The sequence below is a fragment of the Phyllobates terribilis genome, unplaced genomic scaffold (assembly GCF_046119375.1).
Source record: "Phyllobates terribilis strain yellow unplaced genomic scaffold, ASM4611937v1 Scaffold_1__5_contigs__length_1240528914, whole genome shotgun sequence".
NCBI lineage: Eukaryota > Metazoa > Chordata > Amphibia > Anura > Dendrobatidae > Phyllobates > Phyllobates terribilis.
Genome location: NW_027362761.1, coordinates 962352753 through 962424841, shown reverse-complemented (window position 1 = coordinate 962424841; position 72089 = coordinate 962352753).

Below are 72089 nucleotides of genomic sequence, written 5' to 3'. Positions count from 1 at the left end.
AAAATAAAAAAATAAACCTATACTTACCCTCTGATGGCCCGGCGTGTGTTGCTGCGCTCCTTCCTGGCTGCCAGCTGATCGCGGGACACTGCACTGAAAGACCTGCCGTCACATGACTGTGACGTCACCGCAGGTCCTTCAGTCCTGCCCGCAAGCACAGGGAAGGAGACCAGGGGCCGTCGGAAGGTGAATATAATCTTTGTTTTTTATTTTATTCTTGTTTTTACAGTTTCTATGGTACCTGGGTGTGGAGGAGAGTCTTCTCTTCTCCACACTCGGGTACCATCCGCACATTAGAACGCGCCAATTATGCAAGTACAGATGCAGTCTTGCGGAATTGGCGCGTTCTAATGTAAGTCAATGGCGGCGAAAACGCAGCGCTTCCGCAAAATAATTGGTAGTGCTGCGTTTTTTTCCGCAATGATAATCCGCAGCAGAAATTACCGCAGCATGTGCACAGCACATGACGATTATCATTGGGGAACATTGCTGCCATTCTACCATGCGTTTTTAATGCGTTTCCGCAGCAGCAAAAACGCTGCGGAAACGCATTAAAAACGCATCGTGGGCACACAGCCTACCTGCAGGGATCAAAAAAAACATTTATTATAAATGTGATTAACTGATTGTAAGGGTTGCACACGTCAAGATGTAGCATTGCGATCCCAGGCACTAGTGAATCGGATTTGTGTGTGTGTGTGTGTGTTATGGTTTGACTCTGGTATCCATCTCTAAGGTCACATACTGTATGATAATTTAGCCCCTGGTTTATGCAGTACAAGGAAGCTCTTAGTCCACTTTGTTAACATAGAACATTCTTTACTGTTAGAACTGGAATAACATATATACAGTAGGTAGCAGGTACAGGGTTTGGTTTTCACTTTATCTTCTGTTTTACACAGACTTATCAGTTGCAAGTGATGGCATGAAGTTTGCAAAGTATTTGTCAATTACACAGCATAAATAACTCGAACTCTTTATCTCCATGTAGCATTCCTTCTTGTCTAGCTTTAGCCCACATCTGCAGTAGTACCCTTGCCCTAACCTGGCAAGTTCAGTATTTCTGCACTATAACTCCCAGGTTTAGCTTACAAGTTGCCTTTTCAGCCCCACTCCTTACTAGCTTCCTTGGGCCCCACAATCAATAGCTTTATTTCTTCCTTCATGCCGTACTCACTACAGCTGGCTTCATATTGTCAGACTCACTTCTTAGTGCCAAAGATCTTCTAGCTCTGTATGGGCTTCAATGCAACTTCTTCTACAATACAGTTACTTTCAGGGCTTCCTACCCCATCAATCTTCCTATTCCACACTCACCCTAGAAATGTGTCTCATGTTCTTGCTCTCTCAGAGCTACTTATGAACTGCTGACTCACTGTAGCCAGGAAGTAAAGGCCCCGTCACACTTAGCGACGCTGCAACGATCCCGACAACGATACGACCTGTCAGGGATCGTTGCTGCGTCGCTATGTGGTCGCTGGTGAGCTGTCAAACAGGCAGGCTCACCAACGATCAGGGGAGCTGCGACATCGTGGAAAGAATCTTTCCACGATGTCCTGCTCCTGGTTACGAGCCTGCTGAAGCAGGAGCAGGCTGGTAACTATGTTAAACATCGGGTTACTAGGGGCACACGCGCACCTAGTAACCCGTTGTTTATCATGGTTACCACTCTGCTACAGTGAGCGGGAGGTTACCGCTCACTTTAGCAGGCTCGTAACCATGATAAACAACGGGTTACTAGGTGCGTGTGTGCCCCTAGTAACCCGATGTTTATCATGGTTACCAGCCTGATCGCTGCTCCCGCTGGTCACACACAGCGATGTGTGCTGACCAGCGGGAGAGCAATGACCAAATATGGTCCAGGACACTTTGCAGCGATCAGCGACCTCACAGCAGGGGCATGATCGCTGCAAAGTGTCACAGATAGCGACATCGCTGGTGAGGTCGCTGTTGCGTCACCAAAACCGTGACACAGCAGCGATCTCGCTAGTGATCTCACTATGTGAGACGGGGGCTTAAGTGTCTCCTTACTCCCAAATACTCCTCCCATCTGCAGGGCTGGTGTTAACCCTTTTGTGCCCTGAATCAACTCTGTTACTCTCACTTTCTAAACACAAGCGGATAAAGTGGCATTAATACACATTAAACAATTGCATGAAACATCACCTATAGAAAATGGAGCAATATATCACATTACAGTCATCATACTATCTTCAGGGGGTGTTTCTTCTTCTGCCAAACTCTTACATGATCGCAGCATCAAGTCTCCAAATGACCTGAAGTAAAGTTAAATAAAGTTAATAAAGTTTAGTAAAAATAAAACCCTCTTTTCATTAAAACTATTTTATTGTTTTAAAATAGCCGACAATTAAAAAATACATATACTATAAGTAACTAACACAGTTGTAATTGGTAGAGAGGAGCTAATCTACTGAAATTTGAATTCATCAGTTTTGCTCAAATTCGGCCAAGAAATTTGATCCTGGTAACTCAATGTAAATTGAATTGCTAGTAAAAGAGATTTATTTTGCTCAAGGTTTCTCCAGTCCACTGAGCATAATAAACAGAGGTGATGAAAAAATAAAAAAACACTATACTCAACTGTTTTGATGCCACAGCTTTGCCTCGTACTCCACTAGCTCGCTCCCTTGGGCTCTGGTATACTCTTTCATTTTTAGCTCATTGGCACCTCTGGCATGGATTAGCCCTCAAGTGATGTCATAACATTGGTGACTATGCTCACCAGATATCATAACTAGGCATCACGCAAGATCATGACATTGTTTGAATCCCAATCAGAACTGGAGGAACTAAAGAGTAAATAGAAAAATGAAGACTCAAGCTAGAAGAAGGGAATGAGCTAGAGGTGGACAGGGCAATGAGCTCCATTGCCAAGACAACTAAACATCCCTTAAAGGAATTAAGCAATTTTGATTGATTTGAGCAAATTGAAATGCAAAAAAATGGTATTGGCTGAAACCAAATGTTTATGACTTTCTACATGAATTTGATTTACCTTAAATCAATTTGCTTACCTCTAGTTTCTGACAATAGAATAATTAAATTATATGACATCAATATACTCCCAAAATGCAAAATTCATCTCAGAAAAACTGTCCCCCATACAGCTTTGTCGGCAAAGAAAGAAATAAAGTTACATCTCTTGAAATACTGGAGCACAAAAAATGATTTTCTTTTCATAAAAAAATGGTTTTATTATGCTTATCCAAAAGACATGCCATAATTAGTTGTAAGTTAGATACAGAAATAAAAATCACTGTACACTTCCAAAGAGGGAGCAATAATAGTTTATTTGACTCATAAAAGGTGGATAAAATTGCTTTAATACTTATTTTAATATTGGTTTTGTATCAAGTAAATGTGATGTTTTCACAACAATAAACTCAGCATATTTGTTGGATTGAAATGTATTCAATCCAACAAATAAAGTAAAGTCTAGCCCAGAAATACATAATGTAAAAACAAGCTAAAATGTTCTTAAAGGGAATAATTAGCTGAGATGTGCTGGTGTGGTAATATATTTTGTTGTTTGTAAACCGCTTGCACTATAGCCATTATCAAAGCATAGTTTGAGAGCAAAATTACATAAAACATTTAGAAAATTATTTAACAGTGATTGTTGCAAGCTGGGTATGAATTATATCCTTGTGATTGTAATTTAAAAATGTTTGTGACAACTCCAGTAAGTAAAAAAAAATGGGTTATTGGCAAGGGAATATTTAATGTTTTCAGATACATATGTTCATAAACTCTAAAAAGTTACACTTCAGTCTAGGTCAATACCATATTTTTCAGGCTAAAATTTGCTACACGACAATTAACTGTAGATATAATATATAATATTTTTAGACAACAGTTTTCAGATGTCCTTACACCGAACACCACCCCTCCACTTATAATCAACTTTTACATTTAACATTTATTTAAACCAATTCATAATTTAAGATAGGTCTTATAGTGCTGTAATAAAGCTCATCATTTTACTTTTCTTTTGGTTGCCTGTTAGCTCTTTTGCTGAATGACTTTCTGACAAATTTTTAAAAAGGCTCAAGAAGTGCCCTACAGGCAATATATGCATTATATTGTTCTTTTTCAACCACAATCAAGATTTTATTTTTTTAATTTGAGCAAATCTCATTAGCCAATCCAAAATGAAGAACAAGCCCTTGATTTCTTCTAGAAAGAAACTAATTCTGCCACTATATGGAACACTTACTGGAGGATGAGACATCGGCAATATTTTGACACCCAGGGTGCACAGACACCTGTCCCATCTGCTTTGGTCTCCAACGTAGCCTAGGTTTCCTCCAATCAGAACATAAATGCCTCTTCACATAGCTCAGACCAGGTTTGATCTGCTGATTGGTCCACAAAGATATTCATTCAGAAATGTACAAATAATCAAAAGTCGTTGCCAAAAGTTTTGACACTGACAAAAATTTGGGTTTTCACAAAATTTGCTGCTTCAGTGTTTTTAGCTCTTTTAGTCAGTTGTTTCTATGGTTACTGATGTACAGTTATAGGTCTTTCATTAGCTTTTAAACTTTTATTGCCAAATACAGTTATATGAAAAAGTTTGGGCACCCCTATTAATCTTAAGCTTAATGTTTTATAAAAATTGGTGTTTTTGCAACAGCTATTTCAGTTTGATATATGTAATAACTGTTGGACACAGTAATGTTTCTGCCTTGAAATGAGGTTTATTGTACTAACAGAAAATGTGCAATCTGCATTCAAACAAAATTTGACAGGTGCATAAGTATGGGTACCCTTATCATTTTCTTGTTTTAAATACTCCTACCTACTTTTTACTGACTTACTAAAGCACTTTTTTTTGCTTTTGTATCCTCATTGAGCTTTGAACTTCATAGCCAGGTGTATGCAATCATGAGAAAAGCTACTTAAAGTGGCCACTTGCAAGTTGTTCTCCTGTTTGAATCTCCTCTGAAGATTGGCATCATGGGCTCCTCAAAACAACTGTCAAATGATCTGAAAACAAAGATTATTCAACATAGTTGTTCAGGGGAAGGATACAAAAAGCTGTCTCAGAGATTTAACCTGTCAGTTTCCACTGTGAGGAACATAGTAAGGAAATGGAAGAACACAGGGACAGTTATTGATAAGGCCAGAAGTGGCAGGCCAAGAAAAACATCAGAAAGGCAGAGAAGAAGAATGGTGAGATCAGTCAAGGACAATCCTCAGACCACCTCCAGAGAGCTGCAGCATCAACTTGCTGCAGATGGTGTCACTGTGCATCGGTCAACTATACAATGCACTTTGCACAAGGAGAAGCTGTATGGGAGAGTGATGCGAAAGAAGCCGTTTCTGCAAGCACGCCACAAACAGAGTCGGCTGAGGTATGCAAAAGCACATTTGGAGAAGCCAATTTCTTTTTGGAAGAAGGTCCTGTGGACTGATGAAACCAAGATTGAGTTGTTTGGTCATACAAAAAGGCGTTATGCATGGCGGCAAAAAAACACAGCATTCCAAGAAAAACACTTGCTACCCACAGTAAAATTTGGTGGAGGTTCCATCATGCTTTGGGGCTGTGTGGCCAATGCCGGCACCGGGAATCTTGTTAAAGTTGAGGGACGCATGGAGTACACTCAGTATCAGCAGATTCTTGACAATAATGTTCAAGAATCAGTGACAAAGTTGAAGTTACGCAGGGGATGGATCTTTCAGCAAGACAATGATCCAAAACACCGCTCCAAATCTACTCAGGCATTCATGCAGAGGAACAATTACAATGTTCTGGAATGGCCATCCCAGTCCCCAGACCTGAATATCATTGAACATCTGTGGGATCATTTGAAGAGGGCTGTCCATGCTCGGCGACCATCAAACTTAACTGAACTGGAATTGTTTTGTAAAGAGGAATGGTCAAAAATACCTTCATCCAGGATCCAGGAACTCATTAAAAGCTACAGGAAGCGACTAGAGGCTGTTATTTTTGCAAAAGGAGGATCTACTAAATATTAATGTCACTTTTCTGGTGAGGTGCCCATACTTATGCACCTGTCAAATTTTGTTTGAATGCAGATTGCACATTTTCTGTTAGTACAATAAACCTCATTTCAAGGCAGAAACATTACTGTGTCCAACAGTTATTACATATATCAAACTGAAATAGCTGTTGCAAAAACACCAATTTTTATAAAACATTAAGCTTAAGATTAATAGGGGTGCCCAAACTTTTTCATATAACTGTAAATATATTTCAAGACTTCTGCAATTCACCCTGGCTTACTGGATATCAGATTCTGGGCTAAATCATGAATAATAATAATGGAAACCATCATTGACTTATCACTGGTTGGGGTATATCACATTCAGTCAGGATTTGGCCCAGAAGCTAATATCCAACATGCCATGGGTTATTTCAGAAGTCTTGAAAAATAAGAGTCAACATTGTAAATATTGAGTTGTTGCATAATTCTTTGTCAATTAAAGATTAAAAATGTGCATAGTTGTAGTTCAGTGACCATAGAAACATCTGACAAAAAATCTAAAAATACTCAAGCAGAAAATTTTGTGAAATGCAAAATTTATGTCAGTCTCAAAACTTTTGGCTTTGACTATAGGAATCCTTTGGCACCAGAAAAGTTCCCTGAGGTGGAAGGAATGCTGCAACCTGTCCTTCCATCACTTAGAACACTTCTGGTATTGGTGGAAAACTCCATCAAACTCTGACACATGTATTGACCTTTACCTCATACAGTTTGTTTCCCACTTTTAGATAACATGAATATCATGGTTTTTTTTTTTGTTTTTTTTTAAAGGCCATAGAGGAAAAATAATGCTTTTTATTAGTATGAATACATTAAGTTATTGTAAAAGGTAGTGCTGGTGGTCCTTGCCATTCTCTAAGCAAAGACAGATTTTTTAGATTGGTCTTTGTTCTTAGTTCTTATTTATATGGTATATAGGATCATTTCAGTCATTCCAGTAAAGCAGTTTTGCTCAATATATAGTGATGATCGAGCACTAAAATGCTTGAATACTCGGTATTTGAATCGAGCAGGTTGGATTCTTGGACGGGCTCAATTCGAGTAACGAGAATAATGGAAGTCAAAAGGGAAACTCAAGCATTTTCCCGGAAGACTCTACCTACAGGGCTGGGGGTGCAGGAAAATCGCTGAAATGGATGGAAACAGTGCTCAAATGGAATGTTAATAGCATGGGGAAGACGCCTGGATGCATCTCTGACTCCAAGGTTACTGCTGGAAACAATGTTGTTGAGTATTACATAACTTGTACGGACTGTCAATAAAACAAAAACCAAGATATTTCTTACAGGAAGAAATGAAAAAATGTTAGAAAACATTATTTTCTGTATACTGTAATTACTTGTATATTTGGCAAAATTAAAAAGAGAAAAAAAAGCGCCTTTTCCACTCCTTAATAGTCGGGTCATCTCTCACCGTATTTCGCCATCGCCTATTACTACAGTAGATAACATAGTAGAGGGGGAAATAAAATTACACCGACTGGTAGTCACTGGTAAATGTAATTTTAACATTTTACTACCTTATCTGGGCATGTGGTGTGTGACATGGTCAGGCATATCCTATTTAATTTATGAAGGAGGGACTCCTTGACTCTGAAACTCACAAAGCCTATGCGGACAATGCAAGAACTGGCAAAAATTAGAAGGAAGAGAGACTCTGATACACCCTGTATTAGACATAAAGGAGACCTCATACACATTCTGATAAAGTTGTTAGGTAGTGGGACTCCTAAATTCATGAAGCCTATGCACTAAGTGCAAGGGCTGCCAAAAATTAAAAGGCGGGACAGCAATTCACCCTGGAAGACACACAATTTTGAATGCGTGACGCATGATGACCCTCTAAAAATATGGAGCGAGTGCTGCATGATGACTCTCTAAAAATTTGGAGTGAGTGATGCACAATTACCCTCTAAAAATTTTGCATGAGGGCCGCCTCATGACCCTACATTTGAATTGGTTTTATCTTCCGCTGCTGTCATCCGGTTGGATTGAGAAGTCTGGGTCAATCCAGACCTTGTTCGTTTTGAGTGTGGGCCATATGATAACCCAATAAAGATTTAGTTTGATGCCCACCTGATTACCCTTCATTTGAATTAGCTTTATCTTCTGCTGCTGTCATCCGGTGGGATTGAGAAGTCTGGGCCAACCCAGAGTGAGTGACACATAATGACCCTCTAAAAATTTGGAAAGAGTGACACATGATGACCCTCTAAACAATTGGAGAGAGTGATGCACAATTACCCTCTAAAAATTTTGCGTGAGGGTTTCATGATGACCCTATAAATTTTTTGAGTGAGGGCCGCCTGATCACCCTATAAAGGTATAAAGATTTTGAGTGAGGGCTACATGCAGACCCTATAAAGATTTTGAGTGAGGGCCGCCTGATGACCCTAGAAAGATTTTGAGTGACAGCTGCCTGAACTAGGGATGAGCGAATTTGTTCGAAATCCGGACTTACAACTTCAATTCGACACGAATATGGCATATTCGTATTCGTGATCGGAAATGCGAGCAAAATTTCTTAAATTCGGGAAAAATCGGCAACATTAGGCGAATAAATGCAGGAACGTGATTGTGGGGCAACTACAGCGTTTTGAACAGTTTGGCTAGCATAGTGCATGTGTATGATGAACGGGGGGACATGGTAGATGAGTGGGGGGGGCTGGTGAAAGCTCAGAACAGGTCAGATCAGCGATGCACTTGTAATTTTTTTTTCTTCCGGTAGGCGGTAACTTTAAGTCTGGAAAGCGCGGCTAGCCAATCAGAGGGCTGGAAGCATCCACACTGTCCAGACACAAGGGCCTCTGCAATTGGCTGCTGAAATCATATGTGCTCTCTATATAAAAAGCGGCCATGTTCCCTCAGTGCCATTTTATCCATGTCACTGCTGGAGACAGATACTGTAGATTGGCGCTTGTTTGGAAGTCAGATAGTGTAGATAAGTCCTTTGCTGTTTACCTGTTCAATCGACCTTGCAGCACTTTTTTTTTCTTGCGTAATTTCTGAGATTCTGACAGAAAGAGCAGGGCCTATGCCATTGAACTGTGTTGTGCATCGGTTGTATTGTGTTGTGTGCAGGAGTATACCTTCAATCTATTTTTGCACTTGCTAATGTGATAAAGCAAGCAAGCCCTAGTAGGCCACTTTTTGATTTTGTGGGGATGAAATTCAGCTATCTGCAGAGCTTGTCAGTGCAGAGCTTCTGAGTGCAGAGCGCATAAACCTTTTTTTTCCATTTACTAATGTGATAGTGCAAGCTGTGTTAGCCTAGTTTGTCATTTTTTTGCTGGGTGAACTTCAGCTGTATGCACAGTAAAACAAATATATTTTTTCTCTTGCTAGGTCCACAAAAGATTTGTTTTTGTTGTAAACGTGATGCACTCTGCTAAAAGCCACCTACTATCTTAGTGGTGGTGAACCTCAGCTGTTTGCCTAACAAGGCAAAAAATTATTTTTTTTACTCTGAAAAGTCCACAAAAGATTTTTTTTGTGTCGCAAACATGATACACTTTGCTTAAAGCCACCTACTATTTTAGTGGCAGTGAAATTCAGCTGTATGCAGAGCTCATGCTGAGTAAAAAAATCTATTTTTTACGGTGACTAACGTGATACAGCAGGCTAGATCTGAGTTTGAAATATCTTGGAGCATATATTCTATGTTATACACGCCTCATCCACAATCAAAAAATACTTTCTTCAATTCCTAACGTTATACAGCAGGGGTTATCTCAGTTTGCATTCATTTGGAGAATATCTCGTATGTTATACAGGCCTCATCCAAAATAAAAATACTTTCTTCTGTTACTAATGTGATACAGTAGGGGACATCTCAGTTTGAAATTGTTTGTAGCATATCTCCTATGTTATACAGGCCTCATCCACACTAAAAAAAATACTTTCTTCTGTCACTAAGGTCATTCACTAGGTGACATCTCCGGGTGCCAAGGGAGGGTGGTTTCACTTTGATCGAGGGGGGTTGGTGATACCAAAAAAACTGTTAGTGAAGGTGTTAGTGAAGGTGAGGAACAAATGGAAGAGAAAGAGGTGATGGGTGAGCAACAGTCAGAACATGAAGAGGATAATCATCCCCTCTCTGTTCGTGTTTGGTGGGAGGGGACGGAGGAAACAAGCATCAGAATTACCCAGCCACCAACACAGTATGGTCTTGAACCTCAGGAAAGAGCCCGACATATGAGTGCGTTCCTGCTGCACTATCTGCAACATGATCCCTGTATAGTTATGATTCGAAATAGTGTGTCATGCAAGGTGTGGGAAAGGGGGGGGTGGAGACCTCCTAGGCTAGTCTAGTGTCACCCTGTCTCAACTAGTGGAAGGGTTGCATAGTAAAATAGCAATATTTGCAGATGATACTAAACTTTGTAAAGTAGTTAATACAGATGAGGATAGGGCACAGCTACAGGAGGATTTAGATAAATTGGGGAGTTGGGCCAAAAAATGGCAAATGGGGTTCAATGCCGATAAATGTAAGGTCATGCACATGGGAAAGAAAAACAGCAGTCACCCATACATATTAAATGGGAAACCGTTGGGGAAATCTGACATGGAGAACGACCTGGGCGTCTTGGTTAATAGCAAATTAAATTGGAGTGCCCAGTGTCAGGCAGCAGCTGCGAAGGCAAATAGAGTCATGGCATACATCAGAAGAGGAATAGGGGCATATGATGAGAACATTGTTCTTCCTCTGTATAAAGCGCTGGTAAGACCGCACTTAGAATATTGTGCACAGTTCTGGGCTCCGGTGCTCAGGAAAGACATATTGGAGCTAGAGAGGGTACAAAGGAGGGTGACTAAGGTAATAAAGGGAATGGAGGGACTAGAATACCCAGAGAGGTTGTCAAAATTAGGCTTATTTACATTGGAAAAGAGAAGGCTTAGGGGAGACCTCATAAACATGTATAAATACATCAGGGGGCAGTACAGAGATCTCTCCCATGACCTGTTTATACCAAGGATGGTGACAAAGACGAGGGGGCACACTATGCGTCTGGAGGAAAGGAGCTTCCTGCACCAGCATAGAAGGGGATTCTTTATGGTCAGAGCCGTGAGACTCTGGAACTCTCTGGGAGAGGAAGTGGTGATGTCCAACTCACTTAATGAGTTCAAGAGAGGCCTGGACGCCTTTCTTGAGAACAATAAAATTACATCTTATGCTTAGTTAATTAATCCAGGGATTTAATCTGACTGCCAGATTGGTGTCGGGAAGTGAATTTTTCCTCAATGATGTAAATTGGCCTATACCGCATGGTATAGGAATAGCGGAATAGCTGCAGTGCACAAGAAATAGGCTGAACTGGATGGACGCTTGTCTTTTTTCGGCCTTATAAACTATGTAACTATGTAACTATGTAATACCGTCCCTATATTAACTCTTCACCAATCGCTGCACACGTGCCTCGCCCTGACTTTCCCTGGCTAAGGCTAGGGAAGGAAGGAGATGAACACTAGTCAATCTCCACTAAACTCTATAGATAAACGGGGGAATTGCTTAGCTTTAGACGACTCAAAACAAATGCGCACACGGCCTCAAGCTCCAGAGAGGACGAAGTACTGCTCTTGCTAAAGCCTCACAAGTAGTAATGAATATCGCCGGCACCTCCCTCTCAGACACACCAGGTATTTATACACCCAGACCAGGGAGCTAATTAGCCAGCGGGAGGTAGTCGCTGGGTCCTAGAGACAGCCAGCCTCTAAGAATATGTCTGTAATGCCAAACGTAGAGATCTCCTGCAACCAACTGCAGGGCGACTGTCTGTCACCTCTGACACACCCGTGACATAGTGCTGACTACTGGGTTGCCACTCTGTTAGATCCACGTTATGAGAGTAAATTTTGCCAGATGCTTCCCGCCCTGGAAAGGGACCTGTGAATGCTGGCGTATCGAAACACACTTTTACACAACCTTAACATAGGTTTTCCCCAAGTCAGCAGCGAGGCACACAGAGTTCATCGCAGCTCTACACTTCCAACCTCAATTCGTCAACGCCAAAATATTAGCAGCAGCAGTAGTGTAAGTGGCAGAAGCAATTTCTGTGAGTCCTTTCACACATAGTTTATACCAGCTCGTGCACCTGCACAACAGAGTACAAGTCTGACACGTGGTGAATGACTGGAGAGGATGGTGCACTCCTGATTGAGTCTCCATCTACTGGGTTGGCTGTAGTGGAAGAGGTTTTGGTTCCTAATTCTACAATTTCTACTGTAGTGAAATTGATGCCACTTTGCTGGTGTCTGCCACTAATTTTTGGAAATGGGGAGAATCCTGATTGGGTCTCCATCTATTGGGTTTGGCTGTAGTGGAAGAGGTTTTGGTCTCCATTATACTACTTCTACTCTAGTGAAATTGATGCCACTTTGTTCGTGTTAGGCACTAATTTAGGGAAATGTAAACACTTCTGATTGAGTCTCCATCTACTGAGTTGGCTGTACTGGAAGAGGTGTCAGTCCTAATTACACTATTTCTACTGTAGTGAAATTGATGCCACTTTGCTGGTGTCTGCCACTAAGTTTTGGAAATGTGGAGAATCCTGATTGGGTCTCCATCTATTGGGTTTGGCTGTAGTGGAAGAGGTTTCTGTCTCCATTAATCTACTTCTACTCTGGTAAAATTGATGCCACTTTGCTGGTGTCTGCCACTAATTTTTGGAAATGTGGAGAATCCTGATTGGGTCTCCATCTTTTGGGTTTGGCTGTAGTGGAAGAGGTTTCTGTATCCATTAAACTACTTCTACTCTGGTGAAATTGATGCCACTTTGCTGGTGTCTGCCACTAATTTTTGGAAATGTGGGGAATCCTGATTGGGTCTCCATCTATTGGGTTTGCCTGTAGTGGAAGATGTTTTGGTCTCCATTATATTACTTCTACTCTAGTGAAATTTATGCCACTTTGTTGGCGTTAGGCCCTAATTTAGGGAAATGTGGACACTCCTGGTTAGGTCTCCATCTCCTGGGTTGGTCGTAGTCGAAGAGGTTTTCGTCTCCATCCATTTGTATATTTATACTGTAGTGAAATTAATTATTTGGTGCAGCTATTGTTCTCCACCAAGGGGTACACAAACATGATAAACTCAAAATTGGTTTTCAATAAACAACCATCCGCTGCTCCATCACACGCATCTGCTGCTTCTTCCTCCTTCTCTGTTACCGTGCCAAGTATTGTCACGCAGGTCTCCGACTACAGACCCTACGGTTGTATACTCGCCCCAGTCAGGCTGAATGAGAGCCCGTCAGCTGTAACAGAAGCAGAAATGACTGCTGTGTTTGTTTCACTGAGTACATCACATGTTTCTCAATCCACCGTAACATCTCCGCTTGTACCTCACTCACGGTCTAGCAGTTTGACCGTTTCACCGTACTCTGTCCTATCTCAGCACTGCAGCCAGCCCTCAGTCCCGCAGTTGTGGCCACGTAAAAGATTGTTTGCTCCTACACATGACAAAGCTAAGAGGTGAGGTTGAACTCCACCATCTCCAATCTGTAGGCCACGGAAATGGTGATCATAGGCCCTAATTTTTTAAAATGTGAACAGTTCTGATTGTCTCTCCATCTGCTTGGTTGGCTGTAGTGGAAGCGGTGTCGGTCCCCATTATACTACTTAAACTCTAGTAAAATTGATGCCACTTTGGTGGTTTTAGGCCCTAATTTATTTAAAATGTGAACACTCTTGATTGGGGCTCCATCTACTGGGCTGGCTGTAGGGGAAGAGGTGTCATTCCTAATTCTACAATTTCTACTGTACTGAAATTGATGCCAGTTTGCTGGTGTCTGCCACAAATTTTTGGAAATGTGGGGAATACTAATTGGGTCTCCATCTATTGGGTTTGGCTTTAGTGGAAGAGGTTTCTGTCTCCATTAAACTACTTCTACTCTGATGAAATTGATGCCACTTTGGTGGTGTTAGGCCCTAATTTAGGGAAATGTGGAGAATCTTGATTGGGTCTCCATCTATTAAGCTTGGCAGTAGTGGAAGAGTTGTCGGTCACCATTATACTAGTTCTACTCTAGTGAAATAAATTGTTTGGTGCAGATATTTTTGTCACAGGGATACACAAGATATAATCAAAATTGGTTTTCTTAGTACCGTGGTATATAAAGCAGGTTATATTTCATCTTTTAATTTTTCGGTGCTGATATTGTTCTCCATACAGGGTTACACATTAGTAATGAGAGAGCCCTAAATGTGCTCAACTTAGTGGTTCAGCGGTTTTTAAAACCTACCCAGATCTGCCAGAGCTGATTGTGAAATCACAACGCATGTGTGCCCTTTTCAGAAAGTCAAATATAGCTTCTGCCACCCAGTGCTTCAGCAGCGTTTGCAGCTTCCAGCTCACCAACTGTTGTGCGATGTCACCACATGTTGGAAGTCAAAGTTGCAGATGTTGAGAAGGATTTGTAAGCAGCAGAAGGCAATTGTTGAGTACCAGCTTTAACACATCCATCGGCGTTCAGGTCACATAAGAACTGATGAGTGGGCATGGATGTCTGACATCTGTGCTGTCCTCCAAAACTTTGAGGACTCCACCAAGATGGTGAGCGGCGATGATGCCGTATTTAGCATCACCATCCCGCTTCTCTGTCTACTGAAACGCTTGGTGCTCACAGTTAAAGAGAAGGCATTGCAGACGGAGCAAGGAACTATGCAGCCCAGCCTCATCTCATCTCAATGTGGATTGGGTGATAATGAGGATGAGGAGGAGAACATGGACAGTCGTCATCTTGGGGAGGACAGGGAACTCTTGGCTGTCTTGGAAGTCTTGAAACCCCTCTTTCAGTCTGTGGGAAAGCTGCATGAGTTTCACTTAATGACATTAAGTGGCCTAAACTGTGGCTTTGCTTATGCACGTTATTTCTCAAAACACATTGCAGATCAGGCCATTGTCCAACTCTAGCATACATTGAGCAGCCTTATATAAATGCAAAAAAGCAAACATAGCTGTTGAACCACCGGGTCAAGGTCAGCATGAGCTCCACTCCAGAAACATAATCAAACCAAGGAGAAATTACGGAGTAAGTTAATAAAAGGTAATCTTTATTACATACATAAATATAAAAGATACATAATCAAATCACAGTAAAAAATGGATAGGGATACACAGGGTTAAGGGATAGCAGCAATGAATAGCTCATGAGCCCCCCACAACCATAACATGGGTTGTGAATTGTGGGATGGGGACACCTCAGGTAAATAGCATACATAAACAATGGCCAGGGATCAGTCATACTCGGTGTAACCTGGACTAAGAACCGTCCACATACTTATAGTATACCCATGGTCTAAGTTTCATAAAGAGAGCCTTACCAGAGGATAGAACGCGAGACTAAAAAGTGCTGAGTGCAATGGCCCATGGAAAAGAACATCTCAACGCGCGTTTCGCCTAATGTAGAGTGGCTTTCTCAAGAGGCTGAAGCTCAGATTCGTGTAAGGACCTTAAATATGTAAAACTCGTGGTCATATGACGCATCACAAGACCACGTGTAACCTGTGGTGTATGACTTCCGCTCGGCGTTGTCGCGCCGTTGGTATCCCGTCGCGCACGCGAGCCCAAGCTGTCATGCCCCCCGCGCGTGTGCAGAACGCACAGAGTAGGAGGCGGCAGACAGCAGGGCGCGCGCCCACCGAGGGGAACCGACGGCACGCATGCGCACAGCGTAGGTCAGCACAGCAAAGGTAAGGCAAATACATAGTATGGGAATAACATATTGTCTCTTATTGTGAACATCCACCCCATGTTCACAACTCATCAGTACCGATATACAACATCATTTTTATCATTATACATCATCAGTCTTCATGGTGGAATATTTACAATACTTGGCATCATATGTCATATATAAATCATAAATTTCCAGGCAATAATGTTCGTCCCAGTAGCTGAAGGCAAGATATAAAATCTTAAGAAGCATAACCACAGAAAGATCTGTACGAAGGGATACAACGCATCATCACTAGAAGGAGTAAGAATAATAAAAATTAGAAAAAAACATAACAAAAAAACATAAAAATGAGAAATTAACACATATATAAAAATGTAAGATAAAAACAGAGTAATCACATGGGACTGTTTTAAAGAGAGAGCAGGAGAGTAGAGCCTAAAACCTTCATAGGTCATAAAAACGCAGCAAAACTTAAAGCCTCATTCAATCCTCGTGGGCTAACTGTGTCCAAACTAACCATCCATCTTGTCTCCCTTTGGGCTAGACGCTGTTTAAGATTTCCACCCCGAGAGCCAAGACGCACCACTTCAATACCGCATATCTGCAGTGTTTTAGAGTCACAATCATGTACCGCCTTAAAATGTCGTGGTAACGTCTTCAGCTCCCGGGGGTCGGTCACCGTCTTGGCTGCGCCAATGTCCCGCACATGCTCACGTACCCTGACACGAAGCTCCCTTGATGTCAAGCCTATATACTGTATATCAGGTTGCAGCCACAGGTAGCATAATATATGACATTGCTGGTGCTGCATGAAATATAATGCAAGATTTTAAATTCACGGGAGCCGTCAGAGGACGTGAACGAAACACTGCGCAGGACATTGGCGCAGGCAAGACAGCAACCGCACAGAAAACATCCCACAGTGGGACCACAGGACCCAAATGGGTTGGATATAGGGGCAAAATAATGACTGGAGACTAATATATCTCTAAAATTTTTCCCCCGGCGAGCTGTCATTGATGGAAAAGACTCAAGATGGTCTCGTAGCACGGGATCCGTACCCAGAATTGCCCAATGACGGTTAAGAATTCATTGCATCGTCTCCCACTCGTGGTTAAAAGACGAGATATACCGAATTTTTCCACTTGTATCTTTCCCCCGTTTGGCCTGATTGGAATATAGGAGACCACTCCGGGGGGTATCTCGTGTCCTCACATAGCCACGTCTGATGCTTCGGTTACTGTATCTCCGTTGTTTAAACCGTTTAGTTAAATCGGCGGCCTGGGCCTCAAATCTAGAGTTTGTGGAACAGATCCTCCTCATCCTCAGGAACTGTCCAACCGGGACGGCCCGAATCATGGGTGAATAATGTGCCGAATCGGCGTGGATCAGAGAATTCACTGATGTGGACTTCCTGAAGACGTCAGTCTGGATGGCGGAGCGCCCATCCACCTACAGACTGACGTCCAGGAAGTCAATACGCTCAGTGTGATATGTATAAGTTAGTCTGATACCACGCGAATTGGCATTAAGTCGTGCCATAAACTCCTCGAGCTCCCCCACTGTCCCCCGCCAAAAGAATAAAATGTCATCAATATATCTCATCCATGACACGACGTGGTCCGCGGCGAGCCCGCCATCGCCACCAAAAATCTCCCTCTCTCATGCACCTAGGAAGAGATTGGCATACGATGGCGCACAAGCCGCCCCCATAGCCGTGCCACGTCACTGGAGATATATTGTATCTTTAAACAAAAAATAATTGCGCGAGAGGATAAAGTGAAGCAGCTCGAGGAGATATTCCCGAGACGGGCCGTCCAGGTTGGAGGTCCCAAGGAAGAGGCGGACCGCCTCAAGGCCCAGTTCATGTCGGATACATGTATATAAACTCTCCACATCAGTGGTGACCATGAGAGTGCCCTGCTCCACCAGGACGCCGTCAACCCGTGTGAGAACGTCCGTCGTGTCTTTCACAAATGAGGGAAGAGTCTCAACTCTATAGTTATTAAATTCAAGGCTAAAAGAAAGATCTTTGTCTTTGACTAAACACCACTGAGAAGTGTGAGCTGATGTTGGACGGGCTTCCATTGCTTATGCAACAAGCTGCATTAGAGGACTTTCTGAGAGAAATGACAGCCAGAGTAGATATGGTTTCCCTCTATGCCAGTCCTTTTATCGAGCTAAAGAATATGGCTATGGTGAAATACAATTCGCACCGAGAAGCTGTGTCAGACTTAAGAACATTGGGCCCACCAGAGGATTTGATTCTGATGGACCACCTTTCTCCCCCGCTAAAGAGCCCCATAGCAGCTGCAAGGTTTGCGCTATGAACTCTCCTGATGGAGAAGCCAGGGCCCAACTGGAGGATTCTCCGGTTCTATGGTGGGCCCGTCCAACCCTGCCGAAAAGCAGCCCTGGCTAAGAAAAGTCTGTGTGAAGGTTCCTGGACACTCTATGGCTGCTTTTTTTTTACTGTGGACTGGCTCCAGCGAGATGTAATGTCCCTGGCCACATTCACTTGTCCACGTGTTTGTGGTTAGGCGGTCCTTCCCACTAAGTGCGCTGGGGAGGGCAAGGGTAATGTTCTGGGACCCGCGCTTGTGGAAGGTGGGGACGACACCGGGAGAAATAGTGGTGGCTGGGGACCGAGTATGGAGACCCGGCCGCTGCCATGAGGTTGTGAAAAGTTTCCGCCTCCACGAGCCGAAAAAGCAACATTTCAAGTGCAAGCAGCTGCCCAGAATTGTGGCAGTTTAGTATTGTGGCCTGTGGGTGGGTGGCTGGCTGCATACTTGCGCTTGCATGCCAAGTAACAGAAAACTAAAGAGATGGATGTCCTCATCATCATTACAACCTGCAAGGTTTGCACTATGAACTCTCCTCATGGAGCAGCCAGGGCCCACCAGAGGATTCTCCGGTTCTCTAGTGGGCCTGTCCAACCCTGCCGAGAAGCAGCCCTGGCTAAGAAAAGTCTGTGTGAAGGATCCAGGACACTCTATGGCTGCTTTTTTACTGTGGACTGGATCCAGCAATCCATACGATTGCAATCTGTAAGATCCCTTCACTGGCTCTCAATTGCCCAGCGTATCCAGTTCAAACTACTAACACTAACATACAAAACCACCCATAACCTTTCTTCTCCATACATCTCTGAACTAATCTCCCGATATATTCCCTTATGTAATCTCCGGTCCTTCCAAGACCTCCTTCTCTCCACAATTATTTGTTCCTCACCCAATCGTCTCCAATAATATCCCCCAACACGTCCGATTAACCACCACATTCGGATCCTTCAGACACAACCTGAAAACCCATCTCTTCAAGACAGCCTACAGCCTGCCATTGCCTCGCTGCCACCTCAACACCACCGGAGCTAATGCAACTCCACAACTTACTGTCTCCTTCCCCACCATCCTGTAAAATGTAACGCCGCAAGTGCAGGGTCTATAAGACTTAAGATGCAATATGGCACCATGGCAAAGCCCAGTTATGCTCTCCCTCTGATATCTAATAATAACAAACAGGTCATGCTGGAGAAACTTGCGCCTACTGCCACTCAGTGTTTTCAGCGTCTTTGTGAGAAACTAATGTTTGCTCAGCCAGTCTACCAAATAAAATTAATGAGCTACGGAAATTGTGGATGGCTTTGCTTCTGGTACTGGGTGCTAATACCAAACCGTGGCTTGCCATTCACTGGATATTCCTGGCTGGTTGGAGACAAGCTCATTCCCACAGAAAAGTACCAGCAAGCTAAGGATATGGTGGCCTCTATCACCATGAAGGAGTTTGTTCGTTGTCTAGTAGTCTGGCGTTTATACTGAAGATACTGCTCATTTTCATAGTTTTAAGTGAGCATGCAATGCAGAGACTGTGGTATCTGCAGCAGTGCTTCCAGAGCAGGATAGTGCCGGAGAAATTGCTGTACCATCAGGTTGAGGATGCGAGCCGTGCAAGGCACGTGTCTGAGATTGCCCCGGCGTAGGGCCACCACCGGGTTTGCACCGTTATCGCACACGCCATTCCCTTGCTCCAGGTTCAGTGGAGACAGCCATTGTTCAAGCACGGCCTGGAGAGCTGTCCACAACTTTTCAGCTGTATGACTGCGAGCTCCAAGGCATATTAATTTTAACACTGCCTGTTTGCGGTGAGCCTTGGCTGCGCAGTACGGAGGTGGTGTGGATTCGCTCTGCACTGTTGGAATGGGTGTCTCATTAAGGCAGAGGTTGAGGGCGCAGGTGGAGGCCCTAGAGGAGGTGGAGGATGCAGAAGCACTGGAGGAAGTGTTAGATACAGAGGTTTGTCCCGCAAGCCTTGGGGATTCCAACACTTGCTCTCTAGTGACACCTCTTTGTCTAGTGGTTTAGTTCTTCATCCCCTGGTGTGTAGTGGTTTAGTTCTCCAACCCTAACCCCAGGGGTTAATGTCTGGTGATGAGGGTTTGGATTCTTCTCGGACCCTACTTTGTCTGAGCGGTTGGAGTTGGGCGGTTGGAGAGTTATGACGTGGGTGAAAACAAGGGTAATTGGGGTGCCACCTCTGAGGACTGTACTGTGTGTGATATTAAGGTGAAGGAAGAGGAGCAGAGGCCACTTGAAGCAGCCCTTGGCATCTACTGGAGCACATGTTCTTCCTGCCCCTCATCTGCAATACCGCTGTTTGACTGCCAAAGAAAGGGAGTGGAGTCCAGTAACAGAAGTTTTAAAAATGCTGCACAATTGCTCACTGCAGCAAAACAAACTTACTTCTCATCTCTCTTATCATACGTGTCTCACAACCCTAAACAGCTATTCAGTACTTTCAAGTCCCTCCTCTGTCCACCAGCTCCCCCTCCCTCTGCTCTCCTCTCATCTCATCTCAGCTGAAGACTTAGCCTCATTCTTCAAGCAGAAGATTGACAACATAGGGCAATGCTTTTGCTTAAGATCCCAACAGCCCCTTCTCATAACGACTCAACTCTCCTCCTCCAAAACCAGCTTCTCCGCCTTCACGGAAGATCATCTTTACTCTCCAAATCACATCTCACCACCTGTGAACTTGACCCAATACCATCCCACCTCATTCCAAACTGTACCACAGTCTTCATCCCAAGCCTAACCCTCCTCTTCAACCTGTCACTAACAACTGGCGTTTTCCCCTCATGATTCAATCATACCTCGATCACACCCATCCTCCAAAAGCACTTTCTTGACCCATCCTATGTTTAGCTATCACCCCATTTCACTTCTCCCCTGGGCCTCCAAACTACTAGATCAACACGTCTATTTTGAACTGTCCTCCCACCTCTCCTCCTGCTCCCTCTTTGACCACTTACAATCTGACTTCCGACCTCACCATTCCACTGAAACTGGCCTGAGTAAAGTCACCAACGACCTACTAAATGCCTAATCTAAGCAAGACTACTGTCCTCCTCCTCCTAGACCAGTCATCTGCCTTTGACGCAGTAGACTATACCCTCTTACTACAGACTCTCATTTCTCGGCATCACAGACATGGCCCTGTCTTGGATCTTTTCATACCTAATGGACAGGACATTCAGTGTCTCCCACTTACACACCACCTCCTCATCTCACCCCCTATGTGTTGCTGTCTCCCAAGGTTAATTTCTAGGACCCAGGCTCTTTTCCATCTACACCTTCGGCCTGGGACAGCTCAGTCTCATGGCGTTCAGTGTCACCTCTATGCTGATGACACACAGATCTACCTCTCTGAACCTGATATCACCTTTATTGATGAGCGAGTGTATTTGTTACTATTCGCTATTCGCATGAATTGTACGGTATTCAGGTTAATCGTTATTCAGCGAATATTTATGTACTCGCTTCACTATATTCGGATGTCCCGCCTTGCAGTTTTGGCGCCTCCTTTGCAGCCACTAAACATGCTGGGCTTCTTAACCAATCACAGTAATGCCGCAGACATCTTGATTGTGGCATTACTGTGATTGGCTGGCCGCTCAGCATCATAGGGTCTATTAAAGTTCTGCCGCCGCCATTTTCTGCACATTGCGTCTGGAGCCTGCATTCTATAAGCATAGGGAGAGATCGCTGAGGTATTAGGGAGAGTGTTTAGGCCTCTTGATCAAACAAAAGCCCTTGTAATGGCTACCTGCAGTGTGTACTAGTTCTGTGTTTAAAGGAGCCGCTCACTAGCTCCATAATTCCACCAAAAAAAAGCGCTTTTCAGAGCTGAAGACTCACAACAAAGTCAGAGTACAGGGGAGAGCTTGTTTGTTAGCTATGGAGAGGATAAAGTATTCTTCCAGTGTTCATCTTAAAACAGCTATTGTCAGAGACAAAGCAATATTTTTCCTGCACACACAGAATTAGCATTGTGTGCTTCCTTTTTTTTTTTTAGCACTGGTCTATTTTCCCTGCTGTTTTAGGGGCCAGAGCCTGCCATCTGTCCATATTAGTATACGTAAAAAATCTTTGATTGCCCTGCACAAAGCAGTAGTCCAAACATTTCCTACTGCCTTCTACAAAGCAAGCACCAGGCCATTTTAACCACTATTTTGGGGTGTCAATCTGCCTTCTGTCCGTATTAGTCTACGTAAAAAATCTTTGATTGCCATGCACAAAGCAGTAGTCCAAACATTTCCTACTGCCTGCTACAAACAAGCACCAGGCTATTTTAACCACTATTTTGGGATGTCAGCCTGCCTTCTGTCTGTATTAGTCTACGTAAAAAATATTTGATTGGCCTGCACAAAGCAGTAGTCCAAACATTTCCTACTGCCTGCTACAAACAAGCACCAGGCCATTTTAACCACTATTTTGGGGTGTCAGCCTGCCTTCTGTCCATATTAGTCTACGTAAAATCTTTGATTTCCCTGCACAAAGCAGTAGTCCAAACATTTCCTACTGCCTGTTACAAAGCAAGCACCAGGCCATTTTAACCACTATTTTGGAAGCCACCATCCCAAGGGCCACCAATCACGAATAGTAGTTAGGCTGGAGTAGGAATATTTTCCTGGTTTGTCCACTGCACAATCTGCGTAGGGTTTGTAAAAATTAGCCCTATGGGCTGAGTCATGGTTGACGCAGGAAGCCACCATCCCAAGGGCCTCCAATCACAAATAGTAGTTAGGCTGGAGTAGGAATATTGTCCTGGTTTGTCCACTGCACAATCTGCCTAGGGTTTGTAAAAATTAGCCCTATGGGCTGAGTCATGGTTGACACAGGAAGCCACCATCCCAATGACCTCCAATCACAAATAGTAGTTAGGCTGGAGTAGGAATATTGTCCTGGTTTGTCCACTGCTCAATCTGCATAGTGTTTGTAAAAATTAGCCCTATGGGCTAAGTCATGGTTGACTCAGGAAGCCACCATCCCAAGGGCCAACAATCACAAATAGTAGTTAGGCTGGAGTAGGAATACTGTCCTGGTTTGTCCACTGCACAATGTACATAGGGTTTGTAAAAATTAGCCCTATGGGCTGAGTCATGGTTGACGCAGGAAGGAAACGGGTTCTTATGGGAAGGGGGTGACGTTAACAGCAGTAGCATGAATCGGCATTTTTGGTGAATTTAGGTTAGCTTGCTCTCATCTGGAGGGATTACAAACCATGGCGATATCCAGTCCTTGTTGAATTTATTCAGAGTAAGTCTGTCTGCATTTTCTGTGGAGATGCGTGTGCGCCTATCAGTGATGATTGCCCCAGCGGAACTGAAAACACGCTCTGACACCACACTAGCAGCCGGGCAGGCCAGCACCTCCAAGGCATATAAGGAGAGGTCAAGCCAAGTGTTCAGCTTAGACACTCAATAATTAAAGGGAACTGAAGCGTCAGAAACGATGCACGTATGTTCACTTAAGTACCCCTTGACCATGTTCTGCAACTTATCCCTCCTTGGCATTGTTACAGGCACAGATAGCCTTTACTGTTGTGCTGGTCTATTGAAAATTGCCCAATTTGATCACATTTTCCCCCCACCTCTGTTGGAGCTGGTGTTCTTGTCTCTCCCCATTATCTCTTGGTGTTCAAAAGAGTCTGTACCTCTGCCACCAGCATTGTCTGAGGGTGATGTTTTCAGCAACTGATGTACAACTGCCCTCTTGAACAATTCAATTGTAAAACTCTTTGTTGACTCCAAAAGGAGAGAAGGAAATTTCTCCTTGTACCGTGGATCGAGAAAGGTGGCCAACCAGAATAGGTCGCTCTTGTCACCTGCACCTTAAAAACATCTCCAGAATCCGACCTTTTCTCACCTTTGAAACTGCTAAAACTCTTACTGTCGATCTTATTCACTCTCGTCTGGACTACTGCAAATCTCTTCTGTTCGGTCTCCCTCTTACCAAACTTTCTTCACTTCAATCCGTCCTGAATACAGTAACCAGGGTCGTATTTATGTCCAGCCGCTTCACCGATGCCTCCATCTTGTGCCAGTCATTACACTGGTTGCCCATTTGCTACAGGGTCCAATATAAACTCATCACTCTCACCCACAAAGCTCTCCACAGTTCTGCACCGCCTTATATCTCCTCTCTCATCTCTGTCTATCGCCCTACACGTGCCCACCGTTCTACAAATGACCTAAGACTAACATCCCCCATAATCCGAACTTCGCACCTCTGTCTCCAAGACTTCTCTCGTGCTGCGCCAGTTCTCAGGAATGCTCTACCCCAGACTAATGCCTAGCCACCACGTCTTTAAGCGAGCTTTAAAAACCCATCTCTTTAAACAAGCCTACCACCTCAACTACTCAGTAAACTAACTTTCCCCTGTTCCCTCCTTCTAAATATTATTCTGAATCTGCACCCTACTATTCGTCTGTCTCCACACCCTCCATGCACACGATAACTACACTCGATACTTGATTATTGCACTTAAACATACTGGCTGATGACCGGGACATGCAGTCTTATATGAAAATCCTTACTTATTATAATTGCCTGACCTGAAATAACAAGCACTTTTTACCTATTGTGTCCACCCATTGCCTTGTTGAATGTAAGCTTGCGAGCAGTGACTTCACTCATAATGTAACTGTATAAACTGAATTTATTGTATGTACATGTCTCCGCTTAATTGTAAAGTGCTGCGGAATATGTTGGCACTATATAAAAATTATTACTATTATTACTATTGAATAAAATGTGTATCACGCAAGGGTCTTGCCACAGACACTTACACATGAATGGTGCCATGTGGGCGAAGCTGCAAATAGGCAAATGTTCTGTGTCCCCAACAGTAGAAACAGTACCTATCCTCTCCTCACGCTGACTCGCCTCCTCCTCCTCCACCTCCTCCCCTCCAGCCCATCCAGGCTGGACAGACATGAAGCTTGAGTTGGGTGTCCCCTCTGTAGCATTATGAGTCCCCTCAGTAGCACAGAAAAACAAGTCCTCTCCCTACTCCTCTTCCTCCTCATCACCCAATGTTGCCTCAGAATATTGGCTAGGCTGGGTAGTATCACCCATTGGGAAATCTGGCTCCATAACAACATGCTGGGCACACAAAGCTTCCTCTTTGAGATTATGCAGTGATTGTTTCAAGAGACACAGCAGCGGGATGCTTATGCTGATAATAGCCTGATCGCCGCTCACAAGGTTGGTGCAGTACTCAAAGTTCTCAAGAACCTCACAAATGTCAGCGATCCACACCCACTCGACAGTTGTTATGTGTGGTGGCTGACTTTCAGTCTGACTGACATGCTGAAGCTGGTATTCAACTACTGCCCTCTGCTGTTCACTAATCCTCCCCAACATATGATAGGTGGAGTTCCACTGCGTCGGTGACTTGGCAAATTCAAGCGCTTTTGCAGCGCTGTAAAAGCAGCAAAAGCAGTAGAGGAATGGTGGAAATGGGAGCTAATACGGCGCACCTTCTCAAGTAGGTATGGCAAGTCACGGAAAGTTTTCAGAAATTTCTGAACAACTAGGTTCAGCACGTGAGCCATGCATGGCACGTGTACCGCTTGCCGATCTTTAAAGCCACCACCAGGTTACGCCCATTATCGCAGACGACCAGACCGGGTTGGAGGTGCAGCGGGAAGAGCCACTGATTGGTCTGTTGTTTTAAAGTTTGCCACAGCTCTGTTGCAGCGTGTGCTTTCTGACCTAAACAGATCAGGTTAAGCAGAGCGTCTTGCCACTTTGCCGATGCGCTGCTGCACAGGTCCTAGCTTGGCAGTGGGGAGGGTAGAGGGTAATTCAGGAGAGGATGAGGAGCAGGAGAAGGAGAAACTCTAAAAGAAGTTGTGCCCGCTATTCTTAGCGTGGGTGGGATGTGTGATGTTCCAGTTTGCGCCTTTGTCCCACCCTCCACCAGGTTTCCCCAGTGTGCCATGACAGAAATGTATCGTTCCTGTACACAACAATTTGTCCAGGTGTCTGTTGTTAGGTGGACCTTCCGGGTTATGTCGTTGATGAGAGCACGGTTCAGATTGTTTAACACATGCTTGTGTAACGCAGGGACGGCACACCGGGCAAAATAGTGGTGGCTGGGAACACTGTATCGTGGGGGAGCCACAGCCAAGAGATCACAGAAGACTGTGCTCCCACAAGCCTAAACGGAAGCTAGCAATTTGGCAATGTGCGAGTTTAGTATTTGTGCCTGTGGGTGCGTGGCTGGGTATTTACGCTTTCTTTCCAAGCTCTCAGGCACGGACAATTGGACCCTTTGCTGGCACAAGGAAGTGGATGTGGTTGATGTTTGTTGTGTGTGAGCAACTGCAGCTTGTGGGCAGGAGGTATGAGTGCCTGCTTCTTGAACAGCAGATTGTGAAGGAAATAGCCCAGGTGACATGGCATAAGTCTCCACCGAACCCAAAAGCACTGCAGATACTGTTTGGTGATGAGCTCATGCAGCCTTTATCTATCCCTCATTCCCTCAAGATGGCTGGACCATCATTGTAAATAAGCCCCTGTCCTTTGTGTCACCCCCACCTCATTGTTGATCGTAAGCTCTTACGAGCAGGGTCGTCATTATTTTTGCTTTAATTATTGTATTATCTTTAGCTATGTTACTTATGACTGTTAAATATGAACCTCTGAATTGTAAAGAGCTGAGGAATAGGTTGGCACTATATAAATAAAGAGTATTATTATTATTATTGGTTTGACCAATCTGCAGATGCAGATTTGGTACCCTGGTGTTCCGCCCACCTACTGGGGTGCTTGGCTACCATGTGGTTTCTCATACTGGTTGTGCTCAGGTTGCCTTTGCCCTGGCCTCTACTCAACTTGGTATGGCAGATGCTACAGACAACAATGTTTTTCTCTGAAGGACTTTCAGAAAAAAAATTCCACACAGCAGCTGAACACCCCCTAGCCCTGACTTGGCACGCAGCGGGGGTGCTCTTGGGAACAGTTGACCCAGTTCTCACTCTGGGCAAACCACGACCACTTGGTGCCTGTGTTGGTGCTACATATCCATATTCCTTTGTGTTGCTGTCATGGCTATGCATGCCAACGGTCCAGGTCGGATCAGTGGACTCCTCATCGACCACCTCATCTTCTATCTCATCCTCCTTCCCAGTTGACATTGTAGGCTGACCTGATGGCAACTGTGTCTCATCATCATCAGCCTCCACCTCTGGAGACAGTAAATGACATTCCTCCAAGTGGCTTTCTTTTGGTCGTAGGTCCTCAAATACTTGAGCATCAATGCACGCCACCTCCTCTTGTCCCTCTTCAATGCTGCACGGTGATAGGCCAGAGCCAACCAAAGGATACGTACCAAACAGATCCTTGGAGTGGCCAAGCTTTGGGTCATATGTCTCCTGTGACTGATAATGGAGGAAGGAGAACCAGCTTCAGGATTGGAAGGGCCTGCCTTCTGTGTATCCTCAGTAGACTGTGTGATTGTCTGATATCCAAGACAGAATCTGCTCTCATTCTTCTGGCTTCCACACATGTTTACGTTCCAGACCGGGAACTTTTTCCAGGAACATAGTGGATGCATCAAGCTTCTTCTGACCTGACACAAACTGAGTGCCTTCTTACGCAACACTGACAAAACCACATCTACGTCCCTTAACAACAAGCTTTTATGGCACTTTGGGTTTTGTTGACAGATTTTCAGATGTTGATGGCACAAGCCAAGCTAACTGTCACAGGCACAGCCAAAATAGTGAGTCAACTATGACACAGCCCATAGGACTAATTTTTACAAATCCTATGCACATAGTGCAGTGGACAGACCAGGACAGTATTCCTACTCCAACCTAACTACTATTTATGATTGGAGGCCCTTGGGATGGTGGTTTCCTGCACCAACCATGACTCAGCCCATAGGGCTAATTTTCACAAACCCTATGCACATTATGCAGTGGACAAATCTGGAATGTACATTAGTCCTACCAAACTAATATTTGTCATTGGAGGCCCTTGTCACAGGTTGTGCCACATTGTGACTGAGATAGGGGATACATATTCAATAGAAATTTACACTGACTGTTGATGACCGACTGATGGCCCTCTGAAAACTTGAATTGAGGGCCACAACTACTACAGTACTCCATCGTAGATAATTTTTGTCAAGGGAGGCCCTTGTCATGGACTCTTCCTGCACCTATGACACAGCCCCCAGCCCCAGGAGTAATTTTTGGAAATACGATGCACATTGTGCACTGCACCAAGTAGTACAGTATCAAGAAGTCTTCTCTTGCTATATAATCTGGGGAATATAGACAATCAAAATCTTTAAGCCATTTGGAGAAGCTTCTCCAACCCATCCTGGTGGGGGGGGGGGGGGGCAACCATGTATCCTTTGTCTATTGACTTGCCCAAGTGATATATTTGAGCTCGTCATCCAGTTGATTAGTGCAGCTTTATTTTTCCGGTTCACAGAGTTCGGCCATACCTGAGGATCGTAGGCTGCACTCACTGCTACCTTCTAGTACTCCATGTCTTTTGGCCATTTTCTCTGCCCTTAAATGTGTTAAATAATAGTGAGGGCCTTCAATATGAATAAGTGAGGGCACTCTCAAATGCACACAAGAGGCACCTCCAAAATTTCTAGAGGTGGGAACTTCAAAATGTATGTTACAGGGCCACACAAGGGCTCTCACAAAACTCAGCTTTCCTGCCTACAGCAGGCCCTCTGAATATTTGAACTTTTGAATATGTATTCCAGTATCGGAGTGTCAATGATGGAGGGACCGCAAAAATGTCCAAGTAACAGCTGTCCCTCCAAAATGCATGTTACAGAGCCACCTGAGGCCTCTCAGGTCAAAGATCAACATACCTACTGGAGCGTTCTAGCTGTGCTTGTAAAGTGCTGGGGAATAGTGAACTAAAAATGATGCATGACAGAGGGACCTACAAAATGTAAAAGTCAGGGCCCTCCCAATTGTAAAAGGCGATTATAAAAAAGCCACAACAGTATGTGTGAACAAAGGCTAAAAGGGATATTTTTTTGGGTTTCTCTGGTTTATTTAGCCTTATATACAAATGATTATGCAGGAAAAACTGTTTATTAACCTTTTTAGCCTGTTAAATGCAATTTAGGTAAGGTTTGGTAGTTGTTCTTGTGTGTCTATAAAAGTGGCGTAATACTGGAACAAACTTATTCCCAGAAACCATATGTGAGTCAGAAATGCATGCAGGCGCATTCTCCAGGCTCTTCCCATTCTCTTTCATCACTTTCCCATCCATTTCAGCCTTTTCCTCAGACCACCAGACCCTTTTGTAGGGTCCAGCAGAAAATTACTTGAATCTCCCATTGAACGAATACCCGATTATTACAAAGTACTCGTTAAGAGTACAGCAGTTACGAATATTATGGTACTCGCTCATCACTACTTGTCAACCCAAGTGCAACCCAAAGGGAAGAGGGGAAGGGAGACCAGACTCTAGGGAAAGGGGGGAGTGGAGACCTCCTAGGCTGATCTGATATCACCCTGTCTCCTCTACCATCCCTATATTGGTTCTTTACCAATCGCTGCATAGGAACCTATCCCTGTATTTCCCTAGCACTTGGCCGTGGATAAGGAAGGGGGGATGAGCACTAGTCAATCCCCAGTAGCAACTAAAGGCAATAAGCCTATCCCCATACCTATCCCACTGGAAGAAGCATCGTGCGAAACGCGCGTGTTGAGGCTAATCCTCATCAAACTCAGGTCATATCTACTGCTCTTTCTGCTCCACTAATTGCACTTTAAGTCTTACTTCTATGTGCACTATGCACAATATAATAATATTATCATTTGCTATTTAATTGCTGTATGAATTCTACCCTTAGTGTTTATTATTTATAGGCTTCTGCACTTTTGCACTAAGCCTCTTAAGAAATGTTCCCATTAGAAATGAGCGGGTCTCCTATACTTGTAATGCACTAAGTGTATGGGCTGACAAACATTTACACCTGGGGGGTATACATGAACATACTGTATAAGAATTTTTTTTCCGAGCATCATAAACACCCTTTAAAAGAATTATGTGGGTGTTGCATCACGGACCATGGTCACCCTGATGATATGGTGGTGGAGGATGAGGATGAGGAGAAGGAGGAGGACAAGAGCAAACAGCCAAAATCTGGAAGCTTATACCCATGTGTGGGTATGAAGAGGTGCATGGGAATACACCTCCCAAAAATAGACACTGGATTCTGGATTTGAGTTTGTTACACTGCTATCATTCGGTAGTGTTGAGAAGTCTGGCCCAATCCAACCCTTGTTCATTTTTATAAGAGTCAGCCTGTCAGCATTTTCAGTTGACAGGCGGATGCGCTTATCAGTTATAATTCCACCAGCGGCACTAAAAACCAGCTCTGATAAAACGCTGGAGGCAGGGCAGGCCAGGACCTCCAAGGCATAGAGAGCCAGTTCATTCCACATATCCAGCTTGGATACCCATTAATTATAAGGCACAGAGGAATCACGGAGGACGTTGGTACGGTCGGCAAGGTACTCCCTCAGCATCTTCCCAAACTTTGCACTCCTTGCGAGAGGACCCCGCGCCTCAGGGCTTGTGCGATGGGAGGGGCTGAGAAAATACTCCCAGAACTTTGACAGTGTTCCCCTGCCTCTGCTAGATTGGAGTTGTATCTCTCTCGCCTGTACTCCTTGGTTGTCCAACGAACCATGACCTCTGCCGCCAGCGTTTTCAGATGGGAATTTTTTTTAATAGTTCCCCAACAAGGGCTTTCTGGTACTGCCCTATTTTTGTAGACCTGTCCACCTCAGGAATAAGAGATATAAAGTTCTTCTTGTAGCGTGGGTCTAGAAATGTCACCAACAAGTAATGACTGTCACCCAAAATTTTGAGAAAGCGAGGGTTCATGGGAAAGGCAGCGTAACATAAACTCAGCCATGCGTGCCAGACTGCTAACAGGCAAGACTTCTGTGTCCTCACCAAGAGGACAAGTGACCATGCTCTCCTTTCCTCATTCTTCTCCTCCTCTCTTTCCTCTGGCCATCCACGCTGAACAGACGGTATGACAGTTGTGCAGGTAGTACCATCTATAGAGCATGAAACTAGCTCCTGTTCTTCCTCCTCCTCCTCCTCATTGTCACCCAATCCACGCTGGGATGAGATGAGGCTGGGCTGTGTGTAATCACCCTCTATGGTTCCTTGCTCCATCTCATCGTGCTCCACCTGCAATGCATCCTCTTTGATCGTGAGCAGAGAGCATTTCAGAAGACAGAGAAGCAGGATGGTGATGCTAATTATGGCATCATCGCCGCTCACCATCTTGGTGGAGTCCTCAAAGTTTTGGAGGATAGTACATATGTCTGACATTCATGTCCACTCCTGAGGTCTTATGTGTGGACTCAGAACTGAATACCGAAGGCCATGTTGATGCTGGTACTCAACAACTGCCCTCTTCTGTTCACAAATCCTTCCCAATATCAGCAGTGTAGAGTTCCAACGCCTGCGGATATTACACCCCAGTCTGTGAGCCGGAAGCTGCAAACGCTGCTGAAACATGGCAAGGGTGGTGGAAGCTGTAGGTGACTTTCTAAAATGGGCACACAGGCGGCATACTTTAACAAGCAGATCCAGCAGCTCCAGGTAGGATTTGATAAACTGCTGAACCATGAGGTTAAGCACATGGGCCAGGCATGGTACGTGTGTGAGCTCGCCTTGCTTCAGAGCCCTCACCAGGTGCTGGCCATTGTCACACACGACCATGCCTGGCTGTAGGTTCAGCGGTGTGAGCCACAGATCTGCCTCTTCAGAGTTGTCCACAACTCTTCAGCATTGTGGGTTTTGTCACATAAGCATATTAGCTTCAACACAGCCTGTTGCCGCTGGGCCGTGGCAGTGCTGCAGTGCTGCAGTGCTTCCAGCTTGTGACTGATGTGGTCATTTCGGATGTGGAGGTTGAAGAGGAGGAGGAGGCTGAGGAGGATGAGGTGCAGGAGCTGTAGACTGTGGGGGCAACCCTGAATTACTGAGGGCCCGCAATCCTTGGCGTCGGGAGAACGAGTTCCGTCCCAAGGTCCGACTGGGTCCCGGCTTCCACTATGTTAACCCAGTGTGCCGTCAGCGAGATGTACCGTCCCTGCCTACAAGCACTTGTCCACGTGTCCGTGGTTAGGTGGACTTTCCTGGTAACTGCGTTGTTGAAGGCACGGCTAATGTTTTGGGACACGTGCTTGTGTAATGCGGAGACGGCACACCAGGAGAAATAGTTGCGGCTGGGGACCGAGTACCGAGGGACAGCCACCGCCATCAGGTTGCGGAATACTTCCATCTCCATGAGCCTAAAAGGCAACATTTTGAGCGCAAGCTGGCGTGAAATGTGGGAATTTAGTAGCGTGGCCTGTGGGGCGTTGGCTGCGTTTTTGCGCTTGCGTTCCAAGGACTGAGGTATGGACAACTGAACGCTGTGCTGGGACAAGGACGTGGACGTGCTTCCTGATGCTGCTACTTGAGAGAGTGCAATGACAGGTGCAAGGCAGGAGGCACCTTCGCATGCACCATGGACAGGGGATTGGCTTGCATGCACAACAGGGGAAGAAGCAGTGGTGCCACCCGCAGACACTGTTCCTGGACCCTGGGGTTCGGCCCACAAAGTTGGGTGCTTTGCTGCCATGTGCCTGATCATGCTGGTGGTGGTCAGGCTGGTCGTTTTGCCACCCCTGCTGATGCTGGCCTTGCAGGTGGTGCAAATGGCCCTTTTGGGGTTATCGGCAGAGTCTTTAAAAAACAACCAGACTCTTGAAGACCTAACAGTTGTACTGGCAACTTCCTTTGTGTTGGTGTTACGGGGAACGGTTGCCTGCCTTCTGTATACGGCCACCACACTGCTTCTTCCTGCCTGATGCGGTGCTCTGCCTCCCTCCCCCTGTGTGCTGCTGTCCTCTCTCTGCATGTTCTCCTGCCAGGTTGGGTCAGTTACAATATCATCCACCACCTCGTCTTCCACTTCTGCACCCTGGTCCTCCTTCTGACTTTCTGGCAATTGTGTCTCATCATCGTCCACCTCATGTGACACTTTCCCACCGTCGCTTTCGTGTGACCTTGGCTGCTCAAATATTTGGGCATCGCTACATGCGATCTCCTCTTGCCCTGCTTCAAGTGGACCGGGCGAGAGGCCTGAATCTATAAATGGAAAAGTGAACAGCTCCTCGGAGTGTCCAAGTGTGGGATCAGTTGTCTCCGGGCACTCGGCATGGTGGGAGGAAGGAGGATCAGGGTGAGGAATATGCAGTCCAGACTCATGGCTAATGAGACTTGACCATATGGAAGACAGGGTGGTGGTGGCGACTAAGTGACTGGAAACATTATCTGCTATCCAAACAATAACCTTTTCACACTGCTCTGGGTTCAATAGTGGTGTGCTTCGGTCCCCTAGGAATTGGGACAGCAAGGTCGGGCGAGATTACCTGGGTGTTTGTTGTGCCACAATTTCAGCATGTCCACGGCCTCGGCCTCTGCATGCACCATCGCCATCACCATCACGTCCAATTCCCCGTCCCCTGCACATGCGCCTTGCCCATTTTAAATGGAGGACAATATCTTCCACGCTCACTACAAATGGCTGAATTTGGAGCAAAGTTATATGTAATCCGTGTGATGGAGAAGCCACAGTTTTAAATACCTGGCCTGTAGGTAACTATTTTGAACAGCAAACCGGTGTCAAAAACTTTGCTGACACACTGAAATTTTTTTTTAATGGAGGCGAGAAATGACAGTATTTTCAGCGCAATTATATGTGATCCGTGTGACAGACAAACCACAGTTTTAAATAGCTGGATTTTTAGCGCTGTAATATGGAAAGGACCTGGCTGTATTCTGCAGTGCCAACAAGCAAATGGCACAGAACAACGGTGTTCTCTGGAATGCTTTTTAAATAATGAGGATTAAGATCCAAAAAAATGATTCCTTGTCCCTGAGACCTGGGCCTATTTCTAGAAATATCTAACAGCAGCAGCAGACAAAACTGGAATGGAGCCTCTTGTGCTATGTGCACTGCAATCTGCTTTATACCCTGCCTGCCTATATACACTGCCTGCCTGATATCTCTGCAGATGGATTAGTCCTCAGAAGGACTGTTTGTTGAGATGGATATGTGTCTCTAATATAGTTTGGTACAGCTACACTAACTAGAAACAAGCAAATCTCTCCCTAGCTCAGCAGCACCTCTCCCTACACTGTGATTGACTGTGATGAGCATGGTGACGCCAGGTCTGATATAGATCTGATGACACTGTGCGGCCAGGCAATCACTGTAATGCCACAACCAACATGGTTACAGTATTACAGTGAGTGGCAGGCAATCCCTGCATGTTCATTGGCTCTGCAAAAAAGCGCCAAACATGCAGGAAGAAGACCCGAGCTCCCACCGAGTAATCCCTGAAATACTCGGTGAGCGCCTTTCTGTATATAAAAGTTGAAGTAATGCATATAAAAGGGTAGACAAATAGGACGGCTTGTATACTTTTATTGATCAAAAATAGTTCACTAAGTACCCTATATTTAATATGCAACTTTGCTTTACATTTATATATAATGATGGTAGGGTATGAGATATATTTTTTGTCTTTTGTAGGTTTTCCTTCTTTTTGCTAGTGTGAACATGCTCCTATTTCTTGCATGTGTACCATCTTAGACCTCAGTTCACATTGCTTGGTTTTTTGTCTTGTTTGCATTCTGTGCAAATTAAGGGTGTGGCATCCCCTTTGTTGAGCTGGTTAGTATATATGCAGCTTACCACGGGACTAGGTGGTCTGAAGTTGGGACCCGGTCCTATTTGTCTACCCTTTTATATGCATTACTTCAACTTTGATATACTGTAAGGTTTTTAATATAGACAGTGTAGGTACCGTCCCAATTTAGGGTCACCTTGTCGCTGGTGGGACGGCTTGTGTGATGAAAGCCGGCCGGTGGGTGCAGCTCTCTGGCGCCCCCTTACCTCTCAGGTCAGTCAAGGTACTGCACCTAGAGAAAGTAGTGCCAGGAAGCTGCAACCAGCGCAGGGAACACGGTAGAGTGTTCCCCTTCAACGTCACTAAACTGTAACGTCACTACACAGCACAACTCGCTAGCGCCCTCTTAGCCTCAGGTCAGTCAAGGAACTGCACCTAGGATAAGCGGTCGCCAGAGAGACTGTCCTGTAACCTACTGGGTATCGGGGCCCTCTGTAGTGAGGGTGGTATATATATCTTCCTTGGCCGCGCCAGGAATATATATATCTGAACCTCCGACCGTCACTACCAGCCTTCCCCAATCCCCAGTTGGTATGCTGCCACCAGTCCCTATTTTAGATATACGCCCAGTCCGTGAATGGGCCTATATCGGGTCAGGAACCAACCCTGGGTAGCGTTTTTGGCTTGAGCCGAGCTCACACGGACGTGCGTTCGTTATGCAGAATAAAAGGCAGGCCCACAATTACTTGAGGTAATTGATTATAATAATACACTAGATACACGATATACAACTAAATATACACAGGTATAAGGTCAGGCTAAACTATACAACAATGGAATACAACACACAGAATCACCACAGCATATCAGTTACCGGTTTCTTGATTTTCTTGTGACGCAGGGAGAGGATTCTGCGGTCGCAGGCACGGTTCTTTGTTACAGGCTGAGGCCTACCACCGCATGGTCAAACTGCTTCTCCCCTTGGTGGCCTCAGCTGGTGCTCAGATGTTCAGCACACCACTCTTGGGTCAAGACTGACTTATCTCTTGTCTGTCCTGCTATCTTACCTGCCCCGTCCCGCCCACTGCTGGTGAGGTCAGCTGGCTCAGTCTCCACCCTCAGGTCTAACTTCGATCAGAAGCCCAAATTCTATGGAACCCAATAACTTCTTCTGGGATGGTCTCATGATACCCCCAGGGGTTCCCATGGATTCGGGCCGCCGTAACCGACCTTTTGATATCAATTATGATACCATACGGTCCTCAGGAATGGCTCCGCGCTATATCTTGGCTTCCAGAGCACGTACAAACGTCTACCGCGGAGGCTTGTGTGCGCAATGGCTCCGGGACGCCGTGATATTTTTTTATTGGCCTATCCCACGCAACATGCGTGTACTATTCATGTTTCTATATCTTATGCCTCCATGCTTGTGACAGACAAAGAAACTAGTCCTATGGGACAAATGGTCAGTTACAGATGGACGAAGCACCCCCCCCCTGCTGGCTGTGTTTCCTCTCGAAGCCTTTGAAGCTCCTAGCATTCAAGTGTTAAGTAGGCCCTGGCTCTTCTTATCTCACAGGAGCCTGGATGGGGGAAACTATCTAGTTGACTTTTTAACAGAAGGTCCCAAGGGTGGGGGCTGCTGAACTGTGGCCATCCCTGGATATGATTTATCTTTACCAAGATGGCGGCTACGGGTTCATCACAGCTTGTATACTTTTTTTGATCAAAAATAGTTCACTAAGTACCCTATATTTAATATGCAACTTTGCTTTACATTTATATATAATGATGGTAAGGTATGAGATATATTTTTTGTCTTTTGTAGGTTTTGCTTCTTTTTGCTAGCACTAAACATGGCTGATTAACGCCTCATTACTTTGTGTGCTGGAACATTTTTCCTATGTTTATATTACTGGAGCTAACAATCTCAGTGCTACATATCTCTCCTCCAGTACTTTGCCAGTGACTTTGTCACAAGTGGCATGTAAAAGTTTGGGCACCCCTGGTCAAAATTACTGTTATTGTGAACAGTTAAGCAAGTTGAAGATGAAATGATCTCTAAATGGCCTAAAGTTAAAGATGACACATTTCCTTTGTACTTTAGGCAAAAAAAATATATTGCCATTTTTTACATTTTAAAAATTACAAAAAGGAAAATGTAAAAGATTAATATATATATTTATATATATATTTATATATTATACACTGTGTGCAGAATTATTAGGCAAGTTGTATTTTAGAGGATTATTTTTATTGTTGATCAACAACTATGTTCTCAATCAACCCAAAAGACTCATAAATATCCAAGCTTAATATTTTTGGAAGTTGGAGTGGTTTTTTTTTAGATTTGGCTATCTTAGGAGGATATCTGTTTGTGCAGGTAACTATTACTGTGCAGAATTATTAGGCAACTTAATAAAAACCAAATATAATCCCATCTCACTTGATTATTTTCACCAGATAAACCAATATCAGTGCACAAAATTTAGAAATAAACATTTCTGACATGCAAAAACAAAAACAAAAAAAATTAGTGATCAATATAGCCGCCTTTCTTTATGATGACACTCAACAGCCTTCCATCCACAGATTCAGTCAGTTGCTTGATCTGTTTTCGATCAACATTGCATGCAGCAGCCACCACAGCCTCCCAGACACTGTTCCGAGAGGTGTACTGTTTTCCCTCCCTGTAGATCTCACATTTTATGATGGACCACAGGTTCTCTATGGGGTTCAGATCAGGTGAACAAGGGGCCCATGTCATTATTTTTTCTTCTTTTAGACCTTTACTGGCCAGCCACGCTGTGGAGTAGTTGGATGCATGCATTCTTGAACGATACCGACTTCTTCCTGTACCACTGCTTGAAGAAGTTGTCTTCCAGAAACTGGCAGTAGGTCTGGGAGTTGAGCTTCACTCCATCCTCAACCCGAAAAGGTCCCACAAGTTCATCTTTGATGATACCAGCCCATACCAGTACCCCACCTTCACCTTGCTGGCGTCTGAGTCGGAGTGGAGCTCTCTGCCCTTTACTGATCCAGCCTCTGGCCCATCCATCTGGCCCATCAAGAGTCACTCTCATTTCCTCAGTCCATAAAACCTTTTAAAAATCATTCATAAGATATTTCTTGGCCCATTCTTGAATTTTTATCTTATGCTTCTTTTTCAAAGGTGGTCATTTTCCAGCCTTCCTTACCTTGGCCATGTCCCTGAGTATCGCACACCTTGTGCTTTTTGATACTCTAGTAACGTTGCAGCTCTGAAATATGGCAAAACTGGTGGCAAATGGCATCTTGGCAGCTTCACGCTTGATTTTCCTCAATTCATGGGCAGTTATTTTGCGCCTTTTTTGGCCAACATGCTTCTTGCGACCCTGTTGGCTATTTGCCATGAAACGCTTGATTGTTCGGTGATCACGCTTCAAAAGTTTGGAAATTTCAAGACTGCTGCATCCCTCTGCAAGACATCTCACAATTTTGGACTTTTCAGAGCCCATCAAATCTCTCTTCTGACCCATTTTGCCAAAGGAAAGTAAGTTGCCTAATAATTAAGCACACCTTATATAGGGTGTTGATGTCATTAGTCAACACCCTTCATTACAGAGATGCACATCACCAGATTTACTTAATTGGTAGTTGGCTCTCAAGCCTATGCAGCTTGGAGTAGGACAACATGTATAAAAAGTATCATGTGATTAAAATACTCATTTGCCTAATAATTCGGAACACAGTGTATATATATATATATATATATATTTTGCCTAAACTACAAAAGAAACGAGTCATCTTTAACTTCAGGCCTTCTAGAGATCATTTAATCTTCATCTTGCTTAACTGTTCACAATAACAGTAGTTTTGACCAGGGGTGCCCAAACTTTTCCATGCCACTGTATATATGTATATGTATATTTTTGTCTACACTCATTGTTTCTATCCTATCTAATTTGTTGTTGTTAATTGTCTCGAAGCCCTATGTTCTCATTTCATTATTTTTTCTACTCTCTACTGTATAATGGTTCAATAAACACTTTGTAATATAAAAAATATATTGTGCAACAGGAAAACATTGTCAATAAACACAGTTTACCATAAAAAATGTAGTAGTCCATCATTTTTCGTGCAAATCGAATAGCAAGTTGTTCGGGTTTGCAGATTTCATAAAATTCAACTCAAATTCGATTTGCATTAATTCAATTTGCACATCTCTAGTTCACATACTTTTGCCTCTAACATGGGATGTTGGATGATTTTCTGAAATCAAAAAATGACACGCCAATATCTTTGACTCATTTATTTAGTTTCGTTGTCTTTATCTACTGTTAGAACTGAAAATCTGATATCGTTTGGGGTCAAATTTATGCAAAAATATGAAAATATTGTTAGCAGTACTTTTTGCAAAGCAGTGGCATTAATTTGTTTGGTCCAATACTTAACCAAATCTGTGGTTTCAAAGATTCTATCTGCATTTTCTCAAGAATGGTTACACAACATGAGCTCATAAAATAGAAAGCTTCCAAGTACCAATACCATTGTTTTACGTTTCCAAGATAAGTTTTTTAATCAACATACATAAAAGAGTATTACTTTAGTGTATGAGTGATTGTTTTAGATGGTACGAGTGAATAATGAAGAGCATAGGAAGTTCTTTTCCTGTCTAGACACTGCAGACTGATCATAAATTGATACAATATAAGCTTAAAATCAGCTTATGTGGGCATGCATGACTCCCAGGCTTTGTCTATAAGTCTTCTCAGCATTTAATCATCTATTTGCGTAAAAATACTAAAACCACATAAAATAATAAATCTTATAAATGTATATATATGCCAAGTGATTCTGTCATGTGCTGCCATCAGACAAAGTAGCTCAGAAGACAAGAACGATCTTTAAATTTGTCCAAAGTAAATCTCAAATTTGAGGAATCACTTCTCCTTAAGCAACTCAATATCCAAAATTTAAATAGGTTTCAATTTGGATTGGGTTAAACAGGTTTCTCATTTGTGCTTTATATCTATTCTTTACTTGTTCTTTCTGCTTTTTCATGAAAATGTGTATACAAGTAAATAGTCCAAGTGACATTGAAATCCTGGAACTATTTAATATCTTGATGCTCAATAGATACATCACTGCTCAGAGAAGTACAAGGTGTTGCCCACAGCAAAAAGTAGTAAAAAGCTGGCAAAAGAAAAATAACAAGGCATATTATTAATCAGTATACTTATATGGCTACCAGCGTGTTCAGTTAATAACCATATCACAGCAATTATACTTTAAGCTGCAACCTAGAAAATTGGCAAGGCTCAATCCAGATCTATTTCTCTATTTAACTACTCATTAGTATGCACTAATCTTATCCATCAAAGTAACAGAAAACTCGATATAAAACATATGTTGATTTACTTACCAAATTGCATTTTGTTTAATGCTAATGTGAAAAATGCTTGTTGCCTTTCAATTTCTAATAACTACTTGAACCACGTTTCTCATACAAAACTATATTTTGTATAATTTAATACTTTCCAGCTTTGTCATGCCTTGAGTTTTTAAATAAGCTTGTATAACTAAATTGATTCTTTATTCTAATTAAATTTCAAGCTAGTGATTTTTACACTTTTGGTGCATGCATAAAGTACAATATTTAAAGGAAATAAATAAGTGAGGCATGACAGCAGGTTGCAAAGTTTTAATGATTGCTCCCTTATCTCCTCCTACTCAATGTGGTTTCTGTCTCCAAAAACTCCTACTTCCATTTTCCAAGCTTTCTGCACTATGGTACATTTGCACTCAGCTCCAGTCTTAAGGGCCTTAGAGACAAAGAGTGCCGTCTGTTCTATAGTGCTTGACAAGCAGCTTGGCAAAGAAACTCTCATTTTGATGCAATCTTCAGCTGTATGTGAACTGACAAGCCTGCCAGTATAGGCCAACAGTAAGCTTTAATAATTAGATTTAAAAAATATCAAGTTAACTCTCTTTAAAGTTCAAAATATGTATACCATAATGAAAAATTAGGAGCACATATAGAAAGAATTCTAATACACAACATAAATATAGAGTTTATGTTTGCTTATCTTGTGTTAAATTACATGTAAGATGTTTGAAAGAAGGTTAAATAAGGACTCAACCATCCTCTTTCTAAAAAAGGACTCAACATTACATAAACTGCACTGTTTTTTTCTGAGCAGTCGATATATCATTAGTTGCAATGGGTTACCTAATCATTAACCCTTTTTTTGTAGACATACCACCTAATTACCTAGGTTATTTAAGTTATGCTCATATTATGACAACTGCTATGCACATTCAATTACCATATCTGCTATTATATTCCATGCCATGTAATTATGTATAATTTGCAAGCATTTTGCACTATTCTTAAGGGGTCTTTGATTTGCTTTTAACATGATTGAGTTAGGCGGCAGTGTGGAGTTCGAATTAGCATGTGCTACTATACTCATAGATAGTTCTGACGTCTTAAAAAAACAACTTTCCTACCAGTAGAAATCAGAATTACATAGACAGTGCATAGTAGCAGATGAGCTGTGCAGCACCAAAAATGCCTGGCAAATGGGGTGAGTAGCGCTCGCAAGGACCAGGATAATGGGTAGGCAAGGGTAGGGACCCAACTAGGGTACTAGTTCTTTCTTCCGTGGGGAGAAGGTGCAAATAAAGAAAAAAATAGTAACTATGCTGTGGCTGCAGCCATCCAGCTTCAGGCATTCAGTACTGTGATGACCAGGCATAAGTAAAGATGAAAATGTGTCTGGACACACGCAGGGAGAGTGCAGAGCCTCCACAATATGGCCAAATGTGGACTGCCCCTGTCAGGGCGTGAGCTTGGGGACTGAGTCTTTACTAGCCCAAATAGGGATCTATAGGTCTAGACTTCTGTCCCCGCTTCCCTGGATGTAACTATTGGATATGATGTATTTCCTGGACTTGATTGCTGACTACTAATGGGTGAGACCTCTCAATATCTTTCATTAAGTCACTATATTTTGTGGGATATGGGGGGTTATTGTTCACCCATAAATATTTAATTTTCCCTGTATCTACCTGCTTGTGAAAACTTCATAGCCCTTATTTGCCCATATAGGGCTTTCTTTGATACTTCTTCAGACCATTGTCTGGACATAAAGTATTTTTGCCAGTGTAATCTTTTCAGTTAACTAGACTGATTGTTTTCTACATTGTGCAGTTGATAAGGGATAAATTCAGTCGCTTCACTGGTGCAGAATTGGATATCTAATATACTGGGCTATACGTAGACGCCTTGATTGGTACTGTTTTGCCAATCACTATAGGTGTCCATTGCACCCATTATATTGTTCATTATCTATACTGTCAGAACACCTGATGTGGTCTATCTGACTGTTTTAGTAGTGAATTAGATCTCCTCTCCATCTCAGTAACCCACACTGAGGTTTAAGCCTGTTTTTCTTTTTTAGGCAGCACCTTGTTTTAATAAACGTTATTAAAAGTTATGCTTTATTTTCACCATTTGCTGTTCACACTATTGATTTGTGAGAGATTTTCCTAAGTGGACCTAATACTTCCACTATCTGCTGGTTTACTATTTCTGCTCTCTGGAATACTAGCCCTTGCGGGGGTTGCCGGGTTTTTCCACTAGGCCGCAAGTCCTTTTGACAAAGTCTATCAAGGTGCGTTGAGCCTCCCGCGCACCAAACGGCCCCCTCCCCACCTGTTGTCATAACCAAGGCCAGTACCGTATGTTATAGCTGGAAGTGACTGCCCTGCACATTCATGCCATCCCTCTATAAGGTATGCTTCTCTGGTCGTCATTTCCTCATGGATCTTTGGTGCCAGACTGATGGCAGATGTTTCCTAGACCTGGAGCGGAGAGGATTGGGTCCTAACACCCAACAGGTGTCGCCTGGCCTCTGGGACTTGACCGGCGTAGGGCAAAGGTTCCGGCTTTGACCAGTGCAGTCTGAACTCTTGGTCTTGTCTGGCGTATTTCGGGACTTCGGGTCTTGACCGGCTTAGTCAGGTCTCTGGGTCTCACCAGGCATTGTCTGGACCTTGTCTGACGATGACCGTCACCTTGGTGGCGTACGCTTTTTGCTGTGGCCTTTCATACTGGCCTCAGCGCAGTCTTTGGTCCGCTCCACCGTTCTCCTTGGTGCCAACTCCTCCTGCGGTTTGGTGCTCAGGGCTTTTATATACAGGAACTCTATCATGCAAGGCACCTGACCAGGTCACGCACAAGAACTCGCTCCCCCTGCAATCCTTCTGGTGCCAATTGGTTCCGCCTAGTTTCCTCCCACCAGCAGATGACAGTCTTTCCTCTCTAATGCCATGTCATGCAGGGGCTCTTCAGGGGTGCCATCGCTTCCTTCACACAGGCACAGAGTTAAGCAGTGTTAGTGAGCCACTAATACCGCTCACTGCTTTCTGCCTGCTTTCTCTCCTGATATTCAATTGTATTTCTCTTTAAGATGAGAATACAATTGAAGATGTGAGCAATGGGAAGACAGAGGAGGTACTTTCGGCCTGTGACCTGTTGGAGGCGAGTGCCATGCAGTGGTGGTTAGGTGGCACGATGACATCACTGCATCGTGCCACCCACATGCACTGCTACACAAGATAAAGGTGATGTAGGCTGGATTGGATAAGGGACTGAGGTTAGGTGAGTATAAGCTTTTTTTTATTTTTCCTGTTATTTTGCCTGGGAGTCAGATGATGGGATATAATACTGTATGAGGAGATATGGCAAACATAATGTATTGCGGCTGTGTGGGACATATGGTGCATGGTGGAGGACACCATACATGTATGGGGGCTGTGTGGGATATTACACTGTATACAGGTCTGTGAGGGAGGTCATGCTGTTTGAAGAGCTGTGGGGATATCATACTATATGCGGGACGGTGGGGGACTTCATACTGCATGGGAGGCTGTGGGGGACATCATACTGTATGTAGGGCTGTGGGGGACATCATACTGCATGAAGGGCTGTAGAGGATATCATACTGTATTGTGGCTCCTGTCCTGTCTGCAGTCTCATGATAGCTGGGAATAATAACTCCTAGCATCTCCTTGCTATTATTAAAGACATACTGAGAGTTATAAATTCAGCTAATACAAATGTATTTGGGGCTGACTTGACATTGCAATTCCTCACTCTATTAAGCTTTCTTCATGTAGTGATGAATGTTCTGTGATCAATACACCACCAGAACCACAATCAGTACTCATTCTGTGGTTTTGTAATGTCAGGGGCTCTTCAAATATGACATGGCATCCGCAACCTATTTCAGCCAAAATTGCACTCCAGAATTCAATTGGTGCTTTTTCCCTTCTGAGCCCTGCCGTATGCCCAAATAGTAGTTTTCCACCACATATATGGTATCAGCGTACTCAGGAGAAATCACAAAACTTATTTTGGGGTCCATTTTCTCTTGATATTCTTGTGAAAATGAAAAATTCGGAGCAAACCAACATTTCTGTCGGAATAATGTAATGTTTTATTTTCACAGCTCAATGTTATAAAATTTTGTTAAACACCTGCAGGTTCAAGGTGTTCACCACCCCCTCTAGATAAGTTCTTTGAGGGGTGTAGTTTCCAAAATGGTGTCACTTGTGAAGGGGATTCCAGTGTTCAGACACATCAGGGGATCTGCAAACGTGACATGACATCCGCTATCTATTCCAGCAATTTTGAGTTCCAAAAGTTGAAGGGTGCTCCTTCCCTTTCGAACCCTGCTGTGCACCCAAACAGTAGTTTGCTACCACATATGGGGTACCGGCGTACTCAGGAGAATCTGCACAACAAATTGTGCAGTCCGTTTTCTCCTGCTACCTTTTTGAAAATGCAAAATTTGGGGCTAAATCAATATTTTGGTGGTAAAAAGTAAAATTTTAATTTTTTCCTTTCACATTGCATTAATGCTGGTGAAACCCCTAAAGGGTTAATAAACTTCTTGAATGTGCCTTTGAGCACTTTGGGGGTGTAGTTTTTAAAATGGTGCCACTTTTGGGTATTTTCTGTCATATGGGGCCCTCAGTCACTTCAAAAGGGATGTGGTCCTTAAAAAAATAGTTTTTTACATTTTGTTTGAAAAAATGAGAAATTGTTGATAAACTTTTAAACCTTTTAACTTGCTAACAAAAAAGAATTATGTTTAAAAGTGATGCTGATGTAAAGTGTTATTTATTATCTATTTTGTGTAGTATAACTATCTGGTTTAAGGACATAAAAATTAAAAGCTCAAAAATTGCAAAGTTTTCAATTTTTTTGTCAAATTTTCATATGTAAATGCAAATCATATAGACCTAAATTTACATCATGTCACGAAAAAGAAAAAAAAAACAGAATCAATGGGATATGCCTTCCAGAATTATTACTTCATAAAATGACACTGATGAAAATTTTAAAAATTGGCCTGGTCAGGAGGGTGAAATCAGGCTGGGGGGTGAAGGGTGTGGGCATGCTACTCACTTGGGTGCGTGGTGAGGCAACGCAGGAACCGTTTCCATTTAAATGTCCAGGCTTGTTTATTGGTGCTAAACCAAGCCACAAGCAAAGGAAAATAAACAGCCTTTATGTGCAGGCAAAACAAAGTAAACAGTTGCAACAAAGTTACTTTAGATACAGTCCTGGACACACAAGCTGAATAGCATCCGACATACCAACTTAGTCTGAAGACACAGGAGGTCTTCTTACCTCCAGACACACAGTTCATGTGTCAAGCAAACAGACTCCATTTTAACATGTGAACCACACTCAAAGGTAGAGATATGATGAGCAGCCTACACGTCCTAACTAGTGTTGAGCATTCCGATACTGAAATATCGGGTATCGGCCGATATTCGCGGTATCGGAATTCCGATACTTAATTCCGATACTTTTACAATATCGAATACCGGAATCGGAAGTTCCCATAATGCCTGCGCTCTGCAGTGTCTCTGAAGGATGACAAGCTGGATGGCAGCGCTCAGCTGCGATCCAGCCTGTCATCAGAATGCCATCCCAGCGTGGGAGAATTCTCCTGATCGTTTAAAAGCCGGCGGGCGGTAAAAAGCCGCCGGCTTTTAAACAATCACACAGCCCCATACTGCTTCCCCGCAGCCTCCCACCCCGATCCTCCGCTCCCCTCGCCATCTCCCATCCCGATCGTAAGTTAGGACCGGGCGGGGAGCGCAGCACCAAGGAGCGGGGAGCGAAGGACCCGGGCGGGGAAGCCGGCAGTGAAAAGACTTCACCGCTGGCTTTCCCGTTCTGTGCTGCGCTTTCCCGCCGGTTATTTCAAATGAACAGCTGAGGTATCAGGTGATGCTGATCAGCTGTTCATTTGAAATAGCCTCTGTGCCCTCAGAGGGTTCACGTGAGTTCATGCTTGACTGCATTGCATGAACTCACATGAACTTTCCCACGGCTGCACAGGTCAGCCTCACCTCCCAGACGATCAGCCCATCATGATTGGTGTGTGTGGGTGTCTGTGCGTGTGTCTGCGAGTGTGTGCGGGGTGTCTGTGCGTGTGTCTGCGAGTGTGTGCGGGGTGTCTGTGCGATGTCTGTGTGATGTGTGTGGGTGTGCGTGGTGTCTGTGCGATGTCTGCGAGTGTGTGCGGTGTCTGTGCGATGTCTGCGGGTGTGTGCGGTGTCTGTGCGATGTCTGCGAGTGTGTGCGGATGTGTGCGTGCAGGCAGACATAGGCCGATGTGACACTACTACTCCCATCGGCCTATGTCTGCCCCCATCCACTCGTGCCAGCAGGATCAGCTCGATGGGAGCAGTAGTTCCCATCAGCCTGATCCTGTTATTTACATTGCCCTACTGTTTCCCCAATAAATTTTAAATACATGTCATTGGTGGCCAGTGGTTACCTACAATAAATTAGTTCATACATTACCTGTCCCCGCCGATCGCCACCTAAAATAAAGTAAAAAATAAAAAACTACACCTATACTCACCTAGACACCTAATTCCCCGAAGCCATTGATCTCCTGTAATAAAATCTAAAATAATAAACCACAACCTTATCCTTACCCCTCTGTAGTAGTCCACGAGTGTCCCATGATGATCTCCAGTTTAGAGCAGCCACATAGAATGTGACCGCTCTGAACCGCTGCCGCCGCTAGAATGATGGGGCCGTAAAGCAGCCCCGTCATTGCATAAGCGGGTTCGCCGGAGTTCAGGCAGCGCTGCTCCTGTTAGCTCCTTTACGGCCCTGCTGTACCGTGAGAAATTCCCACGGTACAGCAGTGCCGTAAAGGAGGTCTCCGGAGCTGCGCTGCCTGAATGTACTCCGGTGACCTCAGTCAGTGGCTCCCGCTGCCGGGAGCGGACGTGTTCCCGGCAGTGTGAGCTTACAGCAGCCATGCACAGCTGTCACCATTAGTGTTGAGCCACCCCCGTAGTGTTCGAGTTCGGTTCGGTTCGTCGAACACCCGTGTGTTCGCCGAACTGTTCGTCGAACTGTTCGTCGAACACCTTCGAACACCGTTAAAACCAATGGCAGGCAAACAAAAACACATAGAAACACATAGAAAACACCTTCAAAGGTGTCCAAAAGCTGACAAACTGCTCAGAAGACATAACTAACACATGGAAAAGTGACAAGTACATATAGTCATGCGAAAATAAAAGAGGTGGAGGAGTAAAAGGAGGGGGAGACACAGATATAGGCATGTCATGCCCTTCTAAAATCCAAAAAGTGAGAAGCCGACACGGCCAGTCCGCTCCTGCCCGTGCCACTTCCGTGTCGCCGGGTTTGTGCCAGAGCCGCGGTGAACCCTGACGGCCAGCCCCCCTCTCCCAATACTGGTGCCTGTCCGCTGGTGGGTCGAGCGAGCCCCCCTGTGGTGGAGGCAGCTCTAAGCTTTTTAATTTAAATTGTCTCTCTAATTTGAATGAATACACTTTAAATCCATTTACAAGGATCTATTGGAGGGCAAGTCTCATGCCAGCAGCCGCGGTAATTCCAGCTCCAGTAGCGTCCACTAAAGCTGCTGCAGTTAAAAAGCTTTTATAAGGATCGAGCTCGGCTGTCCACCGCAAGGCATCCTACTGCCAGTCCCAGCCCCTATGCCTTGGGGTGCCTCCTGATGCTCTTCACTAAGTATCCCATGGTCCCGAAGCATTTCCTTTGAAAAAATTAAGTGTCTAAACTACAGGTGGTGCAGCTTGCTTAACAGCCGGGATAATCCGCTCACTAGCAGACACTGCTACTAGGCACAAAGTATTTCCTGGGCTAGATGCAGTTAAAAATTTGTAATTAGATACTCTCGTTGGATGCTGAGAAAGCATTCCATAGAGTCTCCTGGCACGCCATATATGATTCTCTTAAAAAGCTTGGGGTAGGGGTCTAGGGGACCCTTTTATAGCCAAAATCACGGCCCTGTATCGCAATACGTCACCTAGGCTGAAGATAAATGGAACTGTAGCACCCTGAGGGCTCGGTTGCTACAGACGTATTGCACCTCACCCAGAGGTGTGATATCTCACTCTCAGGTAAGGATGGAGTGTGGATCAGGACCCGACACCTGCATGCATTGCACCACATTGCCGTGGGGCAGGGCGACCAATATGCCCCTGAGATGGGCACGACAGTCCCTGTCCCTGGCTGGAGTGGGGGGAGGGAACACTGAGGAAGGGGAACCCTGTAGTGCAGGAGCAGGGAGGAAGCAGTTCCTGGGTGCATTGAGAAGGGAGTATAAAAGGTGGGCACCATCTTAGTTCAGTGCAGAGAAGTCTGAGCAGAAGTGGCAGGGAGCAGGGGCTCTGCATGAGCTCTGCTCCGGAGGCGGGCCTAGTAACAGAGGCCCAGGCCTGGAAGAGGGAGAAGGAAGGAAGAGGAGCGGAGAAGGCTCCAGGAACGAGGAATGAAGGGATCCCAGGGGTGCGGACGGGCGAGTCGCCACCGCACGCCCGAATCCACCTGCGTGGAGGGGTCAGGCCAAAGGGGGAGACCGGTCCCCGAACTAGTGGAGGCAGGAAACGACCCTCAGCTAGAAACCGGAGGCTCTGACATTTTATGTGGCGCAGCCCCTCGCTACACCCTCTAGGAAGGCACCACATAGGGTCAGGGAAACTGGCGCCAAGTTTACCAAGAGGAGGCCCAAGGCAGCCGGACAGAAGTGTTGGTAAGAAAGGCCAGACAAAGGACACACAAAGGGGGTCCTGTGAAGTGCTCCAAAGTTATCTGGGAGTTGTCTGAGCCCCTCACCTGGTGAGCACAGTACGACGTGGGCAGCCGTTACCTGCAGACGTGGTCTGGATAATAAGAACTGTGAGTAAAGGCCCTGAACTGCATCACTGACTCCGTGTCGTTACTGCTGCTGCCCTGCACCATCACCCCCATCCTCCGCATACACTGCCCTGAGGCTATACTCCTCCCGTACTCCTCTCTGCTGCACCCACAACACCAGCCTCAGTGGTCTGCCCTGTAGCGGCGGTTCACTCTGACCGCAATCCACGGGTGGCGTAGTCGGACATTTAAACATGAAAACCACATAAATAGTTCCGCCACTGGTTTGACCGCCCTGAGCCACGGAACTGGGTCGCTGCCACGAAGACTACAACCACCAGCATCCACCAAAAAGGGTCCGGCTCCGGGTGTCCCAAGGCCCAGGGGGTGCGTCAGAACATTTTCATCACCTTTCACAATCACCAATGGGACAAGGCAGTGATGTCCTCTGTCCCCTCTCTTATACATCCTAGTGACGGAGCACCTGCTCTCATCAATTCGCCATAACCCCAATATTAGGTGGATTGAGGTGGGAGGCACCGAGTACAAGTGCTCTCTATTTGCTGATGATGTCCTAGTATATATCACTCAATCACATATATCCATCCATGCTGTTATGGCTGAAATAGATCACTTTGTTACATGGTAAAATTTTAAAATCAATGCAGCGAAGTCTGAGGCCCTCGATGTCTCCCTCCCCAAAATCCATATAGGATTCCATCCAGTCCAACTTTCCCTTTGCCTGGCCCTCACAGGGTATCAAATACTTAGGAATTCCTATTCATAGAGACCTCTCCCATCTATGTTATCTTAATTTTGGGCCCTTTATTGAACAACTCCATACAGACCACGGTTGGCAAGTTAGAACTGTAAGATTCACTACGTGAACCACTGGTGGAAAAGCACATGTACACTGCGTTCCAAATTATTATACAAAAAGTGTTTAGGAGTGATAAGGGAAGAATTTGTTTGTTTGTCAGTTAAACTCATTGATGGTGATGTGTGTCAGGGCTCTTTATATCACTGTAAGCAATTGCAGACACCTGTGCTAATTAGTTTGGCAGGTGTGTCCAATGAAAGGCAAGACTACTTAAGAAGACTCTCTCACATTATTAAGCAGCCTACATTTTCTGCCAAAATGGGAAAGAAAAAGGATGTGTCGGCTGCTGAGAAGCAACAAATTGTGGAGTGTTTAGGTCAAGGCATGACTACAATCAACATTGTGCGATGATCAGGATGAAGTGTCTTGGCAATCAAGAAGTATGTAGCTGATTCACAGTACACACGTGTGCGTGCTGATAAGGGCAAATTGAGGACTCTTTCCTACAGGCAATTACGTCAGGTTGAAAGAGCAGCGGCAAAAAAGCCTTGTCATAGCAGCAGAGAAGTTTTTGAAGCTGCTTGTGCCTCCAACGTCCCCCGAACAACAAGATGCAGGGTCCTTCAGAGGTTTGCAGCTGTGCATGCGCCATCCTGTCGACCTCCTCTATCCACTTCACACAAGCAGAAACGGCTCCAGTGGGCCAAACATTACATGAAGACTGATTTCAAAACTGTTTTGTTCACGGATGAGTACCGTGCAGCGCTCGATGGTCCAGATGGATGGAGTGGAGGATGGCTGGTTGATGGACACCCCACGCAAACACGGCTACAGCGCCAACAAGGAGGAGGTGGAGTAATGTTTTGGGCTGGAATCATGGGGAGAGAGATTGTCGGCCCCTTTAGGATCCCTGAAGGCGCTAAAGATGAACTCCATAATGTATGTGGATTTTCTCAAACAGCACTTCCTGCCATGGTTCAAGAAGAAGAACCGTGTATTTCACAGCAAGATCATTTTTCTGCATGATAATGCACCATCTCATGCTGCACATAAAACATCTGCATCTCTGGCTGATATGGGCATAAAAGGGGACAAACTTATGGTGTGACCCCCATGCTCCCCTGACCTCTACCCCATTCAGAACCTTTGGAGCATCATTAAAAGGAGTGTCTATGATGGCGGGAGGCAGTTCACATCTAAGCAACAGCTCTGGGAGGGTATTCTGTCCTCATGCAAAACAATTGAAGCAGAAACCATCCAAAACCTGACAAATTCAATGGACGAGAGAGTTCAGAAGCTCCTTTCGAGCAAGGGGTCCTATGTGAAAATGTAACATCACCTAGAATAAAGTTTTGAGTTGAAAACTGTTTGATTTCAGTTTCTAACAACCTGCTAATGCTTATAATTTCAAAAATGACCATTTTTTTGGTCTTTATTAAAATGAAAAGGTTGATCGAAAAGTTTGGGGGATCTAAGAGTGTGGCAACCCAGTAGTCATGATTACTTCGAATTCTGACAATATGAGGGTCATGCTGCAGGTAGTGCAGCAAGAAGGCACTTATGTGCCTTGCGCATCTCGGAGCCCCAAAATTATTTTCCGGGCTAGATGCAGCTAAAAATTATTTTTAATTTTAAATCTGGTGAAGCTTTAGTATAGATGGCCTAATAGGATCAGTGCTGCACACTGCTACAAAGCCCAAATTATTTTCCAGTCAAGATACAGATAAACATGATTAGTAATTTGAAAGCTTAAAACGGTTGGTAGGGTGATTTTAACCAATCATCAAGCTTTTACTCTCCCCAGGATGACACAGGGGTAGAAAAGTCGTTTCGGATCCATGATTTGTTCATCTTTATGAACGTGAGTCTGTCTACATTATCAGTGGAGAGCCGCGTGCGCTTATCTGTCAGCACACCACCAGCAGCGCTGAACACACGTTCAGACAGAACGCTGGCTGCGGGGCATGACAAGATCTCCAAGGCGTAAGTGGCTAGCTCCGGCCATTTATCCAGATTGGAAGCCCAAAAAGAGCAAGGGTCCAGTGACACAGTCGTGGCTTCAATGTTTACTTGGAGATACTCCTGTACCATCGTCTCTAGGCGTTGACTATGTGTCAGACTTCTTGTCTCCTGTGGCCTTGCAAAGGATGGGCTAAAAAAGTGGTGAAATGATTCCGCAAAATTGATGTTACCAGCAGATACTGTGGTTCTGTTACGGTTTGAGTGCTGAACACTTGACGGTCCCACGGTTGGCAAGTTGGAACTGTGAGATTCACTACGTGCACCACTGGTATTTTGTGGAAAAGCACATGTAAGATTCTGCAACAGTCTCTGCTGATACTCCTGCATGCGTGCATCCCTTTCTATGGCAGGAATAATTTCTGCAAATTTACTTTTGTACCGGGGATCTAACAGTGTGGCAACCCAGTAGTCAGGATTATTTCTAATTCTCACAATTCGAGGGTCATGTTGCAGGTAGTGCAGCAAGAAGGCACTCATGTGTGTTGCGCATCCAGGAGCACCAAGTCCCTGTTGTGTTGGTGGCGAGGTAACAATCATGCTTCCTTCCTCTGTCCTCTCCCCCCAACCTCGCACAACAGAAATGTGATCAAGGTCTCCCTCATCTGATGAGTCTTCCATCAGTTCGTCCTCCACTTCTTCCTGGGCTCCTGCACCTTCCTCACTAGTTTGGCTGCTACCATGCGCCCTGGTAAAACCATCTCCCCCACCCTCACATGCCTGCCGCCTTGGTGCTGCCGACCGTCTGGACCTTGCAGATGTTAGCCCTTCCGCATACAACTCCTCCTCCTCTACTTCCTCCACCTCCTCTTGTGCCACCACCTGACTCCGAATTCTGTTTATCATGTGCTCCAGCATGTAAATCACCGGAATAGTCATGCTGATAATGGCATCGTCAGCACTAAACATCTTCGTCGCCATTTCAAAACTGTGCAGAAGGGTGCATAGGTCCCTGATCTGAGACCACTCCTCCAGCGTGATTTGCCCCACCTCTGAATCTCGTTGGCCCAGGCTATACGTCAGAACGTATTGCACCAGGGCTTGTCGGTGCTGCCACAGTCGCTGCAACATGTGCAGAGTTGAATTCCACCGGGTAGGCACATCGCATTTTAGCCGGTGAAGTGGCAGGCCCAACGACTTCTGTAGAGATGTAAGTCGCTGAGCTGCGGGATGCGAACGGCGGAAGTGAGCACACAGCGACCGTGCCCTCTGCAGAAGGCCATCTAGTCTGGGATAGTGGGCTAAAAATTGCTGGACAACCAGGTTCAACACGTGAGCCATACAAGGCACGTGTGTGACATTGCCCCGGCGAAGGGCCGCACCCAGGTTTGCAGCATTGTCGCATACGGCCTTCCCTGGTTTCAGGTCCAGTGGAGACAACCATTCATGAAATTGGTTCTCCAGAGCTGACCACAACTCCTCAGCTGTGTGACTCACATTTCCCAGACATTTCAATGTAAAAACCGCCTGATGACGTTGAGCCCTACTGCCAGCATAGTAAGGAGGTGTGCAGGATCCCTTCTGCGCAGTTAGAAAGCTTGTGGCATGACCAGACAGGCTTTGGGTGCAGGTGGAAGACCGAGAGGAGGTTGAGGAGGCAGAAGCAGTGGAGGAACTTTGACATAAAGAGGATTGACGCACAACTCGTGGGGACGGCAAGACTTGGACAGCAGCCCCTTGTCCTGCTGTCACCATAGTTACCCAGTGCCCAGTCAGCGACATGTAACGCCCCTGTCCATGCCTACTCGTCCAAGTGTCTGTGGTGAAATGCACCCTGTCACACACAGAGTTTCTCAAAGAAGCGGTGATGTTGTGTGCGACATGCTGGTGGAGCGCAGGCACACCTTTCTTTGAGAAGTAGTGCCGACTGGGCATCTGGTACTGGGGCACTGCGACGGACATAAGGTCTCGAAAATCCTCTGTGTCCACCAGGCGGAAAGGCAGCATTTCTGTAGCCAAGAGCTTGCAGATGGTGAAATTCAACCTCTTAGCTTTCTCATGGCTAGGAGGAAATGGTCTTTTACTTGTCCACATCTGAGGGACCGAGGGCTGGCTATTGTGCTTAGACGGGGTTGATAAGGGTGTCCCCGGCAAACTGCCGGTCTGTGAGGAAGATGCAGGCGGACATGTTAGGTTGCCTTGATCCAAAGGTGGTGCTATCGATGTCGGACAGCGCTCAACACCAGCTGGTGTTACCACCTCCAAAGAAAATGATGACCTGCCAATCACGCTGGCTGTTGCGGGTAAAGAGGTGGCAGGTCTGCGCCCCAAAACAGGTGTGACTGCTGTCCCCCCAGTCACAGAGGATGAAGAGGCCGCGGATGCACAAGATATGGCAGACGGTGATTGTCCCGGCCGGCTAGGCCGCATTGTAGCACACTGAGCTTCCCACTGCAACTTATGCTTAATGTCCATGTGCCGGTTCATGCATGAAGTACTCAAACTATGTATTTTTTGGCCTCTACTTAGCTTTCGCTGACAAATGTTACAGATAACACGAGTTGGGTCATCTTTATCGATCTGAAAAAATGCCCAGGCTATGCAAGGCTTAGCACCCATGCGACCTGAAGAGCCACCACGACTTGTGGTGAGAGGCAGAGTTGTGTTTGAGGATGCAGTTGTTGACGTGCTTCCAGTACTACGTCTCTGTCCAGGAAGGCGCAACCTGACCTCGTCGTCACTAGCATCTTCCTCCACCTCCTCTGCTGACCTCATCTCTTGGCTGACTGTGGGTTGACAGTAAGTGGGATCTCCGACCTCATCATCATCACCCTGTGCGTTATCACACCCGTCGTCCTCAGAGCCAACCTGTTCCTGCCCTGACAAAAAACTAAAGTTGTCGCTCCAATCAGGTATTTGAGTCTTATCATCGTCTTCCTCATTGTCTCCACCAACAGGAGTTACAGTTTGGGAATGAGGGTCTACATTATGGTCAGAACCTTCTGCGTCTGGTCCTGGATCCGACTCATAAAGATTCTGGGCATCAGTGCAGATCATTTCCTCGTCTGGATTCACAGAAGCGCTGGAGTCGACCTCTGATTCCCAGGCTATAGTATCAGTAAACAGCTCTGCAGACTCAACCATCTGTTCTACCTCATACTCAGACAGGCAGCTGGAGATTTGGGAGCTGTGAGGAAGCAAGTGCGATTTGGGTGACACCTTTGAGGACTGGAGTATTTGTGATGTTGAAGTTGATGTGGAGGAGAGCCCACTTAAAGGAGCACTTGATATCCGTTGAAGCACCTGCTGTTTTTGTGCCTCATCTGGAATTTGTAGCGATTGGCGTGGCCGTAAGAAAGGGATCTTATCACATTGTCCGCTAAAAGAAGTAGACATTTTAGTTTGGCTGGAAGATGGTCTTTCTTCTGCAGATGTTACTGTTGCTTTAACACCTACCCCACGGACACAACCTTTTTTCCCCTTCCCAACACGCCTATTCCCCTTTCCACCAGCAGCAGGCCTTTTTCCACTCATTTTGGTGGTTAACTAATTCACAACTCTGGAGTTGTTTGCACAAAAAAACAATGGATGGTAACCGAGCAGAGCTGAGTGGCCAAACTGTGGTATTAGGCCAAAACTATTGGCTGGGTTAGATGCAGAAAAAAATTATTTTGAATTTGCAACCTGATGGAGGTCAGTATAGATGGACTAATAGACCAAGTCCCACACACTGCTAGAAGCCCAAATATTTTTTCAGAGCTAGATGCAGAAAAAAATTATTTTTAATTTGAAACCTGATGGAGGTCAGTATAGATGGACTAATAGACCAAGTCCCACACACCGCTAGAAGCCCAAATATTTTTTCAGAGCTAGATGCAGAAACAAATTATTTTTAATTTGCAACCTGATGGAGGTCAGTATAGATGGACTAATAGACCAAGTCCCACACACTGCTAGAAGCCCAAATATTTTTTTAGAGCTAGATGCAGAAAAAAATTATTTTTAATTTGCAACCTGATGGAGGTCAGTATAGATGGACTAATAGACCAAGTCCCACACACCGCTAGAAGCCCAACTATTTTTTCAGAGCTAGATGCAGAAAAAAATTATATTCAATTTGCAACCTGCTGGAGGTCAGTATAGAAGGACTAATAGACCAAGTCCCACACACCGCTAGAAGCCCAACTATTTTTTCAGAGCTAGATGCAGAAAAAAATTATATTCAATTTGCAACCTGTTGGAGGTCAGTATAGAAGGACTAATAGAACAAGTCCCACACACTGCTAGAAGCCCAAATATTTTTTCAGAGCTAAATGAAGAAAAAAATTATTTTTAATTTGCAACCTGATGGAGGTCAGTATAGATGGACTAATAGACCAAGTCCCACACACTGCTAGAAGCCCAAATATTTTTTCAGAGCTAGATGCAGAAAAAAATTATTTTTAATTTGCAACCTGATGGAGGTCAGTATAGATGGACTAATAGACCAAGTCCCACACACTGCTAGAAGCCCAAATATTTTTTCAGAGCTAGATGCAGAAAAAAAATATGTTTAATTTGCAACCTGATGGAGGTCAGTATAGATGGACTAATAGACCAAGTCCCACACACTGCTAGAAGCCCAAATATTTTTTCAGAGCTAGATGCAGAAAAAAATTATTTTTAATTTGCAACCTGATGGAGGTCAGTATAGATGGACTAATAGACCAAGTCCCACACACCGCTAGAAGCCCAACTATTTTTTCAGAGCTAGATGCAGAAAAAAATTATATTCAATTTGCAACCTGCTGGAGGTCAGTATAGAAGGACTAATAGAACAAGTCCCACACACTGCTAGAAGCCCAAATATTTTTTCAGAGCTAAATGAAGAAAAAAATTATTTTTAATTTGCAACCTGATGGAGGTCAGTATAGATGGACTAATAGACCAAGTCCCACACACTGCTAGAAGCCCAAATATTTTTTCAGAGCTAGATGCAGAAAAAAATTATATTCAGTTTGCAACCTGATGGAGGTCAGTATAGATGGACTAATAGAATGATGCTATGCCCAAAAGATTTTACTTCACTAGGTGCAGTAAAAAAATTGGTATTCTATACACAGGTGTTATATCTTGCAACACAGATAGGCTACTCCACTGACTAAAACACTCTGCAATAGGCCAAAAAGGATTAGCTTTGCTAGATTCAGCCAAATGCTGTGAAAAAAACTTGCACAGCACTGGCACAGACCTGCCTGGCAAAAACTGATAGGAACTCATGTAACCTAGTCCTGAAAAGGACTCCAATTACAATTAGTCTTTACTCCCACAACCTATCTATTTAAGAGCACAGACCTCCCTGATAAAAGTCGTAGGAAATGCTGTAACCTAGTCCTTAAAAGGACTGCAATCACAACTATTCCCTACTCCCAAGCTATCTGTATATTTGTGCGAAAATTGGCTTGAAATTAACAAGGTATAGCGCACACAGCAACAGCGGTGCCGTCTAACACGCAGCTGCAGCAGTGAGAAAATGGTGGCGACGGGGAAAATGGCTTGGTCTTATAGGGCAAGGACATGTGACATACACTGCCAATGACACATGCCCTTGCTTGTGTGAAAAAAAGCACTTCGCTCCGTGTGTGCGCTGCTGATAGGCTGACAGATTGCACCTCCCCACTGCAAATGGGAAAGAGAAAAAAAAATGGAGATCTTCATTGTTCCTGCAGAGATCCATCCCCTGCCCCTCCCCCCACCCCGCTGTACACTCAAACTGCGTATTAACATTAATTTTCATCATTACTGAGAAAAAATCCAGTTATGATTTTGGTGCACGAACAGTTATCGAACATAACCTCGAACAGCCGAATTTTTCTCAAATTGTTCGTGTTCGCCGAACGGCTCGAACACCGCCCAAAACAGCTCGAATTTGAGATTGGCGAACAGTTCGAGTAGAACAACGCTCATCTCTAGTCACCATCTCCAGATGTGACAGCTGTGCATGGGAGATCAGCGCTGGAACGTGGACAGGTAACTATTTTTTTTTTAGTAAACTAAGAATTAAATAAAATTGTGTGTTTTATTTCAAATAAATTATTTTTTCCTGGGTGTAGTGTGTTTTTTCTTTTTAACACTTTGTAGGTTAGTAATGGGGGTGTCTTATAGACGCCCATCATTACTAACCTGGGCTTCATGGCAGCTGGCGCTGACATGAACCCCAACCCTATTACCCCCTGCCACCGCACCAGGGCAACGTGGAAGAGCGAGGCTAAGTGCCAGAGTTGGCGCATCCTATGGATGCGCCATTTCTGGGGCGGCTGACGACTGGTGTTTCTAGCCTGGGAGGGGGCCAATATTCATGGCACCCTTCCTGGGCTATTAATATCAGCCCCCAGCTGTCTGACTAGCCTTTGCTAGCTATTAAATAGGGGGTACCCCACGTCATTTTTTGGGGGGGGGTCCCCCATTTTAATAGCTAGTAAAGGCTAGGTATTCAGCTGGGGGCTGATATTAATAGTCTGTGAAGCTCCGTGGGTATTACCCACTTCCCAGGCTTCAAACATCTGCCCCAGCCGTCTGCTTAACCTCCGCTAGAGCCTAAAATTATGGGGGATCCCACGCCAATTTTTTTTTAAATAAATCCTTTATTTTAACACTAAATGACATTTGAGGAGTTAATAAAAATGCAGTCCCTAAATTATTATTTATTTTTCAATTAATTTTTCCCAAAAATTTTGAAGTGGACTTTGCCATATTTTTGTATGCCAGCCAGGTACAGCATCCAGCTTCTCTGAACGCGCCATTTTCCGGGGTGGCTGCGGACTGCAATTTGCACCGGGGGGGGGGCAGAAAGCTTGGGCCTCCCTGCGCTGCAGATTCCATCCCCCAGCTGCCTAGTTGTACCTGGCTGGACACACAAATAGGGAGAAGCCCCACGTATTTTTTTTTTTAATTATTTCATGAAATTCATGAAATAATAAAGAAAAAAAGGGCTTCCCTATATTGTTGTGTCCGGCCAGGTACAAATAGGCAGCTGGTGGTTGGGCGCAGCCCGTTCCTGCCTGCTGTACCTGGCTGGACACAAATATAGTGCGAAGTCCCACGTCAATTTTTTTTTAATTATTTCAGGAAATTCATGAAATAATTAAAAAAAAATTGATGTGGGGCTTCGCCCTATATTTGCGTCCAGCCAGGTACAACAGGCAGGAATGGGCTGCGCCCAACCACCAGCTGCCTATTTGTACCTGGCCGGACACAACAATATAGGGAAGCCCTTTTTTAAAAAATTATTTCATGAAATAATTTTAAAAAAATTGACGTGGGGCTTCGCACTATATTTGTGTCCAGCCAGGTACAGCAGGCAGGAACGGGCTGCTCCCAACCACCAGCTGCCTATTTGTACCTGGTTGGACACAACAATATAGGGAAGCCCGTTTTTTCTTAATTATTTCATGAATTTCATGAAATAATTAAAAAAAAAAATACGTGGGGCTTCGCCCTATTTTTGTGTCCAGACAGGTACAACTAGGCAGCTGGGGTCTGGAATCCGCAGCGTAGGGAGGCCCAAGCTTTCTGGGCCCCACCCGCTGCAAATTGCAGTCCGCAGCCCCCCGGAAAATGGCGCGTTCATAGAAGCGCCATCTTCTGGCGCTGTACCCAACTCATCCAGGGCCCTGGTGCGGTGGCTCACTGGGTAATAAAGGGGTTAAGGCCAGCTTGGCATTATCAGCTGGCCCTAAGCCCGAAATTCATGGGGTCACGCCAATATTAGACATGACCACCATGAATTTCTAGTAAAGTATTTAAAAAAAACACAACACCCAGAAAAAAGTCCTTTAATTGAAATAAACACACAATTCTTTATTGTTCTAAATTAAACTATACTTACCATCACGCCCATTCCAGCTGAAGCCAACGATCTCCTGCAATAAAAGATAAATAATAAAGCAACCTCATCCTTACCTTTCCATGGTTCCCACGACAGCTTCAGCTCTGCTACATCGAGATGATAGGCTGGACCGCAGCAGAACTCTGCCATCCAGCCTGTCATCCCGCAGACACTGAGAAGCGCAGGCTTGCTTGCGCTCCTCAGTGTCTCTCTGTGACGGCATAAAGATGAGCCGAGGTCATGTCCAATGAACTCGGCTCACCTCATGCACGTCACTGACAGCGTGGGAAAATTCTCCTGCACTCAGCGCTTCAGCGTGAGAATTTTCCCACGCTGTCAGTGACGTGAATGAGGTGAGGTCATGTCCAATGAACTCAGCTCACCTCATGCACGTCACTGACAGCGTGGGAAAATTCTCACGCTGAAGCGCTGAGTGCAGGAGAATTCTCCCACGCTGTCAGTGACGTGCATGAGGTGAGCTGAGTTCATTGGACATGAACTGGCTCATCTGGATGCCGTCACAGAGAGACACTGAGGAGCGCAAGCATGCCTGCGCTTCTCAGTGTCTGCGGGATGACAGGCTGGATGGCAGCGTTCTGCTGCGGTCCAGCCTGTCATCTCGATGTAGCAGAACTGAAGCTGTCCTGGGAACCATGGAAAGGTAAGGATGAGGTTGCTTTATTATTTTTCTTTTATTGCAGGAGATCGTTGGCTTCAGCTGGAATGGGCATGATGGTAAGTAGAGTTTAATTTAGAACAATAAAGAATTGTGTGTTTATTTCAATTAAAGGACTTTATTCTGGGTGTTTGTGTTTTTTTTTTTAACTTTGACTATGGGGTTAGTAATGGGGGTGTCTTATAGACGCCCCTCCATTACTAACCTGGGCTTGATGTCAGCTGGCATTATAAGCTGACATCAACCCCAACCCTATTACCTCACTGCCACCGCTACAGGGCAGTGGGAAGAGCGAGGCTAAGTGCCAGAATTGGCGCATCCTATGGATGCGCCATTTCTGAGGCGGCTGACGGCTGGTGTTTCTAGCCTGGGAGGGGGCCAATATTCATGGCACCCTTCCTGGGCTATTAATATCAGCCCCCAGCTGTCAGCCTAGCCTTTGCTAGCTATTAAATTAGGGGGGACCCCACGTCATTTTTTTGAGGGGGTCCCCCATTTTAATAGCTAGTAAAGGCTAGGTATTCAGCTGGGGGCTCATATTAGTAGCCTGGGAAGCTCCGTGGGTATTACCCCCTTCCCAGGCTTCAAACATCTGCCCCAGCCGTCTGCTTAACCTCCGCTAGAGCCTAAAATTAAGGGGAACCCCACGCCAATTTTTTTTAAAATAAATCCTTTATTTTAACACTAAATGACAAGTACAGTAATCAACACTGTCACTGTACTTCATATATATGTGACTGACATGTTTCTATCTATCTAATCTATGTATGATTCTCTATTCCTTCTATTCTAAATTGTCGGGTACAGATGCTGAATTGCCGGCCTGCTTTTTTAAAGAGACGGTGCATGAAAACACTATTGTATTTTTAAATAAATCCTTTACACTAAATGACAAGTACAGTAACCAACACTATCACTGTACTTATTATATATGTGACTGACATGTTTCTATCTATCTAATCTATGTGTGATACTCTATTCTTTCTGTTGTAAATTGTCGGGTACCGGTGTATGCCGCTGATGAATTGCCGGCTTTTCGCGTAATACATTCTACATTATTCTTAGTTGTTTTACTTCATGTAGAATTAACCTACAAGGAAAGAAAGGGTTTATTTTCATTCCGATATTTGTGTCCCATTGACTTGCATTGGTTTCCGGTATCGGAATCGGCGATATCCGATACTTTTTGGGTATCGGTCCAATCCAATCCGATACGATATTTCCTGATATCGGAAGGTATCGCTCAACACTAGTCCTAACTCTTCAGCTGCTCACACAATTAGAGCTGGACCTAACATGGCCGATTAACCCCTCTTAGTACTATGTGTACAAGAGCATTACTCCAGGTTTATATCACAGAGGACATGCCCCTATAAAAGCCATGCTAGCATGGAACCTGTTACCGGTACAGTGCCCTAGAAAGTAATTCTTAATTTGTATGCTATTGAGGTGGTTATAATGTACCCATGGCATGGCCAAGAGTTTGGTGCACATTTACACTTTCTCATTTCTATATTGGAGGCTTTCTCCCTCTTCTGATTGACAATGCTTACTTTCCAGCGCAAGGAGCAAGCACTGTATAAATAGTGCTGTGCGCATACGTGTTGTTAGTGTAGCGAGCAGCATCAGCAGAAAGAAGTCAATGAGGAGAACGTACCTGGCCACTGTATGTTTGCTGAGCTGGGCGGTCACAGGCAATACACATGAGTACACACGCTAACAGCATCCAGGCAGTGCTAGTTCTGGGAAGCGAACACTGTCAGTCAGAAGTGGGAGAAGGCCCCCAATATACAAATGAGGAGGCATAGCAGCACACCAAACTTTTGGCAACACAAAGGGTGCATTCTATCCCTCTTATTTGCATACAAATTAAAGGTTATTTTCTCAGGAATCTCGGTTCTGTGCTCCCACCTGGGAATGGAGCAGGCCCAGTGCTACTCTACTCCGGTCACAGGCGCCGCCATTGTCCTGACCCTAGAGACTGAGCTACTACACGTATAGGAAAAACTGTCCCAGTCTTATGGAACATTGTGTTCTAGTGTTGTAGGGACGCCGTGTCTTTCACTGATTTTTCTGCCTGGGGAACATGGAACGCTGTCTTCCCTGGTTGCCAGGCAATGCAGGACGCTGCTGTGTTTGGCACTAGGCAGTGGTGCGATTGTGTCCAGTCTGCTGTGCAAGCTAGCAGGGAGTGGCTGTCTGGGGATGATTGGGAGGTATTCAACACCTGATCATTAGGCGGAATATTTAATTTTGTTCCCTGCTCAGTCCTTTGCTGTTTATTGCAGTTCCTATGTGTTGTTGTGGTGAGAGGTGCTAGCAGTAGGTTTGCTATCTTTTCAGGGGTTTTCTCATTTTCTATTCTGGTTACACTTCCTTGGGTTCTTGCAGGTACTCACCTGGTCCTTGAATAGGCACCAGCCGCATCACCAGACGCCAGCTATCCGGGGATAGTGGGCCTGGGAAGGGCTCTGCCAAAGTCCCCCTTCCATTTACTGGGAGCTGGGTGAAGAGTATTCCTGGCCCTCAAGGGCCCGTCTAGCTGGGCAGTTTGTGCCAAGTGCGTCTGTGGCTGTGCCTTTGCTGGCTTGGTTTCAGTCTTTCTGGGTCCCTCTGCGAAGCGCATAACACTCTGGCACTGTACCAGTAACAGGTACAGTGCTATAATGTTTTTTTATAGGGGCAGAGTCCCCTAAAAACTATATAGCCCATTTAAAATGCATTTTGACAGGTTTTAATTTTAAAAAGCATGAAAAGCATGAAAGGTTTGCCTGGGCTGTGTTATTAAACAGGTAGTTGGTTATGGTTATCACCCAATTACCATTAGCCAGAGATGTTGAGGTCACTTGGAAATTAATAGCTCATTGTTTGCATTAAAGAGCTTGAAAGGCGTTTAGTAGAGTTCCAGGGCATGTCTTTTCTGGGCAAGTAGAGGCTTTGAGAAAAGTGTCAACGTTATACGCTGCAAGTTGAATTTTTGGGAAAAATGTGTCAAACTTGTTGAATTCTAATTTCAAAACATTTGATCATCTATTCATCTATACTCCATAATTAACACCACAACAGTTTTTTTTATAAATGTTATACATTATATGTACCTAAAATAGTACCATTAAATTATACAATGTGTCTTATAAACCCTCATATGGCTGCTTCAATGAAAAATACTGTGTACCTATAGCAAAAAAATCCTTGAATGGATGGTTCTACAGCTACAACTTATTATCACCTATAAATAGTAAAGATGGGCAATTTCAGATTGCTGGGGATGTCCAATGCTGGGATATCCACCAATAAGAGATGTACAGAATCAACAATTTGAATAAAGCAGTGGTCATTCATTCACTCTGCCTCTCCATACATTATTTACTAGAGCGCTGGAAATAGCCGATTACAGTGCTCATCTATCAATAATGGGAAAAACAAGTCTTTCCCCATTCCTATTGTCAGAAGAGGTGCCTGTTGTGGGCAGGGGTGGATTAAGAGTAGCCAGGGCCCCGGGCAGTTTAGAAGGCGCGGGCCCCCTCTCCCCCAGGTACCCGATGTATCATGTGACCTGTCACCCGATCCCCTTTAATACAGTGCAGTTTGAAAGTATTTGGCCCCCTTGAACTTTTCTACCTTTTGCCACATTTCTGTCTTCAAACATAAAGATATAAAATTCTAATTTGTTTAGGAAGAATCAACAAGTGGGACACAATCGTGAAGTGGAACGAAATTTTTGGGATATTTTAAACTTTTTTAACAGATTAAAAACTGAAAAGTGGGGCGTGCAATATTATTCAGCCCCTTTACTTTCACTCCAGAAGTTCAGCGAGGATCTCTGAATGATCCAATGTTCTCCTAAATGACTGGTAATGATAAATAGGATCCACCTGTGTGTAATCAAGTCTCCATATAAATGCACCTGCTCTGTGATAGCCTCTGGGTTCTGTTTCAAGTGCAGAGAGCATCATGAAGACAAAGGAACACACCAGGCAGGTCCGAGATACTGTTGTGGCAAAGTTTAAAGCCGGATTTGGATGCAAAGAGATTTCCCAAGTTTTAAACATGTCATGGAGCACTGTGCAAGCGATCATATTGAAATGGAAGGAGTATCAGACCACTGCAAATCTACCAAGACCCGGCCGTCCCTCTAAACTTTCATCTCGAACAAGGAGAAGACTGATCAGAGATGCAGTCAAAAAGCCCATTATCACTCAAGATATCCATAAAAAGTCTCGTTTGAAGTTTGCCACAAGCCACCTGGGAGACACACCAAACATGTGGAATAAGGTGCTCTGATCAGATGAAACCAAAATCAAACGTTTTGGCCGCAATGCAAAACGATATGTTTGGCGTAAAAGCAACACAGCTCATCACCCTCAAAACACCATCCCCACTGTCAAACATGGTGGAGGTAGCATCATGGTTTGGGCCTGCTTTTCTTCAGCAGGGACAGGGAAGATGGTTAAAATTGATAAGAAGATGGATGGAGCCAAATACAGGACCAAAAAAGGATTTTGGGGGTATGTCAAAAGTAAAAGAAAAGTCAAAGATGCTATAGGATTTTTACAGGATGAAAATGGAGAAATGGTAAGAGAGGATGTTGAGAAGGCCGAACTTTTTAATTCCTATTTTGCATCTGTTTTCTCTCAGAAAGAAAATGTAACATCAACTGATTTTCACTGTCCTTTTAAAGGAATAGAAGAATCCAAGTTATCTGTAAACAGAAAGATTGTGAGGGAATATTTAGCTAACATAAATGAGTTCAAGTCTCTAGGTCCAGATGAATTACACCCCAGAGTACTGAAGGAGATCGTAGAAGAAATTTTAGAACCACTCTCCATAATCTTTGAAAATTCTTGGAGAACAGGAGAAGTCCCAGAAGACTGGAGAAGAGCAAATGTTGTTCCTATCTTCAAAAAGGGGAAGAAGGTGGACCCAGGGAACTATAGGCCGGTGAGTCTGACTTCTATACCAGGAAAGATCTTTGAACAAATTATTAAACATCATGTATGTAAGTACCTGGATAAGAATGAAGTGATTAACCAGAGTCAGCATGGGTTTGTAACTAACAAGTCATGTCAGACTAACTTAATTTCCTTCTATGACAGAATCACTGACTGGGTGGATCAGGGAAATGCTGTAGATATAGTATATCTTGACTTCAGCAAAGCATTTGACAAAGTATCTCACACCATCCTTATTGAAAAAATGACCAAGTATGCAATGGACCAGGCAACTGTTAGGTGGATTCATAACTGGCTTAGTGATCGGACTCAAAGGGTGGTTGTAAATGGCTTCACATCCAGCTGGATGAATGTCTCAAGTGGGATACCACAGGGCTCTGTCCTGGGACCTGTATTGTTCAACATCTTCATCAATGATTTAGATGAAGGAATTGAGGGTAAACTGATTAAATTTGCTGATGACACAAAGCTAGGAGGGATATCTAATACTAGAGAAGAGAGAGAGAGGATTCAAAAAGACCTAAATAAACTGGAGCAGTGGGCAGCAACCAACAGAATGGTTTTTAACAGGGAAAAATGCAAAGTACTACATCTGGGCAATAAAAATGAAAAAAGCATATACAGAATGGGAGGAATAGAGCTAAGCAACAGTACATGTGAAAAAGACTTAGGTATACTAATAGATCATAGACTGAACATGAGTCAACAGTGTGATGCAGCAGCAAAAAAGGCAAATACAATTCTGGGATGTATTAACAGAAGCATACAGTCTAGATCACGTGAAGTCATTATCGGTCTTTACTCCTCTTTGGTCAGACCTCATCTGGAATACTGTGTACAGTTTTGGGCACCACATTTTAAAAAAGACATAGACAAACTGGAACAAGTTCAGAGAAGAGCGACCAGAATGGTGACTGGTCTGCAAACCATGTCCTATGAGGAACGGTTGCAGGATTTGGGAATGTTTAGCTTGCAAAAAAGAAGACTGAGAGGAGACTTAATAGCTGTCTACAAATATGTCAAGGGCTGTCACATTGTAGAAGGATCATCTTTATTCTCATTTGCACAGGGAAAGACTAGAAGCAACGGGATGAAACTAAATGGGAGGAGACACAGATTAGATATTAGAAAAAACTTTTTGACAGTTAGGGTGATTAATGAGTGGAACAGGCTGCCACGAGAGGTGGTGAGTTCCCCTTCAATGGACGTCTTCAAACAGAGGCTGGACAGACATCTGTCTGAGATGATTTAGTGAATCCTGCTTTGAGCAGGGGGTTGGACCAGATGACCCAGGAGGTCCCTTCCAACTCTACCATTCTATGATTCTATGATTCTATGATTCTATGACCATTCTGGAAGAAAACCTGTTGGAGTCTGCAAAAGACCTGAGACTGGGACGGAGATTTATCTTCCAACAACACAATGATCCCAAACATAAAGCAAAATCTACAATGGAATGGTTCAAAAATAAACGTATCCAGGTGTTAGAATGGCCAAGTCCAGACCTGAATCCAATCGAGAATCTGTGGAAAGAGCTGAAAACTGCTGTTCACAAATGCCCTCCATCCGACCTCAATGAGCTCGAGCTGTTTTGCAAGGAAGAATGGGCAAGAATTTCAGCCTCTCGATGTGCAAAACTGATAGAGACATACCCCAAGCGACTTGCAGCTGTAATCACAGCAAAAGGTGGCGCTACAAAGTATTAACTCAAGGGGGCCGAATAATATTGCACGCCCCACTTTTCAGTTTTTAATTTGTTAAAAAAGTTTAAAATATCCAATAAATTTCATTCCACTTCACGATTGTGTCCCACTGGTTGTTGATTCTTCCCAAAAAAAATAGAATTTTATATCTTTATGTTTGAAGCCAGAAATGTGGCAAAAGGTAGAAAAGTTCAAGGTGGCCAAATACTTTCACAATGCACTGTAGGTCATGTGAGTAATACAGAGGTGATCTTGTACACCTTGTGTACAGCACTATACATAATAGAGTGGGGAATAGATTAATTTTCCCAAGGGGCCACATGTGACCGTGACTGTTGTGGTGGCCGAACCAATAGGCCGAAATTAATTCTGCTCAATATTAATATTCATGAGAGGTTGGAAGGATCTGGCTTCCGATCCAAGTATATTGGCAAAAAGTTAGAAATATTTTACAAAAAGATGAAGAAATGCATACCAACAATCTAAGATGTGAGGGGGGAACTTGGGGGTCTCATCACCAGACATGTTTGAGCGCTACCTGCACTCTTAGACTTGGTTTGAACAAAACATGTACAGGAGAAGTGGTACTGTGCAGTGTATATATACAGGACAGGAGAAGTGGTACTGTGCAGTGTATATATATAGGACAGGAGAAGTGGTACTCGGAGCAGAACCAAATCTTCAGCAGTGGACTCTATTAGTTAGCCCATGTGACGACATTTCAGTTCCATTACAGAGAAATGTTCTGTTGTGGATCCGAAACATTATCACATGGGCTAATAAGCAGTCCTCCACTTTTTTGACAATTAATCGGAGTGCTTATATATCTACATATATAAGAGCAGATACTAAGAATTACCCCAAGTATACAGGACAGGAGAAGTATACACAGCTCCACAGTATATACTACAATCAGTTATATACATATAAATATATACTGTACAAAAGAATATAGAGTGGAGCTGTGTGTATACTACATCGTACATAGTGTAGAGATGTGCCAGTATATATAGTGGGGATTCCACACTATATACTATAGTATATACACAGCATCATACTATATAAACTTCTCTACACTATATATATATATATATATATATATATATATATACACACACACACACAACTCTACGTTATAATTAAGACCTCATTATACTATATACTATACATCACGTAGGAGACACCACGACTGCTAAATATATATCACAGAGACTGCTGCATATATATTATATAGGTGATACTGCAGCTATACACAGTTGCAGTATCACTTATATATTGTGTGTATATATAGCAGTCGAAGTATCACCAATATAATGTACATACTGTTGTATATACATTATATAGGTGACACTGTGACTGCTGTGTATACACTGTATATACTGCAGTCTCACTATCACCTATATAATATATAAGTGATACTGTGTTTGCTGTGTATAATTGCAGCATCACCTTTGTGACATATATACAGCAGTATCACGTATATAATGTATACTCAGCAGTCACATTATCACCTATATATTGTATACAGACTGCTGTATATACATTATGTATGTGATAGTGCTACTGCTGTGAATACATTATATACGTGATATTGCAATTATTCACAGGAATCACAGTATCAGCTATGTAACATATATACAGAAGTATCAACTACGTAATATATATACAGCAATCACAGTATCACCAATATAATGTGTATAGACTGCTGTACATACAATATACAGGTGATACTGTGATTATATACAGCCATTGTAATATCACATACATAATATATATTAAGCAGTATCATCTATATATTGAATATACAACAACTGTATATACACATTTAAAAAGTTTCCATGTTGCCACTCACTCACCAGATCCCTGAGATGGAGGAGGATGAAGAGCTCCAGGTGTGCATTAGTGGATCCCTGGGATTGGTCAGGACTCAGGTGAGTAGAGTTTAATGCAAGGCCCGCCACAGCGCTGCAGACAGGGCCCTCCGCCACCCGGGACACAGCGCTGCAGACAGGGCCCTCCTCTGCCGCTCAGGACACAGCGCTGCAGACAAGGCCCTCCGCCACCCGGGACACAGCGCTGCAGACAGGGCCCTCCGCCACCGCTCAGGACACAGCGCTGCAGACAGGGCACTCCGCCACCGCTCAGGACACAGCGCTGCAGACAGGGCACTCCGCTGCCCGTGACACAGCGCTGTAGACAGGGCCCTCCGCCACCCGGGACACAGCGCTGCAGACAGGGCCCTCCGCCACCCGGGACACAGCGCTGCTGACAGGGCCCTCCGCCACCCGGGACACAGCGCTGCAGACAGGGCACTCCGCTGCCCGTGACACAGCGCCGTAGACAGGGCCCTCCGCCGCCCGCCACAGCGCCACAGACAGGGCCCTCCGCCACCGCCGGGACACAGTGCCGTAGACAGGGCCCTCCGCCGCCCGCCACAGCGCCACAGATAGGGCCCTCCGCCACCACCGGGACACAGTGCCGTAGACAGGGCCCTCCGCCGCCCGCCACAGTGCCACAGACAGGGCCCTCCGCCACCGCCGGGACACAGTGCCGTAGACAGGGCCCTCCGCTGCCCGCCACAGATAAGGCCCTCCGCCACCGCCGGGACACAGTGCCGCAGACAGGGCCATCCGCCACCTTGAACACAGCGCCGCAGACAGGTCCCATCAGCGCCCGCCACAGCGCCGCAGACAGGACCCTTCTTTGGATCTCCCACGCTCTGTGTCATGAAGGCTGACGGCTGCACATAGCGTGGTGCATGACGTAGCCGCGACTGCTATGCAGTGATGCCACCGGCGGGGCACAGCAGCACGCAAGAGCACAGTGCCGGCCGGCGACTGCTAAGACTGCAGACCCCTCAACAGCTGATCGGGGACCAACGCAGGAGATCCGGGGCTGAGGCGCGACACCACTTGCACCAACAATGATGGCGCACAAAACATTATAGTGAGGGCAATCTGGCCGTGGGCCCCCCTAGGGCCTCGGGCCCCGGGCGGTAGCCCAGATTGCCCTCATTATAATCCACCTATGGTTGTGGGACACCAGCAATCAGAATCTTAGCACCTATGCTGAGGATAAGTCATAAGTTGTAATTGTTAGCAATTGTTGGAAATCTTTTAAGGGGTTAATTCCTCTTTAAGGGGTTTTATAAGAAATATATATATCATTAAGTCTATTATAAGTATATTATAATATTCCCATATTACCGTTGTAAATAGTAATTTACAAGCATGGGAAGTGTTTGGTCATGGATGATTGTGATGTGTCCCTTTGATAGAAAGGAAGGCCGTACTGGGCCCTGCCATAAAAGGGAGGCCGGCATGACAGGGCTTAGGCCGGGAATTAAGTTAGGGATTTGCACTGAGGTGCAGGTGGAGTTAAAAGAAGTATGTGGATGAGTTGGGACATAGGGAATGGTGGGACTGAATTGGTGGGAGGAGAGTTTAGGAGGGGTGAGGGGGGCCTTATAAAGTCCTAACCAGGAAGGACAGGCAGTCATTTTAGGTTGCCCTACTGAGAAGAGCAATCTCCCCAGAAAAAAACATTTTTTTCCTCTTACCGGGCAAGATGGAGGCTGCACTCCAGCAGCTTAGGAATGCAGCAGGGGTCCTGGATCCAGATGGCCTGCAGGCAGCAGTACAGCGCATGCTCCAGGGGGATGGGGCTGACAATGTTCAGTCACCCCTTGCGGTTAGACGGCCGTGGAGGACTAGGCCTCCGGCGCTCCTGAGCCCGGAATATACCCCCGGGGTCCGGCGCCACATTAGGAGCCCCTCCAGGGCTGCGGGCCGGCTTGCCGCCTACCGCCGCACCAGGTCTGGGAGGAATCCAGCTGTGCGGCGGCGCCTACAGCAGGGGGAGGAGTCGGCCTCCCTCTTAACAAAAAACAACTCACATCGGGCACCGGAGTTGGAGCGGCGGGTTCTGGGGAGCCGCAAGGACCCGCTCGGCGAGGTGAGTGCAGCAGCCTGCACAGAGCTGGAAGAGAATGGAGGTCCCAGTCCGGGGTCTCTCGGTGCCGGGAAGAGAGCAGGTGGCAGCCGGCCTGCCCGCCCCCAACAGCCTCACTTCGGGTGCAGCAGCGCAAGGCCACAGCCCGGTGGTTGCGCAGAGTAATCCCTGTGACGGCCGGTACACAGCTGGCCCCGGTCACTACAGCGCCCATCACTGCCCCCTTTGCTTAGCCTGGCGACGCTACAAAGCACAATTTTAAGTGGACAGCATCCTGCTGGTCCTCCAGTGTTCCCTTAGGTTACCAGCCCACTGATAGAGGCAGAAAGCATTCGGCTGGCTCTGCTCCCTTCATCCCCTCCTCGGATGGAGATGCAAGAAGTCCAGCACCTGTACCGGATGGAGGACCACAGAAACAGGCTTCAGGATCTGCAGCTGCTGGGGACACAACACTCAGGCAGCTAGGTGAGAACACACTAATTTTTTTCAATAGTCCTTCGCTACCTGTAAATAGTGGGTTAAGGGATATGTACCGGGGATTTGGGTCAGGGGTTAGCCAGGGTGGCGTTGGCGGGGGTGTTAACTTGTTATTACAGGGGCTAAAAGAATTGGCGGCGGTACTCATACCTCGGGGTATTAACAGTGTTGCTTCACCTTCAGCAGCATGGGTAGGCGTTCCAGGTTTAGGCTTAAGTGGGGCACAGGCTTGGGGGTGTTAGCATCCGCACCAAGTTCAGGATTGGGGGCAGGTACTTCAGGAACGGCTTTGGGTGGCACTGGGTCAGGTGTGTCATCATCACGATTTGGAGAGGCTGCGGAAATTAATGATGGAGGCACAGCTACAATGTCAGTCCCTTCAGGGAGGAGGGGGCTGAGAGAGATGACACAATTAGGCTTGATGATTCAGCAAACGGCGAAGTGTACGTGTGTTTTGAGGGGCCACTGGGGGCACACTTAAAACAGGAAGTTAAGAGAAAAAATATGGAAAAATTAATACGTGGACATTTTTTCTCTATTACCGTTCGAGCGCTTTAATTTGGATAGGCTGAAAAAAGATGACAAAGAAAGAGGATGAGGAAAAGAGAAGGTACCGATTAATTCCACGTACCTTCTCTAATTGGTTACAGGCATTTGCGATTTTGGCCAGTGTTATTGAGGAAAAGGCACCAGAAAATTGTTCAGCACTTTTTTGTTGTATGGATGCTATA